The following is a 72,089-nucleotide window of genomic DNA, read 5'->3' on the forward strand; positions in this document are numbered from 1 at the left end:
ATAAATATTTATAAGTTGATGATTCGTATTCATGTTGTTACGTCATAGTATCATATTGAATTTAACAAACTAATTGTTGCTCTTACACATACTTGTTACATTATTTAAAACAAGTTCGTATATTTTTAGTCATCCTTTGAACTCTAACCTGTATGTAATTTATAGTTCTACATACAAACGGATTGATTGATTTGCATCAATCATAGTATAGTGACTACTCCAGTACAACAGTTTGAAGTGTGTCAGAGATGAGGAGCTCTTCACTCACTGATTGATGCCTCATAACAACTTTGACATTCAATCTTACTGATTTGTATTTTCATATTACATTTCAATATCAAAATTGAGATAATTCTGCTCTGACGGCAGTTATATTCTATCTTATATTTTCACAATAAAAATAGTTCTACATTTGAATTCAGTTAAACTGAAGAAGGAAACCTATTTATTATTGGATTATGTTTTGAAACCTGTACTATGGTGAAAATTCACAATTTTTTGACGTGAATGGTTGAGTAAAATCTTTCTTTCAGCTATTAGGAGCGCAATGATACACAATTAAATTTAAAAACAATATGTTTCCTGAAATACGATTGAAACTCATATTCTATACTACGGCTTATGCATTTTGATAGGGCTGAAATGCCAACTGGCTTACTCTTATGATATACTGACCATACCATTGTACAGGACAGTATATCTGAGATGACGATAAGGTATGGTAAGGTGATAAGGTTAAAAAATCTAGTAAACTACTTTTTCTGGGTTTTAGACCCAGTTGTAATCTTGATTGAGAAACTAGTTACAACCCTGATCAATCTCGGATATAATATTAATATATGTATTAGTATATTGACTAAAATTGTAAAGAGGAAAAAAATAATAGCCAATAATTATGATTTGGGTTTCAATGGTTTATGGATGTAAAAAACTATGAATACATTTAAACTCTTGAAGTCTGAAAAAGAGAACGGAAATAATCAATAACTGATAACATTCACCTTATTTTTGCGTGTTTATCTCCTTACACATACTAAACAATCAATTTATTTCCTTGTCGAAACAATACACATTACGAAATTTAATTAGATTTTATACAACCAGTAGTTTATTCATTTCCATGTTATTCATATTCTTATGTTACTCAGTTTCAAAGCGTGGAACGCTGTTTTTTTTTATTTTTCAGGAGATTGGTGAAAGAGAAAAGAACAGGACGGAAGTGATGTACGAGTGCAGCTGAACCATTTTCCATACTATGCAGTTTCTGGTAACAAAGGTAAATGTCCTGTGAGTTTGTAACAAAAGGCAGACACATGGTGACAGACGGATGTAACCTCAAAAGGAAGCTGTAAAACGGAAAACACCGAGCTAAGTATGTCAACCGTTTAAGGTGTGTCTCAAGAAAACAGAGTTCTTATGGCTTTAAAATAAAATACACAACTACTGATCATTGGTAATTGTAGTACTGTAATTGTATAATATTTATAACTCGCCAATAAACATTACTTGTAAAAAAAAGATAAAAACAACTTTTAATTTCTTTATTGTCATCATTTTTATTTTTCACGATCTAAATAATTAAGTGTTTAAAACATAAAAATGTGCCACACTTTTTTTATAATAATTAACTTATTCAAATTTATTATTGCTTTTTCATGGAACCACAAACCATGTTATCAAACTTTGCTGTTATTGATGTATCACACTTCACTAGCATCCTTTATTATACCTGTTAGTTTTACTGCGATTAATAATAAACTCTATAAATAGTTTTTGTGTAAACCCTTAAATAATAATCATTAACTCGTTTATTAACTAAATTTAATTTATCATAAATCATGATAAAACGTCTTATTTATATTAGTTATTACTACCAATTTTAAATAACAAGGTATTAAGTATTGAATTTAAAGTAATTCGACTTTAAACACTAATTTAGGATATGCTGGAATAAGTACTAACAACTTGGAACTGGCGTTAGGTCTAAGCGTATGGGCTGTTTTTTTGTAAATTTTAAAATTTATTTTACACACAATCACAACGGCTAAAACTACATGAATATTTATAAGTTGATGATTCGTATTCATGTTGTTACGTCATAGTATCATATTGAATTTAACAAACTAATTGTTGCTCTTACACACACTTGTTGAATTATTTAAAACAAGTTCTTATATTTTTAGTCATCCTTTGAACTCTAACCTGTATGTAATTTATAGTTCTACATACAAACGGATGGATTGATTTGCATCAATCATAGTATAGTGACTACTCCAGTACAACAGTTTGAAGTGTGTCAGAGATGAGGAGCTCTTCACTCACTGATTGATGCCTCATAACAACTTTGACATTCAATCTTACTGATTTGTATTTTCATATTACATTTCAATATCAAAATTGAGATATTCTGCTCTGACGGCTGTTATATTCTATCTTATATTTTCACAATAACAATAGTTCTACATTTTAATTCAGTTAAACTGAAGAAGGAAACCTATTTATAATTGGATTATGTTTTGAAACCTGTACTATGGTGAAAATTCACAATTTTTTGACGTAAATGGTTGAGTAAAATCTTTCTTTCAGCTGTTAGGAGCGCAATGATACACAATTAAATTTAAAAACAATATGTTTCCTGAAATACGATTGAAACTCATATTCTATACTACGGCTTATGCATTTTGATAGGGCTGAAATGCCAACTGGCTTACTCTTATGATATACTGACCATACCATTGTACAGGACAGTATATCTGAGATGACGGATGATACGGTTGGTTAGTCTATGGTTAAAACATCTAGTAAACTACTTTTTTCTGGGTTTTAGACCCAGTTGTAATCATGATTGAGAAACTAGTTACAACCCTGACCAATCTCGGGTATAATATTGATATATGTAATAGTAGATTGACTAAAATTGTAAAGAGGAAAAAAATAATAGCCAATAATTATGATTTGGGTTTCAATGATTTATGAATGTAAAAAACTATGAATACATTTAAACTCTTGAAGTGTGAAAAAGAGAACGGAAATAATCAATAACTGATAACATTCGCCTTATTTTTACGTGTTTATCTCCTTACACATACTAATCAATCAATTTATTTCCTTGACGAAACAATACATATTACGAAATGTAATTAGATATTATATCAACCAGTAGTTTATTCATTTCCATGTTATTCATATTCTTATGTTACCCAGTTTCAAAGCGTGGAACGCAGTTTTTTAATTTTTCAGGAGATTGGTGAAAGAGAAGAGAACAGGACGGAAGTGATGTACGAGTGCAGCTGAACCATTTTCCATACTATGAAGTTTCTGGTAACAAAGGTAAATGTCCTGTGAGTTTGTAACAAAAGGCAGACACATGGAGACAGACGGATGTAACCTCAAAAGGAAGCTGTAAAACGGAAAACACCGAGCTAAGTATGTCAACCGTTTAAGGTGTGTCTCAAGAACACCGAGAGGTCTTATGGCTTTAAAATAAAATACACAAGTACTGATCATTGGTAATTGTAGTACTGTAATTGTATAATATTTATAACTCACCAATAAACATTACTTGTACAAAACATTAAGTTGAAAACAACTGTATATTTCTTTTATTGTCATCATTTCTATTTTTAAACGATCAAAATTATTAAGTTTTTCAAACACAAAAATATGCCACAGTTTTTTATAATAATTATACAAATTGATTATTGCTTAGTCACGGAACCGCAAACCATGTTATCAAACTTTGCTGTTATTTATGTATCACACTTCAGTAGCATCATTTATTATACCTGTTAGTTTTACTAAAAAACTCTATAAATAGTTTTTGTGTAAACCCTTAAATAATAATCATTAACTCGTTTATTAACAAAATTCAATGTATCAGAAATCATGATAAAACGTCTTATTTATATTACTTATTACTATCAATTTTGAGTAACAAGGTATTAAGTATTGAATGTAAAGTAATTCGACATACACACTAATTTAGGATATGCTTGAATAAGTACTAACAACGTTATCAATATATAAATATATATAATAGAGTGGTCCTTGAGTTTTATTTATATTTGTATCCAAATAGTTAACCAAGTAATTTAAAGTTTATATTTAAGTAGTTTCTTACGATAAATGTTCATAAAGTTGCAATGTCATATCATTTTTACTTTAGTATACAGTTAATAAAAACGTTTCACCTACGTTATTAAGCATCAGACGTAAGTAAACGTCCACGATGTTTTGAATCTTATAAATTAAAATGCCTTGAAATTCTATTAGGTACAGACTTTTGACGCGGTAGGAAAACAAATACAGAACCCACGCGCTATATTACCTAAATACTAGGAGGATGTATTTACGTTTGTCCGGTAATTTATTTATTTGGAAAGAGATGGCTTTTAACAGTTTTTAATCATTCAGCGTTTCTGTTGTGTACTCTGTTTGTTTGGTTTTCATTATCCGATTGGAGGTTCATACGGTATAAAAAAACTGTTCAATGTAAATTAAAACAGAATATATTGAGCATGTTTGTACTAAGACGAAAGACTCCAATAAAAATTAAGTCCTTGTTTGTATCTAAATCACACAAAGGCGTTCAATGTTCTTACTTTTTATTGGGAAAGTAAGAGATTTGTAGATAGCTAAGTTGATATTTGCAAGATAAATTGCTAATTTTCTGTTCTTTTGCAACACAAACGTTTGTTGAGTGTAACCTATGTAATTTTCTCGCTGTCTGTCTATCTTATTTTTTATAAATATATACTACATCAAATGAATTCTGCCTTTTTCATTGGTTCTGTTTTGTTCCTTTGCTTTTCAGTGATCTACCCCCCCCCCCCCTATAACCGATATCAAGCAATCTCTAGTTCTAACAAAAAAATTCAATAAGCTACAATGAGTATCTTCTTTCGTTTTACATAAAGTCGTAAAAGAAGCAAGAATCATGAGCTATAATACTCTTCATTCTTTCTTTTAGACTGCGGAAATAAGTATTTATCTGAATTTGCGGTAAGCATCACTTTTGGGTTCTCACAGACAGGTTTTGTCATTTTTTCACATTTTAAATCTTGTATTAGGTGGCTCAACCACTTAGACAAGAACATCTCCATTCTGTTGGGATTTTATATTTTTATTAACATTCTGAATAAACAAACTATTATAATTTTCATTTTTAAGATTCTTCGAAATTTCTAAAATATGACAAAATATGTTCCTTTTATATATGTTGATTAATGAGTTAACAAATTGTAGATATTTTTAGGCATGATCTATCCGGATGCGATACTCCCTGGTATGGATTAACGTCCGCACTAGTGAGTACTACGACTATCCGCAGTACTATCCAAATAATACCAATTTGTAAATAACATGGCAAAAATGTGGTTCAGATTCCACTATAACTATAGGTCCCTTGCTTGAAATTTGCCATACTAGGCTATTAATTAACAGTCCTGTCTAAGGAAAATGTTGCTCTTAGTCAGAAACAAGATTAAAAGATTACAATCATCCTTCACTCATCTCTATTCATACTTGGCTTAAAATACCTACTTTTGTATGGTCACCATTTCAAGTAAAGTATTACGTATTAAAAGATCTCCTGAATATTTGTTCAAGTAGACGATACAAAGTGTATAGCCTACCAGTCTACCTTATGTGGTCTGAATCTTTAATGCTTACGTGAAATTAATTGTATTTCGTTTATGTTTAAAGAGTTTTCGAAATTGAGTCAGAAAACTTAAATTTTGTTAAGGCCTAACTTTGAAACACACAGCCATGTACATAGTCTACCGACCGAAAATATAATTATTTAAAATAACTATTTACTTTGATCGTCGTATTCTTCTATACATTCTTGTATAACAAAAGTCCTATGGTATAATTCCTACATAAAAAGGTAAACCTACTGTAAAAAAGGTACCTAAAACTGTTTTAGTATATAGAAACAATAAAGTAATTATGAAAATTCTAATATATTAGAATAAATATATAATTAGAATTCATGGCACATTTCTCAAAATAATAATAACTGAAGATTCAAACTAGACGTAGGTTTTAATATTATATGTTTATTGCAATGCATTTCAACCATCAATTAGATCTAAGCTGAGTGGGTCAATTTTAGTTCAATAATTATGAATTTGGAAACGGAAAAAATGACACTAGGGATAATATTGAGCGACGATGAGGTTTTGGCTTGGAAATTCATTACTTGTTAATTGCTTTCCTACGTCACTAAGATTTCCAAGAGTTTCTGTTATTGCTTTACCTGCTTCATCCTTTATTGTTAAATTGCTTTCAAACATCTAGCCATTCTTAGTAAATTTGAGAATACAGTTTCATACTTTGTTTTCAGTTTGTAACGTCATAAAGTTTATACTTAAACTTTTGACATTAATAAAACAAAATATGAATAGTTTAAATGTGTTAATACTATAAATACCATATTTTCACACATACAAATATTTTAAAGGGGGCGGATGGTAATTATATTACATAATCATTGGTTACCACCGATCTATAGCTAAAACAATTATTTAGAAGGACATTTGAGGAATTCGGCAAAAAAAGAACAGTGAAAAAGGTTTAGAATAATGTTTGTTGACCACACAACACAAACATTTACAAAGCTAAAGGAAAACACACACCTATTATATCATGAAAATAAGTTATTAAACTAAATCAAACATCTTTTGCATGATAAATACTGAAACTACAAATACAAATAGTAACAGTCTAGCACAGAATATTACTTAATTGAAATACATCCAAATAGTAAATATAATTATTCTCATTTAAAATTCTGTATGTAGTATAATGCAGATTGTTTTGTTATAAAACCGATAAAATAGCTACGAACAATTCACATTTTCTTTACTTAGTTAAGGTAATAATGTTTAGATTTTTTTATGCTCTTTCGTTTCTCTCTTTTAACTGTTTAACTGAACAGCAATCAGCCATCTCTCTTTTACTACTATCTTTATGTTTAGCAGACGTTAAAATAAACGAATTTTCATTTACTAATCAGCTAAAAACTGATGATTTTGTGTCAAAGGGTTCTGTTTTTACAACTTCACTTTTAGGTAATAAAAATGTGTTAAGTCAAAATAGTATTAAGAAGTGACAAGATTTTTGATATCGTGTTGATCCAATTTCCGGATTTACATAAGCTCCACGTCCTGTGAAACAATGACGTAAGTAAGAAGTTCAGGAACATGATTCCGCATGCAACTTTATATCACGTCAATAACACCTTGTTATTTTCAACCTCCCACTTACATTCAGACAACCATGGGTGCCAAGATATATAAACACAATTGTGTTTATATATCGATGGCCACCAACAGCGAGACAAGAGGAACAACGCTGTCTCGTCTAGGTAAAGCTACAATACGATTGTAAATCGCTGTTTTGACAACCGTAGTCACAGTAATCTATCAATTAGCCATATGTGGCGATTATTGAAAGATCGCCTATTCATTGAATTGGATTTTTTCGCTTAGCATTACTATACTTACTGTTTTATCGACAGTATTTGAAAATATCATGGGAATCAATACGGAGTAGCAAAATCGATACGTACATGATAAAATTGAAACATTTCAAAGTCGTAACCAATAAAATAGTTGTTGCAGTGCAAAACAGTTGTGTCTGGTAGAGCAGTAACGGCATTGGTCGACATCAATTCATCGTTAAGGGAATCTTTTACGACCACTGGGACCTCCGGACCTGCCTCAGAGCCCTGCCTTATGGGTTTTGTTAATCGGATGTAATAATCAAAACCTAGCCTGAAGGATACACAATTGAAACATTTGAAACAGTTACAGCCTCAAAGCATTTCCTTAAAACTCTACAATTACGCCAAAACTAATTAATTAAAAATTACTTTTGGGTCTCTCCAGGTGTTCTATTGCTGCCTGAGGTCAATGGCGCTCAAACGAAAGCAAGGCAAATGAAGGAGGATCAGTCCTCGAGTGTAAACACCTTAGTAATATTCTCATTACTTTATTGTGTATTGAAGTAGTTAACTAATAAGCTGCTTGGTAATATAAATACACTTTCTCATTGAATGTAAGTGATTTTGTTACCATGACGGTTTGGGATTCGGTATCAAATTCCTAAACTTCATCAATTCCTGGTATAAATTGGCCCCGGTAATTATTTGAATAATGGTAAATTAATACAAGTTTTCCTTAAAACAATACTTTGTACTATGTATAGTGGGTGAAAGTAAAAGTGGTTAAATATCGCAAAAACATAACAAAAATTAAAACTTAAAATGATTTTCTTGACATTTAAATTCCTAGCGTAGAAGAATGTTACATTACTCTTTTCGGCCAATGGTGTAAGTATTCAGGTTTAAAATGATAAACATACAGCTAAAGCTTCTTACAGCTAAATACAACCCAGCACTTCACAAATCATAGTGTGTTTCTTTCGAAGCTACGTGGAATCTAAAATTGTACTCTTGTTTGTTTGGTAATTTTTATGGGTGTTCATTTACCGTTTCGCCGATGATGTATGTCCTCGTTGTTGGTAGTTTCTCTGTACCTTATCCCTTTTTGGACAGCATGAAACTTGAAGCGTACTAATCGGCAAGCAATACGAGACACTTAGAAGGCTACTTATCGTCTAAGGTAAAGTTATATTTTAGATGAATTGGGTATAGTGTTATCATAAGTTGTGCGCTTATGCATTTAGGTTAAACATGAAAAATTACGTCACCAATATTTTTTAAAGCATATAATGCATAAAACAACTACATTATTAGCGATTAATTAGAACGCACATACCATTATGGTGAGTTAAAATAGATAATTATCCATGTTTTATTTTATTTTTTTTATCTCTTGACAAATTAAGTGAATATCAGGGCTACAAGAACTATTGAACTTTTCTCGTTCCATAAACAGCAGCGACGGTGAGAAAGTATATCACTTAAAGCACCTTCTTTAGAAACTGCGAGTAGGCTATAAGAAGTCTGCTTTCCAAAGTTCTGTAAATTCAACTTTCTTTTAGGTCTAGGTTTCCTGTGTCATAAAAACTGGGCCTCTCTTTTAAAACGGAGCTGTGATAGGCCAAATATTTAAAATGTTAATTATTATTACAAAATTAATTTAGTATTAAAAATGGAGTTGTCCGTTGGTATGTAAAATAAATAAATAAATAAATTATTAGCTTAGGTATTTTTAATTGCGTGGGGAATATGTTTACCATTCTTTTTCCTTTATAAACAGTAAAAGCAAGTAGTAAAAGCAAGTCCTTCTTTTTTTGCAAGTAAAAGCAGTTTATTTTTGCCTCAAATACTTTTCCACTATTATACATTTGTGCATTTACTTATATAATTCAGTTTTAAACTTTTTGTGTACAACTTAATCTGGAGTTCTACAGGACTGATTGTATTAATTAATGAGTCGTTGGAAAGCTTAATTCGTGTAGATTTGCAAATAAGTATGAAAGTTTGTTTTGTTATGATATATTGTGTACATAAAAAAAACATGTTTCCCATAAGTAATACATTAAAAACGGGGTTCTTCACATTTTTTATTTGGATGCAACTTTTGGCTGCCTTTTAAGGTATTTTCAATAAATGCATGGGATCAATTTGTAGGAAATTTTATTTTCTTTCAGAATATCACCTTCCAATTACGTTGATTTCCTCACTATTAAAAAGTAATTTGGAAAAAGCTAAGCAACCTCCGAATTTATAGTAGTGAGAAAATACTGAATAAGTGATCTTTTTGTTCAGCTTTGCACAACTATAGACCTATGCTCTACTGATTTTGATAATTAATGAGTCATTGGAAAGCCTAACTAATGTAGATTTGCAAATAATTATAAAAAGGCGATTTCATTAAATATGTGTGGTAAAAAAGTAAAAAATACATAAATACATCAAACACTGCTATTTCAAGTTTCATGCATATAAAACACATATTAAAATGAAATAATAAGACGTTAAGCAAGAAAAATAGTTCTGAAATAATACCAGAAATATATTTATTCTTCGTATAATGCCAATAATTCGGATACATATTTTATTCGAGTATATCAAAAGTTTTAATAATTTTAAGTTTAAACAAAGTAACGATATTCAGATCGTTATTAAAAATGTTAATACGGTATATATTTTGGGGTAGTTTTTAACATATTGGATGTTTTAATATTGGCATATTTTAATATTTGCTGTTTTTGTTGTTGTTGGACAAATCAAAACGTAGAAGTAAAAATAACAAATGGAAAAACTGGTCAAGTTTTCGGAGTGCAGTAACATTGTCAACTCCATAACCATAACAAAGTATTGCCTCGCATTTCTGGCTGGGATGTTTCTTTGATGACTTCAGAGTTGCTTTAACTTCAGATTATGATATTTCTTTACCGTCTTTTTAGTTTAAGTATGAACAAAATATTATTAAATCAATAACTTATTTGAATGGATGAAAATTAGTACCTACAACATGTCAATGCGTTTTTAAGGTTGCTGTAGAGTAAAAAAAGTACTTTAAATAATTATAGTACTTAACAAATTGAAACAGAACTATGAATAATGAGTATACAGGGTATCACAAAAATCCCTATCACGATACCAAATTAAAAATGATGAAATAAAATTAACTAAAATATTTCGATTTTTAATTGTAAATTTGGGGAGATAGGGCTACAGCTAGTCAAGTTAGCCAATATTACAACAACAAAATCGCGATATTTCATTTATTTTTATAGCATTTTTTAATTTGGTGTCGATTTTAGCAGATTTTTGTATGCTAAATAAATAATTCTTGACATTTTTCATAACATCAGCCATTTTTTAATTTAAACTTAAAAGGCTAAAATGGCTGCCATTGTGAATTTTTGTTAAAGATATTTTTTTTCCTTACATGGGTCGATTCTACCTAACATACAAAAACAAAGTTTAATAAAGATTATAGTTGAAAAAATCTAAAGATAAAAATGGTTATTTAAAAATTACAATTTGGCTAGTATTACGAAATTCCGGGTATCTAGCTAACGAAGCGATTTTGAAAAAAATATTATCCTTAATATTCATCTTTTATTGTATACCGAATCTGGTTCTACATAGCCAACTGCGGATTTGTGTGGACCTGTGTTATACGTCTGACTCAATGAATGATTTGATTTCATGTGAAATACTGCTTGGAAAATACTTTTGAATAATTACATTATAAATATTCTATGACCTTTAGGCCTGTATGAAAAACTTAAGAACCTTTTAAGAATATTACGTGAATACTTGATGATTTCCTTGTAGACGTGTAAAGGATTATAGTATAGGCTTAATAACCACCCCAGTGCTTGTTGGCCTTTTCGATTCGTCCGTATACCAAGTGATTCAATTTTTCATGTATTCAAGTTCACCTTTATCCAAGGCAGCCCTGTCAACAATGTTGATATTTTATCGCTTTTCTAGATGTGTGATCTTCCCTATTTTGTCTGGTAAAATTTCTTCTAAAGTGTCCACAATCCTTGTATGCACATTGAAGGCATTATACTTACAGTTGACACAGCAACCCATTCTGTAAGCTTCCATCGTTGCCTCCATTTTCAAAATGATATACTACAACAATTGCACTGTAGTCAAATACTTGTTTGTTACGTTTTATTGCAGGTTAAAAGCTTAACAGAGCTTGCAATGTGCATTGTTAACAGTTTGCAGTGAAGACAGAAGAGCATTAGGATAGTGTAAAGGTTTATATTATTTTACCATTGTTTATAAGAATCTTCCATTTACATAAAACCACCAGTTCAAAGTAAGGCTTAAAGTAAGCCATTTTTGAAGGCCATTAAGTGGAAACTTATATCCATACATGTGCATTTTTTCTAATAATCCTCACTGAAAGGCTAGCTGATCATAAACCAGTTAAACAAGTTGCTATTAAATAATAACTTGCACTATATCAATATTTACCTGATCAAGAATAAATATAAATACACTTCAAAGAATCAAATTTAAAAGAACTATAAAAAGAATAATAATAGTTAATAACTTACTATTATAATATACAAGAACTATAACATACACGACCATTCATAAATAAATATTACTTGTTGTCAATAATATAAAAATTGTGGTTATTTTTTATCATTAGATGTAATTTATTTATTTAGTTTATTTTTATTTTCCACGGCAATGCCATTTACAATATTAACAATCAGATAAGATTATAAATAAATATTATATTAACTTCAAGACTGTCTTAGAAACAATACAACAAGACAACATTTCATCAACAATTACATCAATACAATCAATCAACAATAATAGCTATAATACTATGACATAACAATAACAATGCACAATGATTATGAATAACATGTATATCTGAATCGTTTAGTGTAGGATGTATTACTGTATTTAGATGTATAAAGTGTATTTGAGTGTGAATTAATTAATCGTGTAAGATTTTGTGCTTAAGGGAGACTAGAGTGTCGCTGTAGAGGTCAACATGGGTTGAGAATTCGTTTCCCAGCCGTTGCAGTCGGATCATCGGACTATTACCCAGGTACTTAGTCCTGTACTGCGTCCTGAAGAAAACATCTGTAGACCTGGTACTGCCTGGAACTCGAAATAACAGCTTTTCCAACAACTGAGGAGAGGCTGAGATGATTGAGGCTATCTTACGTTTTCAAATCTATTGTGTTAATGGGAGTTGTTTTAGTATGTACTTATCTGAAAAGTGTTAATTTAGTACCAATAAAATGATATAACAGATATATGTTGTCCTTAAACGTACCAAAAAATAAAATGTTTAGTAGTATTAAACACTTAGTTTTGAACATTAACCTAAAATAGTTTTTAATTACTATCCAAGTTAAATACATGTTCAATAATGCAATGCAATTAGTTTTTGGTTGAATTAAACTTCGACGATTTACTTGTAAGTAATTATTTCCAAAACTATTGCGCCAATATTTGTTTTCAATAACAACAGTAGATTATTTTTCCAATCATCGATACAGCTATTATTGCACGGTTAAAGATATTGCGAATTGTATAAACGTCACTGCCTAACAATAATTAAATGTGTATATATATATTTAGAACATCCATGTAATACTTGCTTTAACCCAAACTTTAAATACATTTTGTAATTAAATAAGAAAATCTTTACGATGTATTACACTCCTTCGCCGTCAAACGTTCTTTTTGAATTTCGTTATTTATTGTAGTAACTTTTTATGCATGAGATTATTAAATCAGGGTGAATGGGTTAAGAAAGAAATACTGTAAAGCTTTAAGCAGGTAGAGTTATACATAAATACACAGCCTTCAGTCGCAAGTAACTTATATCTCACTCTCACAGCGTTCTTTCACTTGTGACAAAAACCTTATTTAAGTTCATATTAACCACCGAAGTAACAATTAGACTATTTTTTTATGAAATGAAATGAATATTTTTTTTATTTGAGACTTGGTCTTTCACCAAAAATTCGCAAAAAGAGTATTGTTAGAGATTTCCGGTCCAATAAGACACGGAGACTTGTGGAGATTAAAAAAATTGGTATTTGAGGGAATTATATAGGGAACCAGAAATTGTGGTGGGGGTAAAGAGTAGTAGGTCGAGGTGGATGGCAGCGTTTTTCCACTTGTATAGTGGCTCGAGAGGGGTGGATTTTGTTTCAAATTTATTATTCAGAAAAATTTAGATTTACTCTGGGTTCATTGCTATCGTATGTGTGGTTAACATGGGAATTTATAAATTCTAACAGATAAAACTATTACACTTTATAACGGAAATCATTTTTCCGATCGGAATAATTTATGTTTATTTTACTTTACTTAAATTATATAGATTTCTCTTTTACAGCTTATAATATTTAATTATTCAGGTTAGTTAATCGAAATTACGTAACCTGTGCAGTGTTTTTATTTGATTCTATTGCCATTTGAATGAAGATTGTAACCTATTGAATACATTAAACATCGTACTAATAATTTATATTCATATTGATATTAATTAAGATCTTTACCACATATCAAATCCACATAATCTACATAAATCAGTTAAATATACGTTTAGATGTTGTTTATTAGTAAACATATACAATTTAAACTGTCACCCCGTCTATGAATACCTAACCATGTGATTGAAACATGTTCCATGATATAAAAATATTTAAAGTGCATGGTTGGTTGTAAATATTTCAAAAGTAGCAATTTTCCATTATTTTGGCAAATTAAAATCCTTGTAAAAAATAGCACATACATCCTTAATTCTACTCTTTTTCAAATAGACAAAATTTGTAGATGGAAAAATGATTTAAATGGTATATTGCCTTAGACTCTTCAATTTAACTTGATTTTAAATCATAGTTTTTATGACCTAACGTTTATTTTGTTAACTGATTTTCTCGTTTGCTAGTTTTTAAAACCAAATTAAAAAATTCGCTACAATAAATGGTACAGTATTGGCTCAAAGAGTGATTCAGCAAAATTCTTTTGCGCATTAACGATACACAAGACCCATTCATCAGCAAAGTTATGAATGAAGGTAAATTTAATGGAGGACATTAACGGGAGTCCCTGTGAAAGATTGATTACAGCTTGGGTTTGTCAGATTCTTCGTTTATATCAAAAAGCTATTAAATCTCTAACAGTCCTGGCAGACATAATAACCCTACTTAAATTGCTTTACTTGCAATTAAAAATATAAAAAGTATCAGTCAAACATGCATAATATATGTTTTTACCTATATTTGTACTTGTTAGGCCGCAATGGATTTAAAGTGATATTTAATGTACTATAAGCTGTTGCTGTATAGCAAATTTTCTTTAGGTTGAAATATTTGTTAATTAGAATAAGTTATTATAGATGGTTATCTATATAAATAAAATTCGAGTTTTGTCTGTACATTGCTCAGAGTTAAATATTTTTAGGTTATTTTTACGTTTTATGCATTAAAGAAGCAGAAACGAGTCTTATTTCTATTTCTGTCTGTCTGTCTGTAACACTCAAGATGGCATTTTACGCAATCTTCTCCGTGAAAATGAGAGTACCTATCAAGATACAAGTCATTTTAATGTTATCACTGGATTGGCGAGAGTGTCTTTAGTCATTAAAATATGGCCTCACTACTTTGTAAATAAAATTATGGGTGTTCAAAAATGCAGTTTTGTGCGATTTTTTTCAAATTTTCTTTCAATTATTATCACATAGCCTAAACGTCTATGAAATAACGAACAGCTGTTCGGATCAAGATTATTTTTTCTAGCTGTCACTGTTATGTTTACATGTGATGACTTTCAATTCATTCTTTTGAATTGATGAGTTGATTGATTTTGAATTGATCATTTCTCAAGAATTGAAAGTCATCACATCCCAACCTCGGAGGTTATGTTTGATAAAGATCATGGCCATGCATCTACGTTGTTTTAATCTATGTCTTTGTAAATATTTATATGTGTTAAATGTTTGTACAAATTATACTAAATCGACAATGTCTCAAGTAAGAGATGGCAAACAAGAAATTTAGCAAGCCTATGAGACAAAGGATTGATGATAACGTTTCTACGTAGAAACCTAGGTCTCCACTATATTAATAAATTGGATCGTAAGATAAGCCTTAGTTTAAATTATAAGTAAGAATATTTAAACTTTGTTATTTTCATACAAAATCTGCATTTTTATTACGTATCACATTAAACTTAGTTAAAGTAATTTTCAAAATCTTCATTTAAGTAAAATGTAACAATAATACTAGGACTTGTATATATAGTCAATGGTAATAATTACCAACATATTTGAATCTCTGTGTTATGAGTAATGGAAAGGAAATATGTATTTATTTTCATACTTTTTGTTGGTGAAGTTAACAAACTGCAACTGTTATTGCCCCTGGCGAGATCTGCGAGTACAGCAGCAACAATAAACGATGTATTTGTATGGTTCACGTCCACTCGTGTGAACCGTCCATTTGGCGCGAGGTTCTTTTTCGTGTGAAACTGTTGTTCAGTTTTGGAATGGATGGGGAAAATTGATCAGTGATGCTCCACATAAACTCGTATTTAAAAATAATAATGGGACAAATATTCATAATGATAACCTAACAATATTGTTAAATTGCCATAATGTGTTTTATATCATAATAAACAGTAGGAACATAAATAAGTTAAACAAAAACAAAGTAAAAACTAACAGAGATTAACCATGTTCTTAAGCAAGTAGAGAGAAAGTCGAGATATTATTGTAATACTCCTGAGAATTCATTAGCATGCGTAAACAGATATTCCTATGCAAAACACGCTCGCCTGAACTCTCGCTGAACACGTGCCGCAGTTTTGTGAATAATCTCATTAAACTTACTTTCTCTTTTAAAAATAACTGGTTGCTCTATTTATGACTAGTTGCTGTTGATATTACGCAATGGGATAAAAATACAGAACAAAATAATGTGATTATTTTAATATTCTGAACAAAACTGTTACAAATTAATTATTGACTATATAGGCAAATCGTAAACGTACACTACTGCTTATTTTTATTTAAAGATTCTCTATTTCACGAATTTGCAAAACTGTTTGGCAGAATCAAGTGCAACAATTAAATAACAAAAAATTAATTGTAACAGCCGATGCATATTCAATATTTGTAATACCTCCACCGCAGCGAACATGGGGACTAAGAGAATTTCCATTTACGTTGTTAGAATAAAAAAACGTTACAGTAACATAAAATATAAGTGAACTTATGACGGATAAGGGTTAACAATCTTGATTTTGTTGTTATCAATTTCAATTGTTAGTTATTAATTGCATCAAAAATAACAACATATTCATTATTTATTAATTAAACTTATCAACGAATGGAATATTTAAGTTGTCAGTATATCCTCACATTTTCTAGATGAACTTTGTTGCAAAATCTGTTTTGCAAAACCTATTCTATAATCTTTGCATTTTCAATGAAATAATATCAATGAAGATTAGAAATGATCAAAGAATAGGCCTATCTATGTTGGAAACGGTTTCCTCTAGTATAAAAGAGAATAAATATAGAACTCAGTGCTGTGATTATGACAACTTTTACTGCAATGATATATTGCTATTTTTAATATTTGATTAGATAAATGAATTATGATGAATTTAAATTTTTTTATAAAGACTGCAGTTTACACAGTTAAACTGGTATATGCAACTTCCAACTTTCTATTTGTACATCTACCTGATTGTTTACTAGACAGGGGAGCTGTTCTGACTATGTTTTCAACTACATACACTCTAAGTAGGGTTTTTTTTTATCTGATTCAAAGCATGAAAAAGTGAATGGCAAATTTCCATATATAATAAACAGAGGTTTGTCATAAAAACTAAGCACTACTTGGTGTTATGCCCGGATTGGAAAATAAACCTGTAGATGACCTGGATAAGTGAGATAATTTTACAAAAAATTATAATTAGTTGAATTTGATTTTTCAAGTGTGTGCCTTTTATGCAAGAATAATTAAGATTTTTACAGGAGTAGCAAGTGACGTTATTTAAAATATATTTGCGAATATAACTAATAACCTCAGTTGTTAGTATTTTGAAAAAAGCTGGATCTTAATGTGATTTTATACTTTATTGGTATAAAAATAGACAAGTGTATCTGTTATGTAATGGTTCGTATTTCAACAGTCTCATGTATTTTTAAAAGACGGAGAATGTATCCTTTTTGCATGAATGTTACACCCAAGCTGCTCTCACCACTTTCGAGATTACTTTTTAGTTTACTTTTCAGGGTTTTGGCAGTGTCAGAATCATCTATCGTGCTTGAAGAACCTGCTAATATATATATTTTAAGTCAAATACATAACAATCAAATGAAAAATGTTTCAGAATTTTTGAAATGACAGTAAGGTAGTACTGTAGTTTTATTCTCAGATATGTACCTACTGCAAAAATATTGCAATCCATATTAGATCCTTAACACTTAACTCTCTCTAACCCGATCGACACGAGACCGGGTCTAAAACTTAATAGTCAATTATACAATGAAAAATACTTAGTTGCATTTACGACTCCTTTATTTTATTTTATTTTTATTTTCCACGACAATGCTATTTACAAAAATACAATTAGTTAAGATTATAATAAGATTATATAACTACAAAACATTAAATTACAACAAAACAACATTTCAAAGGTGATTCTATTAAGTGGCAGGTAAATTTTATCAAAATTGACATGTACTTGCACCCAAGTGGAGTGGGGCAGTTAAAAAAATCATTGATTAAATGGCCATTATTGTAATAGCTCGCTATGCTGGTTGGTTCCTGAAATTTCTACATTATAATTACTTACAGCCTTTTATTAGTATTTTAATTACAAAACTTATATGTTTAGAGTTTTCTTTAAAGTTTCCTATTTATTTCGCAAGTACACATATTAGTCGAACTAAGTACACACGTAAATGTGTAGCTGCTGTTAAAGTCTTCAGGCTACCAAACTTATAACCTGTTTTACTCCACCCGTGTAATAATGGTTGTACTGTATTTGCATTATTAATAAAAATATACTGGAAATATATTGGTTAAATGGGAGACCATATTAGTGACAGAGAAGTAATTACTCGTCGTTTCGAATAATTCTAAAGGTAAACGGTTTGTTGTGATTTCAAACAGTTTGTCCGCAGAGGTTTCACGCTCTGTTAAACTAACGATTGTTATATTAAGGATTAGGGCTGCTCATTGCGCCACGGTTTATGGCTATGTGTAGAGTAAATTTGGAAACTAGATTAGAAACACGAAAGCTACTACGAATTGTATGGATTAAAAAAGAAAGCTCCCAAGTTTTGTTAGATATAACTAGAGTTGCCCAATTTGCAATGTGCAACGAACATGTTTTCCAATATATTGAAACTCTGACCAAACAAGGAAAAAGTAAACAAAAGTTTTGTAAGTTAATGTGTTTATGACAATCCATCCACCCACAGTGTACTAGTAAATAGTAAAATACAGTTTAAAGGGAAAAAGATCAGTTGTTACTACTGAGCAAAGATTACACTGAAAATAACTCGATATAGGTGAAAATCGTTCTGAGCAAATACTTATTAAGAACTTGGCTCTCTCCTACCAAAACTTAATTCCTAATGTTGTCGTATAGGATATAGCACGTATATTTACCATTAGTTTGATGACTTAGTGACGCGTTCGATTTCACGCTAGCCTAATAGAAAAAATGATTCGTTGACAATACGGTTAGCTGGATAATTTTACATCGAGATTTATCGAAAAAAAGTGTTATTATTTAAATTTCAGTTATAGGAACATGTAATATAAACGTGTATTGACTTAGTGAAATGAAATTCAAACTATTTTTGTCCTAAACAGATATTTCTCTCTGTAATATGTTTTGTAATCATTTTAAAGAATATGTGTAATCTAGAGATTTACATAATTTTTATGGTTATAAAATATATGCTAAAACTGCAACTATTTCTCTGAAGGTTGTCTCCGAACTCTCTAACAATCTTAAGATATCATTCCTGGACCAGAGACAAACTAAATCTTATATGGAAAATTATAAACTAAAATTTACTCGTAGAGCTACCATTTTGTCTTTTACAACCAATTCTTTTTTATAAATGCTTTTGTATTAACATTTTTTTTATGAATAGGCTACTAACAGAAATGCCTATATTGAGAACAAATGTGTTTTTTTAAATATCATATACAGATTTGAAATATTCATTTAGAAAAAGGCTTTTCCGTAGCAAGAGCAGAACAATATCTTTGAACAGAGACAAAAATAAAAGTTAACTGCAAAATCTTGAGTTGTAAATAAAGATTTTACTGCACTCCATTCATTCCACATCACTTATTTCGCCAGAAATAAAATTTTACTGGGGAAATTTAACTCCTGAGTCCAACTTTGCCTGTCAGCTATTAACGTAAGATTTTATTTCAAAATCCAATAATAGTGTAACACTTAAGTTAATCAGAGTATATTTAAGTTAATTATACTTAATATGTTTAATCAACTTATTTCGTGTTCAGTATCCACTCACGTATCAATTTTTCTTGTTATTTTTAGAAATACTATTTGGGAGTTTTGTAAAGATTAAAAACAAAATAAAATCTGTTTGTTTTGTTTGTAACTTAAGTCTACGCACAGGCTCAGCCTATGTACACTTTTTCCTTTGTTATACTTTATCTGTACGGTAAATAATTTTTTGTTATTTATATATTAATGTTTGTTGTACTGTGTATAAAACAACTATACATTTAATCTGTTTATTTCCAATTTTAACATGTTAAATAATAATGTTTAATGTTAAATGATAAAATATTATACTTATAACAAATATATCCTGAGATGGAAAACCTCTCAATCGTAGGTACAAATCGAATAAAAGTTAAAAGCTAGAGATCGATACGAATTGAGTTGACAGGACAATGTTTACACGGGAACTTTCTAAAGGATGTCAACCTTACTAGGGTTTTCAAAACAACCCTGACTTTTCCCACTTTCAAAATTGGGTTATCCAATAAACCCACTAAGTGCAAAGTGACTTGTGTTGATTTAGCTCGAGTTTGTGATAACGTCCGCTTTATAATTATTTTAGTAATACGGTTAATTAGGCAGTTATGTTATTGAATGTAGCTATTACTTACATTTATCATATACATCTAATTTATTTCATTTATATAAATCTGTCAACTCACAAGAAGCTCTGAACTATATATAAATTATAAAAGAAAACAAACAATTATCAAAGGCTTAATTTATCAATAATTATAGGCCTATATTTCGTAGTTTTCAATATTAGAAAAATATCACATTTTGATTTCCTTCAATTGTACATCTGTTACTAATACCGCAGATTCCGTTGTTAAGAAATAAAAGCAGATTTGGGTCAGTGGAAGATTGATGACATTGCTTTATCAGCCAATCGGTTTTGATCAATAAATCTCAAATTTCTTCTATAAATCCTCTCATACCTTTAGGTAATTGTGACTTATGACTTATGAATTGGGACTTGTGATAAAAATAGGCTCCAAAATTACTGTATGCTCGTATTCCATATAGTTATTTTAAATGGACCAAATATTTACTGTATTTTATTTTCGAATCAAGCTAACGGTATTTTTACTAAATATGATAGCTTTATACAAGATGACAGTAAAGTATTGGGACGACTTTATAGCTTTAAAACAAAAAAATATCACAACCAAATTTGGCATATAATTACTGGTATTTATGCCATATATATACATGGTACTTCGTTAGAGATTGGCAAGGGAAAACCAAGAACTGAGTTTGACCGGACAGCCATTGTTAATAGCCTAGAAAGAAATAATAGCTCAATAGCCGCAGCAAATTCTGACAAGACTTCTTTTATTTTTGCTAAACGGTTCACACTTACAGGTTTTGTACATTTCAGCAGTTTAATTATTACAAAAAGTATTTTTTATTATTTAAAAACATAAAAGTCAATTTCATTAAGTACTACAATGAAAAACTATTTTAATTACGCTTTAAAATTTTTATAAAAACTGAAAAGAAATGGAATTATCACTTATACAATAGTTATTTGTGCAACTAGTGAGAAAAGTGAGCAATTGACTCACTCGAGAGAAATCCTTACTCACGAGCCGTAGGCGAGTGAGGAATGGTTTCTCGAGTGAGGCAATTGTACTTTGAACTCGAGTTGCACATTATACTTTTCCTACAGTTACCATAAAACAAAATAATTGGTGAAGAAACAACCTATTTTTACACAGAAGTGAACTTTTAATATAACATTTAATGTTAAGTGACAAATACAACAGTACAACAGCTGACCAGCTGATTAACAGCCAGTGCTGCCAACGTATTTCGCGCGCATACGACGTTGCCTGCATGTTACGCGCTCACTATTTCGTGCCTTCACGTTGCAAATCTGGAGTGAGACAAAGTAATTAGAGTGAGACAATGGAGCGAATTGGCCACTTTGCTTTCTTAAATCAGTGAGAGAACATGTACATTGTTAGGTAACTGTAGGAAATGGTATATTCTTAGTGTATATTCCTAGAGAACACAGTACGTATCTTTCGTTTTCATTGGTGTTACATTGTTGTTTGGTAGACTATCTACTAAAAAGGACAAATCAGAACGATCAGAACTGTAACGGAAATCCTGCTTTGTATATCAAACAGCTTTGGTGGCCAATGACAATGAATACAGTTATTCATAATTAAAACATAACATAGCGTCAAAATACTAAGTATAACGGCATCTTAAAGTATATAATTTATTCCATAACTTTAAAAAAATCTTTTTTGTCACTTAATAACCTTCTTTTTATAAGTTTAATCGTTATTTTGTAATAAAGGTTAATCTATGAGTAATGTGGTTTTGAACAATCATTAAATAGTATGAAAGTGTTAAGTTGTTATTGTGTGTTGTGTTACATTTCATACAGTTTATTGTTCATATTACTGAGGTATATTTTTAATTGTCTGAAGTTGAGATGGTAAAAGACAAAGAAAACTTTTCTAAGTTTCGTTTGGAGTGCAGTAACATTGTCAACTCTTTTGCCATTAAAAAGTATTGCCTCACATTTCTGTCGGAGATGTTTCTTTAAAGACTTCAGAGTATTGTATCTTCAACTCAAAATAACAATAATTTCTGGGATTTACGTTTCATGTATTAATAAAGGATTCTATAATTTTCAATGTATCAAAATATAAGTAAACCAATAAATAAAATAATTTTTAATTAACTTAGCAGATAATAGTGAAGTTAACAAAGCTGAAAAACGATAATACTTACAATAATATTAGAAAGTTACAAATCTTAAATTAAAAAATTAATTGTGCTATACATGTTTATTATTTATTGAAAATGATTATTTCCGACAACATACATATGATCAAAAATACTAATTAGATCCAGAAATAAACTTTATACAATTTATTATTTTGCTTAGGAACATTGATACCCGTGTTAAATCATTATATTGAGAAGCATATCGTAGATAGCTTATCGGTCAATAAACATTATTTGATATCATAACTTAAATAAGTATTTTATTTTCTTTGTTCAGTAACTTAATTATTGGTTACTCCATAAAGCAAAGGCTGAAAAATTTGAAATATGCTCTTACCAACACAGTCATTAGAATGTCATTAAAATATTGTTATTATACATCGGCAATTTAAGAAAATTTGTAAACTAAAGATATCTTGTAGATAAAAATCCAATAATCTTTTCACAGTTAGAGACGAAAAGAGTGTTAATTACGTGTGTCGAGGAATAGTGAGTGATATGTCATATTATGAACAACAAAACGTTAAGATCACTTTAATCATAAGTGTTACTGGTATAGAAGAAAAGAGTCTAATTAACCCTGCCTATTGTATCATTCTACAGAGCTATGTTTCCTTGTTATTCGTTTGATGATAAGATGTTTATTGAGCTACTAGCATTCATTTAATACTTCACTTTCAAACAATTCAATTTGCCAAATAAACTTGATCATAATAAAAAAAATAGCTTTTCAAGGTTTTGATTACAACCTAATTTAATAAATAAAAATTATATACACTTAATAGAATTAAGGATTTCTCTGTTACACCTCTTGTCAAACCGTCCTACTGGGCCAATTTTTAGGATTAAGGTGGCTTTTGAAAGCTTATGACCTAACGGAGAGAGGAATGGTAAATAAAAAGTCAATTACCCTAGCATTTGATTTATTTCTACAGTTCAATTTAAAGATTTAGTAATGGTGAACAACTTTTTTTTATAAAAGTTTAAATTTAAATAGAATTTTGACAGTAATCGTTTCGTTGAATGTTTAACCTTAGCCAGAATATAAAAAATAGCAGACCAGTTCATGAAAATGGATTTTAAATATTTTTGGAATATTTTAATGTGGATGAGATGAGTAAATAACTTTTTTCTGTAGATTTGTAGCATATATAAAAATATTTTTAAGTAAATTTGTTTTAAATCCACAAAGTTATGCGGGATGAAAATTTTGTTTACCCTTAAAAAATAAGAAGTAAAGTTAAATTGACACTAATCATAAAGTTGACAAAGAGTACAGAACTGAAATAAACAAATTTAATTTATTTAAAATTAGTAGCTTTTTTAACCTACAAACAATCTTATAGTAAACTAAATAATATTTGAAAAATAAAATGGTGTTGCATTGTTATATTTACCTTGGAAACCAATTTTGAACGCAATTAAATGCGAAATTTGCGAATAGGTCCCCAACGTAATTATAAAAGCTGGCCAGTTCTTTGTCTTAGCAAAGTAATTTACAGCTTTTTGTGTTTAATGGCGTTAGTCATATAGTTTTATAAAATACTGTATTCTCGCACTGAATAGAGTGCCAAGTATTACAATAAAAAAATGCCCTTACGATACTGTTTTACCTATTGGTTTATACTAGTGCACTCGAATTCGAGCAATTGCAAAGTATTACAGGAGTTATTTCAAAACGAATAACAGTCACATTTACAATGAATTTAAAAAAGTTAACTCAAAGATTACCGGTGTGTAACTCAGACCATGACCATGTTTACCTTCGTTATTGATAAACCTAAAGCAATCCGGCCGGTTTTCTCCTTCTCAAAATGCCTCGCTGAACAGGCAACACAGGTCATTGATAGAGGGCCAATTGAGAACGAAAAGTCGTTTTGGGGTAGGGCGCATTTGTAACCTAATAGTCGAGATTGTCCAGGGTCAGGTGCTGACTGTGATGATTTAAGCATATTACGCGCCACTGTTCTGTAGCTGCGGTCGTTATCACGATTACGCCTCCTGACTATGTTTTGTTGTCGTCGCGTAGGAGTCATTTAAAAGAAAAACAACAAATAAACAAATTATAGCTACACAAAACAACGACAAATACACAAATTTAAGATGCAACCACACTAACACGATCCATCTTGGGGGTTATGTTTACACAAACTCAAATAGTAAATAAATGTACTCAATGCTTTTCATTGAATTGAAAAATAAATAACATCAATTCAATTATACAGCTGATCAAAATGTAAACAATTATGTTCTTCATAAGGATAACATGGGAACGTTTAAAGCCACTGGGGGCAGAGCCCAAGGGGCATTTTCAAAAATGTAAGGCTGTTTCCAATGAGACGTCAATGGATAAAATCGGTTAAGAAATGGCGGAGGAGCTCAACCAACAAAGTTTCATGTAGCGTATTAATTATATAGATACGTATTTGTCAGGCTATTTTTGACGAGATTTCTTTTTGACCGCATATGTTGACACATATAATAAATTATATATTACAAAATATCAGCCTTGTTTAGGTACTATTCTAATTACTTATGATAGTTTGTCTTCCTTATGCACGATTAACACTGGAAAGAATATAATGACGTGTGTGTATTATTTTTTAATGCAACTGTTTGACCCAATAAGATCAGTAAGTGTTCGTACTGATGTAATAAGGTTCTAACTATTTATATTTTGAATAATACAACGGGCATATAGGCCTATGCTATGTTAATATATTTAATGCTTCTATTAATGAATTAGAACCTAAAGATAATTTTTAAACTGTTATAATTTGGAAAAAATGATCGAGAGAGAAAGCCACCTTAAGTCACTATAGGGATGAAGAGTCTAATTAATCCTTGCTCTGAAATCAATCTCCTGAGACTTTCCTTCTTATCTTGCTGAAAATCTTAGGCAATTTCGTAAATTTACTAAATTTGTAAAATTTACTGGGTATCACTTATTAATATTCGTAAAAGAAATCACAATTTTTACTTTTGACTTCGGCCAGGCTTGTAAAAAAATGTATACCTGAATTAAAAAACCCTACAATAAACCCTACATTTAAGAAATTATTAAATTATAAACAATGTTTTAATTGAAAGTAATTAACTCGATACTGCACGATATTAGTAAATATCTCTAGATATTGAACCATCATTAAGCATTAATGTTATTCAAAGTAGCATTTGGGTATTTTAGAGCAGTATAAATATGGTCACTTCCAAAGGGACCAACGAATTGCGAAACTGAATATTTTACAACTTCCTCCAAGGACCTTCAACTTCATAATATAAAAGATGTAACGTAGCTTAACATATTGAATCATAATAAAAAAAGAATCTTAAATCTAAAAAGATTTATCTTCATAAATATTGTTAAATATAATATTGTATTTTTGGTAGTACATCAGTCCTTGAAAACTTTACTAAGATGAAAATAAAGCTACATTTACAAAATTGGTCACAATTGTGGTGTTTTTTCCTATTATATAAAAGACTCGCGTTATTGTATTTATAAATTATATATTAATTGAAAGTAATTTTAAAGATATGATAAAATGTATACTTATATATATATATATATAAATATATATATATATCAGGCTATATGTCCATTTATCAATCTTTCCTACTTTATTTATGAATAAACAATTTGTAAAAAAAACTTTTCTCCAGTTTTCATAAATTTGAAATTTAATGCTTAGTAGTGAGTTTTTCCCCCGTTTCTGTTTCTCATAAAATCGCTAGGTCTCAAGGAATTAAAATAAAAACTTAATAAACAACGTATATTTACTATATATACACAATATCACACAACAATAGGGGTTTTGCTCTTTGGTTTGATTTTGTAACGGCGTCGCCGTCGGGCCTTCTGCTAGAGAGCCGGGTCACACGAGTGAGGTCCGTTCTCCACCAATGAGGACAGAGAGTTTGGTGGTTTGTTGTCAACCAATGACGACAGAGAGTTTGGAGGCCGAGCCTCTACCAATGAGGATAGAGAGTTTTGAGGACAACTGTCAACCAACGAGGATATAGTGTTTACCGCATTGTTGACCTTGGTCAAAGTTGGGGATTTGTTGTTGGGGATCGCTGAAGGCATCAACGTCTGCGTTGACCTGCTGAACGTTGGCACCTTCTCCTTCTTGACCTTTTTGGCTTCTTCGTTGATTTCTAGAGCTATGCACTCTTTTTCTGCTGTAACACGCAAAACAGTTACTACCAAAAGATAAGTTACGAGAAAAGAGTCATCTACAATATTAAAACGTAACAGGGTTTTTTTATTTCACGATTCTGAATCAACAACTTGACTGATTTTCATGATATTTGTGTTGAAAGAAAGATAATTTTGAGAACTAGGGAATGTGGAAGCCATAATTTTAGTTTAGGGTCCCAGTTATTTAGTCTAGCAGCCGACGGATACATTCTAAACTAGCTTTTGGTATGATACAATTTGCTTAACATAACAGTTGTGATACAAATTCAGCATTTGGATAAAAATGAAAAGACATACTTAGGGTTGACGTATTTATACTATGTGTAATGCTGATCATTGATACGTTCAATTCTTCGGTCTTGTTTTTTTGTTATTTTTTTTATTTAGGATATTATTTTTCAAAACTATTGATCAGATCCCTAAAAATTAATCCCTGTTAAATTTTTTAAAATCTTTATCAATTGTTGTTACTCCTTGTTGTTGTTTTCTATAGTTTTTAATGATATATTCCTTTCAATTATTTGTGTTATTTCTATTGTTGATTGATCATCTTCTCGAATATTAATATCTTGTAATATAATAATTTGTAATATAACGGGATTGTTATTTATTTATATTGTTATGTATTATATTGTTATTTATTTATATTGTTATTTATTGTTGTTTTTTTTATCGATTGTCTTATTGATTTTGTGTTTAAGCTGGAAACTGTTTTTATTCGCTCATTTTCAAATGGCTCTGTCGTTGGTATGTATGTATAGTGCACAATGTATAATGTAATCTTGTTAAACCCACTTGTAAAATGGTGTTTGCCGTTTAATAAAAATGAAATGAAATGAAATGAAATGATCATAATCAGGTGAATTACAAAATACATCATGTTTAATTTTTAGTTATAAAATTTTAGTTAGTATGACGATATTTACTGACACGGTTATTTTGTAAATTAATAAAACAATCTGAGACCAAATACAGATATTTGAATCAAGAATCAAGAAATTTATTCATCGTAACTATGTACATTAAATGCAATGGATGAACGTCATGAAACTAACAGTAGCCTAAAGGGAACAGGCAATAAGGCTAAACATAAATATAAACAATAAAATATAATCAAGTGTAGTGTATACATGCAAAGTATCACAGTCATCTTAAAAATAAAATCTTGAATACTGGCATCTTAAAAAAATTGTTCTTTATACGATAGTCCTCGAATGCATATGAATAAATGATTACTTTCATTACAACTACTAGCATTTTAAAGGACAATTAGTTAATTAAAGTACTACTGAATGTTTTAATGGGTTTAAAGTAATTAACTACGAGTCTTATTAACCTGATGACTTTGGCTTACTGCCAGTAGTAAGTCTTCTAACTCCTAAAAGCTTTAACTGACATATAAAATTGCATTATAACTAGAATGTCGCCTTTGATATTGATCTTGCTACATTCTCTTTAAAAGTAATTATTTTGAAATAAGAGCTACGAAGATGGCTCCATAATTGAATTTTCCATAAATAACTTTTCTCACACAATACTCTACTCGACTTTTTAATAACGTTGTAATTTAACTTTCGATAGTATTATCAGAATAACAATTTTAATGGCTCCAATAATGCCTACTTAAATCATATTATAGTAATGTGACCAAGTGTATCAGAATGTTTACACAAAGAATTTTTTTAATCAAGTTAGCCTTTACCTATTGTCAGTTAACACAGAAGAAACTCTTATCCAACCGTATTATAGTATTTCCTTTGACAGTTAAACGTATAGTAGCTCGATATGATTACTAATTGAAACAAAAATGCAGGACTGTATATTTACCAAGGACTTGAGCAAAAGGTTGGTGTGTGTGAGTGACAGGTGCCACCCCTACCATAACACTGGCCGTGGTGCCGCTTTTGAACAGGCCGTGTCTGCTGGGCATCATGGACTGGCGGACGTTACGTTCTGGGCGTATCAGGATTATGTATAGCTGTGAAATAAGTATAAATAAATGTTACTTAAGTATACATTTAGGTATACAACTTATGTTTACTTTATGAGAAAAGGTTTAATCTAAAGTTTTATACAGAAATAAACATTAACTGTATTGTTTATCGTACTTCAAGTTGGAATAATATTATTTAATTTATTTCTCCTTAGGTTGGACAGGTTGAGATGACCTGGTACGAAAATACAGTTAAGTACAGTTTGAAATGAGTTCTGTTAAATTTTTTTTTCGTTGTGTTATTCAATTTCCTTGCACATATTAGTATCAACTTAATTTTTTTCCTTCGTTGATATTCTTAGTACTTTGTGCCAGGATATTATTTCTCGTACAATTAGTTGAGGACAGTAACAACTTATGGTAATGAGAGATTTTTTCGACGTTTTAGCGTAAAAATACAATTATCTTTGAACTTTTTTTAGGAATTAGTAACATTTATATTAACGCTCTTAAAGGTTGTATTTTTTACGCTAGGAGTGCTAATCAAATTGGCAAGGCAATGTACAAGTTATTGCTGATGACACGGAGGAAAATGTCTTGATATATATCGTTAAACGAGATTTAAATTCAGAGAATGTGTCACAATATTTGGATGGTGGGCATTATATTTTATATGTTAAAACATGAATACAAGTTAACCTTTTTAATTTAATTTAATTTAAATTTGAGGCTGAATGTTACAGTATATCACTAAATGTTACTAAACATGATGGATATACTTTAGTAAACATCTGCCAGTTACTTAAGACCCAAAGGAGAGAACAGCATAAAACCGACGAAAAGAAAAGTGTCTAACGTGCTTTACAAAACCTTTTTCGAAACTCTTTTGACTTTCCCTGCTACTTATTGGCTGTCAGTATCAGACCACTATACCTTTAGGAATCGTATTTGGTTTTAAAGTTCATTACAAAGTTGTTTATGCCAGAGGTTACAGAGGATTACATAAAGGAGGCTAAACTTTTTATTTATTGTTAGTATTATTATTTTTATTTGAAAGGAAAAATCACAGCAAATCTGCAGACCTAAAAATCTTTATTTGAATGATTTGATTTTCTCCAAAAAACTTCATCAACAATTACAAATTAATTCAAATTTAAATAAAATTAGGTTTGATGGGTAATAAGGTTTGCTTCTACAACAAAAATGTACGTTGAACTATCTTACCGATGTGTTTACTCTCATTATGCTATCAAATATGCAAACCTTGGGAGAGAAGAGGCAGACCAGGGTGACACTGGCAGATAGGCTGATAGTAACGGACATTGACGTGATCCTCAGTGGCATGTGATGACCAGTGCCGAAGTAGAGCGGCACGAACGCCAACCAGATAACACACGTTGTGTACATCGTGAAACCTATAGGAAATAGTTATCAGCGTCAAAATCCAAGTTTATTTATTCAAAGTTGAAGATTCAAGATTAAACTGTAGCTCCATAAAAATGATAGTTACTTATATGATAGTTACTTAGTTAGTGACTTTTATTGGTAATATTTTTATCTAGAAAACTGTTCTTTTATCAATTAGGCCCACTACTTTTATATTGGTCAAGAGAAAAGTGTACAGACACTTAGTCTTAACCAACTTTAAAGTTAAAAAAATATAAACATTTTTTTTTAACATGTTTTGAACATTTCAGTTAGGAATCCTCACATATATTTTCCCTTTTTCATAAGTAATACATGCACACTATCTTATAGGTTAGTATAACATTATTGTAAAAAAATATACGTTGAACTATCTTACCGATGTGTTTACTCTCATTGAACGCCTCCGGTATATTTCTCGTAAGCACAGCGTAAACCGTGCAAACCAGTATAAGGAGGATTGGATACCCAAACGCTATCATGTACGAAGCGTTAACATATGAGTAACAGACCAGTAGGTTGTCCTCTCTGGTGGGATAGTGGTGAATAGCTCGTGGTGGGGATACCACCATCCACACTCCATTGATTATTACCTATAAAAATAACCATAATGTTTTAAGGGTCACCAAATTCAAAATGCCATATCTCTAGGCGTTTAAATGCGTATCATGTGTTTTAAAGCTTGGATAAGGATATTGGTTGTCCTTGCATATATAAACACACATACTTAAATTCTTGTTACATTCTTCTACAATCAAAGTTTGAAACTGAATTGTTTTCTTTTCTTGTTAACTACCATATCTACTTTTGTAACTTTTATCAGTATTTTGATCGATAGTAATAACTTTGCATTGATATACATGTATTATATTTTTTATTAATTGACTAACTGTCGTTAAAATTTCCTTTCAAATTATGTACCTGTATCATTTTCACTTGTCTTCAAGCTTTGAGTGGTCAGGATAATTTCAACCTAGGGCACAGGTAAAATGCTATCCCTACCGACCCAAACAGGATTATGTAGCCCTTTAAAAAAAAAAACTAACCTAGGAACAACCGAGTTGATTTAATTCATCAGTGTTATGTTGTTCCCAATGAAAATAACTAAGGCTTGTAGCAGGTTAACTGACCTGAATAGATACGAGGCCACTGCAGATGAAGATTTGTGACCTTGGAGAAATAAAGCTTGGTCTCTTCGTGGTGCGTTTGCCAGCGTTGAAGATGCGAGATATGCGATTGGTCTTTGTAAAAAGAGCAGCGTATACAACAGTAAAGCAGAACCCCGTCCCGAATCTGTATTGTGAAAAATTATGTCAATGTCAGACACGTGTCACCATTTGAGGTTAATGAGAAAAATACTTTGTAGACTGTGTTTAATAAAAATGAGGCAATGTAAAAGCAATCATTCTTGCCATAACCACTTGGGCATGGTGAGTAGAAGTCGTTTCAACGAAGTAATACCATATTATTTTGTTTATTCAACTGGCAAAGAAAGAACCTGAGAAATAGTGTTAGTATAAAAGAAATATGATTATTCGTAGGGGTAAACGGGATAACTTCTATGAAAAAAACTTTACTTCGGTAAATTTACAAAGTTATGACTTATGTAGTAAGAAACTATTCTATAATCATGAAATTTCACAAACTAAGAAATTACGCGACCTTTACATTAATAAATTAAAGCACGATTAAAAGGATGCAGCTCGGGTATGCAAACCATTTAGGGGCTTAAAGGATTAGTGTATGGATGATTTAACAAAACCTTAGTGGCAATATCGCTGCCCTATATTGTAGTAAGTGCCATCAAGTAACAAAGTTGAAACATTAAATAAGGATATACCACGTTACTGTATTCAGATTCTCTAATATTTAAGTTTGTTGTAATGTGATTTCTTTTCATCGAATGATAAACTTTTAAAATCCCTTGTGAAAAATACCTAAAATATTATAAACATTTGTATTCATCCGTTTTACAGAACATATAACATTATAATTAAATAAACACTAAAACTAACCTCTGTACACCACAAACGACGTCGGTAGGCCGCAATACCAACACGAATGTAACTGAGTAGCAGAGCAGTATGCCAGACAACAGTACGTAGCTTAGCTCTCGACCAGCTGCCTTAACTACTGGTGTGTTGTTGTGACGTACAAACACTCCAGCAACCAACAGTGTTATGATGATACCTTGGGTAGAAACATATTGTATTACGATACAGACAGTGTGCTATAGTAACGGAGTAGCAGAGCAGTATGCCAGACAACAGTACGTAGCTTAGCTCTTGACCTGATGCCTTAACTACTGGTGTGTTGTTGTGTCGTACAAACACTCCAGCAACCAACAGTGTTATGATGATACCTTGGGTAGAAACATATTGTATTACGATACAGACAGTGTGCTATAGTAACGGAGTAGCAGAGCAGTATTCCAGACAACAGAACGTAGCAAAGCTACAGCGACCTGCTGCCTTAACCACTGGTGTGTTGTTGTGTCGTACAAACACTCCAGCAACCAACAGTGTTATGATGATACCTTGGGTAGAGACATATTGTATTACGATACAGACAGTGTGCTATAGTAACGGAGTAGCAGAGCAGTATGCCAGACAACAGTACGTAGCTCAGCTCTCGACCTGCTGCCTTAACCACTGGTGTGTTGTTGTGTCGTACAAACACTCCAGCAACCAACAGTGTTATGATGATACCTTGGGCAGAAACATATTGCTTTACGATACAGACAGTGTGCCATAGTAATGAATTAGCAGACCGGTAAACCAGGCAACAGTAAATACTGTAGTAAATGTAGCTGATTTCTGGTGCTCCAGAAAAAGTGTTAAGAAGATATATTTTAAGAAGAATCATTTCGTTTTAAGGTACTGATACGAGAGATACATAGTGGAGAAGAATATTATACGCATAGCTGGCTTGAATTTTTAAATAAATTCCCCAAATTTTAAGATCAAATTGAAACAAATCAGAAACGTAAAATATGCTTGCATAATGTTTAACTTCATCAAATATACCTCAATTTAATTCCTGTATCAAATTTACTCCCAACACCAGCTATAATATCTTCATAGTTTAAAATGTAGCTTTTCTGTAATAGTAGGGCTAGAATATAGTCTGTACTAGTTAAGAGTTCTTGTATTAGCTTATCAGAAAAATTTAGTGAGTATTTGTTGACTCGATTTAACACAATTAGGCTGGAAGCGTCAATCGATCCAGAGCTGGCTTTCTAATTGGACTTTTATTGCCAATGTCCATTTTATCGGATGACAATTCCAAATTAATGACTCTAGATTACTTGGCACCTTTTAGTGAATTTTTACAATGTATTTAAAACTCGTTTCGTTCGTCGGAAATTTAAATAGAGCAACGTTACTAAACTACACCCTATGTTAGAACAAAATTGTAATTATTTAAAAATACATTCACACGTTGACTCCATATTTTGGTTAATAAGACGACTCCCAATACAACCAAAACTTCGAAATTTTATGCACAGATACAAAAAATCCATTCAACAATTTATTTTCCTTTATTATCATAAGATCCTTACATATGCACAAACAAAATCCCTATATTTGATTGTAAACAACACAACAAATGTAGTTATAATTTAGATACTTATTACTTCTAAAACCCTTACTAGAATACACGATTTAACCGTTACCCACCTGTGGCAGAAAAACACATTGCTCCGATTGCCCAGGCACTCTCTACCTTGAGGAACACCTCAGGTATATCTAGACATCGCTGCTTGGGAGCGTCGGGCACAGTACCTGCCGGACACATCTGACACTTGGTCTCGTCCAGTGGGTGTCTAATCTGTTCAAAATTGTAAAATTGTTATCATTTTTAACATCAAATTTACACTTTATCAGACCAAAATAAAAAGAAAATAGTATTAAACGTCACTTTACAGTACCACATATACAAAAATCAACACTACAGTCGGATGAAATAACACGATTTAATAAGCCTGAAATAAAGTCCTAATGATATAACCACTTTTAGTTTGGAGCATAAAATTATCTCAAGACGGTTCTTAGAAATGAATCCATTCTTTACGCTAACAATAAAACGGAAATAACAGATGAAATTAGTGTTCTTGACGATATAAACTTTAAATTATTCATAGTTGGGTATTTTTACTACGCAACTTTGACTTGTACATGTACAACTACGCTACTTGTGCTACTACGCTTTTTGACTCGTATTGATTTAAGTATAAATAGATAGGCCTAAAAATGTGTGTATGTAGTCGTCCTACAAATTTTATATATCAACCCTATGCCCTAGTTTCAGCATCCGATCACAGCTAGAGCAATAGCCCAAAGTTATGTAATGCAACTGTATTGACCCATAGTCAAATGATGTAGTCTGCATGTGTTTCAAACTAATACGTATCCACTTGCCTGATATTGCGTACAGTTGAAGCAATGCCAGCAGCAGCTTTCTCCCTCCACATATTGCTTTGCTTGTCCAAGCTCACAAGGAAGACTACATACTGACTCTGGTGCTGAAGGCCGTCCCAGTCGGAACTGCACGTCTGTGATTAAGCAAAGTCACAGTAATAGCAACGATCTATGAGTCTTTTTTGTGAAGGTTGCCTAGCTAAATAAATTAATGTGTCCATTAAGGGAGCACACGACGTCACAAGAGGTCATTATTGTGACTCTTTAAGTATGGTTGCTTCCAAACCTATAAACTAATAGATTATTTTGTTCAAGAATGTACAGTATTTAATTTTACATCTGTTAATACACTTATATTGTATAGACGAGCCATACTTAATTATTATTAAGTTTACAGTTCATTATGCCTCATAGCTCAATAAAAATGTATTTTACAACGGGAAATAATGTGATAACAAAGGCTTCACAACATTTGTATTAGATATTTATACAATGATTTGTAAGAAACAAAAAGGCTTGACATTCAAATTCTTCATCTAAATACACTATTTTTCTCATACGAAAATAAATCTTTATATTACACAAACAACTGTAGTTTTCATTTAAACAGAAAAGTATTATTGCACAAAATTATTAATTGATCTTTTAAAGTGTAAGAAACTAAAATAACCGTCAAATAACTTATACCTAGTAATTCCACTCAAACAGATAGATAACTTGAAACAAATGTTTGCACAACTTGACGGTCCTGCTGTTTACTAATATTTACTAATGTCTACCACCTGAGCAAACGCGTATTGCCCTGCGGCATGAGACTAAACCGGCCATTTGGATCCGTGTATTTACAGATCTATCTATCTAACTATCTAGTATCTATTTCGAGCCTAATCCACAAAGACCCTATAATTTGTCTATTGAATATATATAATAGCTACGCAGGCAATTCAGTTATATTTTGATAAAAGGGGGTTCAAGAAGGTAGTTCCAATAGTATTTCTAAATGGGAATCAATAGGTTTTTTCATTAAAAATAATTTCCGCCCCTGCTAACCTCAAACGAATGAAAATATACTAATATCGCGATTATTTAAAAATTGTCTTCCACCCATTTTTTAAGTACGCTACCCACCCGAGGATTTTGGCGTGACGGTCAACCAATAAATTTATCAATTAAATTTACCTGACATATTGAGGGTTAGTTCTCCTTCGATATATTCTCCGACCTTTAGCCACTGATAATGTCCCTTTTTGATCTGTTTGAAGTGGATGATATTGTAGCGTGCAGGACCATCTCCGTTGGCGTCAAACCTAAACTTGTCTCCTGACAAACCTGTAACGACATAGTTTATTTTACAAAATAGAAATACAAATAACGACTCAATGATAATGAAAAAGTTAAAAATTCAATTTACCTAACCTAAAAAGGGACAATTTCATTTTACTATTGATTTTTCTATAAATACTAATACTAAATAGTCCAATGTCCAAAATTATTACAATCCTAACTGTAGACTATCAGAATATATTATTGGTATAAGAAGAAATGATTATACAAAGAGCATTATTTTAAGAAATAACAATTCAATTACCTTCAAAGTTAACCTTCCTAAGGTACTTGAGTAGGTCTGGACCCTTCGTAGGGCGCATATGTTCACACAGCCCTTGTTTGTTGAAGCAAAGTTCACTGAAAAGTTAGTTTATATTTAGAAATATGACTTTAAAATGTTTCTAGTAAGATAATGTTAATTAATATGCTGGAGAATTTTACGCATGAATTGAACGCATTGAATGTTTCTAAAGTTGTATTAAAACACCACATTGTATTTAATGAAGTTATATCCTCTATCTGACCTAAAATAGCAGTTCATCACTGAGGTAATTATATGTTAGGTATAAAACAACCGTGAATCATTTTAATATAGTCGAAATAGTTATTTGTTCATTTAGAGCGCAAAGTACGTCATTGCTGCTCGAGAACTGTAGATAGCCACGCGAAGTTTTAGCTGAGTGCGGACATGAAGATTGGCAATGTTTTTGTGTTGGCAATACCCACAGAATCTTTCCTACCGCCATAATCAACTCATAATAACACATATATTCACTTTTAAGGTGTACTAGCAGCTGCCTGCGGCGCGTTGTTGCGCTAACAACTATTATTTTTAATTGTAATTTGCTTTTTTAAACGTTATGTTATTTCTTACTGGTTGTTAACTAACGTACCAGGTCCGTGGCTGTGGTTGGTCTATAAACGACAACTGGGAAATCAGCTGATTTAGCGAGCGAGGATGATCCATTCCCGCTCTAGAGCGGCAATGGGCTATATGGTTTACAATGTGATAGAAAACTGTTTTGTGATAGGAATACGATTTTTTGTAGGAATTGTTTTTTCTATGCTTGTCTGTGATTAGATATGTTATCGTATTCACAGCGTAGTAATAAATAGTCCACTAGCTGATTAACAATGTTATACAGAAGTTTTTTTTGTTTTTTGCTCAAACAACTGCAATCAAATGGTTATTGCAAGCTAAAAATTTTGAGTTTTAAGGTAAAAACCTGGAGTCCAGCTAGATAGACGAATGGGAAAAGTTAAAAACAAATACAGTGAAGAGAAATATTTCATGAATTAAATAGTTAACGTTTCATAATCAGTGCAAAAATATGAGTTTTTATGGGAAACTATTCAATAAACTAAATAAAAATCACGAATTATAATTCCTTTACTCAAACGTGTTTAATATTCATTGTACAAAGGTTAGCCTATTTCGGAGTTTGAAATCCATAAACAGGCTCGATGCATACACGATAATAAACTAATGAGATATTTTTATGTCAGAAAAACGATCTGCGATTTCATTAAAATATTTTAACTAACATATAATAACACATTAAACAAGATTGATGTTAGCGTTTCAATTAACTCGTACTCAAATATTCTAGATGGATTGGACACATTAATTATCCTTCATTGACAGCTTTCATCCACTAACGATCAACTGTGAATGTAATGCCACCCAAAAGGATATTGATATCATTCTATTGCAATACACAGTAATTAAACTAGTGATTGTGCTATCGTCTGATAGTATGATCTACTGTAAATATAACCAGAACTATATATCTCACTTCTCAGATGCTATAACTACATTACTGCTTTAGCATAATTGCTTGTAAATAATTGCCTTCACTTCTTTCATAAATTGCATTTTTACAAACGTGAGAGAAGGTTCGTAGGATTAATAGTCATAGTTCCATTATGACTTATGATTCACGTTAAAATTGTTTCGTGACGTAATTTTATCTCTGAAAACAAATTAAGCTTGGAGATGTCCACTGATGTTACGTAACAAAATTTAGTAGGCTTCAATCATAGATTGATGGTTAATTAATTATATATATTAAAAATATATATTAAAATTGTTGCATTAGTATCTTTATGAAAACAATAGTAAACTGAAGTAGTTAACTAAATGCAAATCTATTAAAACAAATGTTTTGTCTCACGGGCAAGACAATCTATATTTAGATTTATAATTTAAATAAAAAATTTGATGATACCAGCATCGAAGAAATACCTGTGCATGTCTCTCAGTGCCACAGCGAATGCCATGACGGCGTCACTGACGAACTGTAGCTGGTTCTCAAACACTGTGTTGTCCGCCGTGAGTCGCTCCAGTCCTGTACAGTTGTGGGAGTGTCGTTGGTTGTAGGGGGTCCGGGGACTGTTGGGGTAGCGGCATTGGAAGTGGTGCTCCCAGAACTCTAACAACATATGGACAACAATCAGCTGATCAGTTACAGCTATTGTTAGATGAGTGATTATGTTGCTTACCTAGTAATCAGAATATACAGGCTTTATACTAAGATAGAATAAGGGGGGCGTCACCAAGGAAGCCCTGGAATGGAACCTTCGGTAAATAAGAGTGGAAAGGCCTTTATATGCATTGAGAAAGAAACTGATAGAAGAGGTAAATGGCAAGTAAGATCAGGAAATGTATCAAAAGTAAGTTGGAGATGTTCAGTAGAACCCCTATGCTTCAGGAGGATTCTACAAGATTAAGCAAAGTAAGTAAGAACCTGAGTAATTATGGTAGCTTTTTGATTGTTCGAAACTGGACCCAACTGACCTTGATTATTGATTATGTTATGGAAAGGTTCTAGTAAAAGAACCACGTGATCTTGAACATGTTTATCATTCATTCCTTATGGATCAGGTGAAGACGAATTTATTGTTAATTCCATCCGGTTCCACTGTTTTGTCTACAGTTTTTTTCAGTTATTTAAAACCTCGTAAACAATGACTCATCCCCTAGTTATATAACCAAACAGTTAAGTACACCTAATGAAATTTCATTAAAATAATATAAACTAAATTGTCAATACTAGTGCTCATTGGCACCAATATGAACTAGAAAATAATCTACGAAAATATTTACCACCTTTATATGAGCAAATCTAGTTAACTATGTAAGTAAGTTATTAAGTAATTTTTTTTCAAATTGTAGTTTACAACTAAACAATATCCTCTTTAAACCCCTATTGACGTTTAATCTAATTATATGGGTAGGTAATATTTTTTTAATACTCTAATTATTTACAAAACGACATAAGGACGTCAGTAAAAACGTTAACAACCACTGTATGATGGCAGGTTTTACTAAAAATGCACAAAGCGTGTTTGATTCGTGGAAAACGTCTGTAGCAAGGCTACAATGTCGTGGTTTCTTGTCAATGTTTACCTAACTTCAATCAAAGTAAAGCGAGGGAAAAGGTTTCTGTGGAAAGTGGTTAATACATCAAAGCTGCTACATTTAGCAGATGTCGAATAAACGCATTCAAATTAAATGTAACTCTAAGCTTTTGCTTTTGCCGTTAAAACATCTGAGGCGTTAAAATTTAGTTAAATCATTGAGAGACCTGTTTGGTTTGAAATATCCAGTAATTAAACCTGAACCAGGGTCTATTTAATCTTAATTTGTATATAGTTAATCTTTAATCTTTAGGTTTTTGTCTGGGTTCATAGATTATTATTGACTTATATGTATTTGCAGAGAGGCTTTTATAATTACACATTCAAGGTACACACTCGTACCTTACATGTTTTTAAAATTCTATATTTTCATTGTCCCACCAGATACAGCAGTAAACATGCTATTACGGTTTACAAATGGACAAACTGTAGTAGATTTTGTCCAATTATTAGATGCGTCGTTAACCTATTGAGCCATAAACCTAATAATGTTGAAGGAAATATCTCTATGTATCTTAATCTACGATCATTCATGTTGGTCAATTTGAAACAAATATTTAATTAAGGAAAATATAATTACAAATTACAAAGAAAAATTAATCAAAATTATAAAACTTTTACGGTTAATGTGATGTTTTCTCATAACTTAGTTTTTGGTGTTTGACACAGTATGTGACATAATATCACCATATAAAACATATTTTGGTGCAAATACTATTTAATATAAATTTGAAATAAAAACTTCACCAATATTCTGCGAATTTTTTATTTTATGAGGCCTTTCGCCAGCCATGCTGGCACACACATCACAAAATTATTTAATTTAATAGTTAACTATTTAAAACAATGTGTTCCCATTCAGTATTAGTCGATTTTACGGTAAAATTGTAAAAAAAAAATTAAATTGTATTGTAAAATTCAAAAATCTATTTGTAAGTTAAGATATAAGCTATAGTCTTATTACCACGTTACATTCGCCAGAAATATTTATAAGATTTGCATCATTCCAATGACATAAAATGGACACACGTTATATCCAGTGGTCAAAATCAAAGTAACTTCTTTCAACTATAACACATAACTAAAAATAACTATAACTATAAATACTCTTCTACACAGTGATTCATGATCTTACAAAACATAACCTTATTTCTCTCCATAAAACAAAAGCCATTTCCTAATTATTTGTATGATGATGTAATATTTAAAAATGCATATTCAAAAAGATGCAATTGGAAAAAAAGAAAACTGACCGACAAACCAAGGGTTTCTCCTGTTGTTCTCCACTGTGAGGTTGAGGAAGTATCTGTCAAAGCCTAGGACAGGGTTAGCCTGAGGTTGTACACTAAGGGTCCCCTCAACCTCTGCTTCACTGCCTTGCCAAACTAAGGACCTCGCTGACCATCCGTCACTGCCTATCCAGGAGAAGCTACCCGTGGCGTTACAACGACGGACAGCTTTCATCAGAGCAGCCACCTCTTGGTCTGACCCAAAGATTATTGCTCCTATAACAACAGAATAAATATTTTTAGGTCTGCATTTGTGCACAATAATTGCCAATATCCAATAATCGTTGCTTTTGGCTAACACTTGTCTAAACTGTAGTAGTCGATGGGCAAAAAATCAGCTTTTTACACATTTTTTCCTTCAACCGGTGTTTTACGACACAGGTTGACTGGGCTAAAAAGAATTTCGGTGTTGAGGTTTCGTCAGCATTTTGTTTAGGATTAAAAAGTAGTTGAAAGATTTTTCACTTAAGATTTGTAGTTTCAATTTATTTTTCTGACTGTTGATTGTTAGTACTATTTAATGTGATTTGTTCCCGAAAATACACACATCCTATTTATTTATTCTGCTTTCTAAAAAAAAAACTGTAAACCATTTAGTATAAAGAATTCTCAATACAATTAATGAACTTAAATAGGTTAAATATACAAAAACCCAAAAAAGGAGTAATAACTATTTACATAATTCTATAGAACATGGCTGGTGGAAACGGTTTATAATATTTTGTTCAATATCCTATTGTTGATGGAGTTATTAAACTACAACTGTTATTGCTCGTGGTGAGAGCTGTGAGTACAGAAGCAAAAATAAACGAGGTATTTGGATGGCTCAGGTCCACTGAATGTTTCCATTTCACCTCGGAAACTTCAATATAGCTTTCCGTCTGAACTAAAATGTCGTCCGTATTTCTACAAAATTAAGCTATAACTGGTTAAATATAGTCATATTTTACTGCTTGCTAAGAGTGTTTGTTGGAGATTATTTTTTACCAATGCAGCCTACCTTAAATGTTAATGATTGTGACTGTTAGAGAAACATATTATACAATTACCATGCTTGAGGTACCTTTGTGCAATGGAATTTCCATAATGTTTAGTTATCTGGTGTTTCATCGTAAAATTGTTGTTCTCCTTTTGTAAATGTGTATGGCCTTATGGCCTATCACGTAAAAATGTATTCATATTTGAAATACATCTGGCATAAGTAGATTTATGCAGCAAATTGTTTATCATCGGAGAGAAGTTATTAAAAATGAAATATAATTGATTATGATATTTTCCATTAAAGGCCTACTATACTTTTCGTATTTATACTGCACTAAAATAAAGAAAGCCAAAATAATGATTTCATATAATGAAACAAAATGTAAATATAAACTATAAATATAAAATCAATAAAATACATACATTGTTTTATAACTGCACGCAGTTAACTGTTCGATGCATTTGAAAACATTCAAATTTCAAATTTTGTTTTTAAATGCAATTCTGCTAAAGAAAATATTGCATTAAAAGTTATAATCTATCAGAGGGGTTGTTGCAATAACTGGGAAAGTTGGACAAATGCAGTGCAAATGAAAAGAAGCTAACGACGTCCTATTGAGATGACGGCGTGAAAAGTGTTTCAAGACCACCAGAGACTTATAATTAAAGTGCTTGCAAATGTAACTAGTCTTACATTTAGTTTGTTTTCAACGTTACACAGACTTTCAAGGCATTAATTATATAATCAGTCAGGTATTAGGTGTACAGTAATTAATTCTACAATTATTACAAAAAATAAACTATTCACACACTTGTAACAAAAAAGTTCTATATTTCGTCATTAGCCCTCTTTAGGAACAAACAAAACAAATAATAATGTTTACCACTCTGTATCAGATGGTTTAACAAAAATACATATAGTTTATAAAGAAGTAAAAAATAATATTTTGATTCTTTAATTATAAATTGTGGGCCTATAATGCCTATGCTTGGAACGGATCCATCAAAGCTAGGGTTGCTGTTAGTACAGTACAAGGTAAAGTGTACCGATGAATACAAACTGTATTCATTGAGTTTACTGATGAAAAGAAATACTAGGATCTGAACGCACGGCATCGTTACCTTGGTCCCGAAGTCCGTAGCTCTGCCTAATTAGCCACCGACTCACCAATCTACCTTTAGTCACAGATCCAATTATTTTCTAATTAAAATAGCTTGTTTTACAAAAAAATCTTCATACTCTAAAATGTTATTTAATGCAATCCTTTAAAATATTATGGTTAATGTAACATAAAAAAAAAATGTATGGTCTGAAACATAAAAGACCATATTACACTTTTATTTTATTTATATGCCAGGATACAACTTGAATATGGGTTATGAGTTCAAATGTTCTTGATAAAACCAAGGCCATTTTTATGATATTAAGTTTATTAATAGCTGCTCATGTGAAAAGTCATTTACTAGTCTTGTACCTAAGTAAACATAACATTTAAGAATACCCGTTTATTACGGTTGGTTACTCATCAAACACCAACTCATCACATTATAGAATAATATATAAACTCTCAATTCACACGCTTCGTACAAATATGAGTTTAATGTCATATAACTTCAAACAATTTTCATGAACTAATAGTGCACATGCTAATGAATACAACGTGACAAAACATTAAACATACATTTTGCCATATTGATCCAAACATCGGAAGATAGGTTCATCCGGGTGGGTCCCACTTCTATACCTGCCTCCTTTTGGGAAACCCTGATGGCATGGCAGTGATGTTGGGTCTGACGGGCAAACGAAGTAGATCGGGTACTGGGTCCGAGCCCGCCAGGGGTATCCGGGGATCTATCGCTCTGGTTATCTCTGGTTTCCCAGCAACTGGGTAAGGCCTCGATCGGGTAGTGGTGTAAATGGGAGGTTGGCTGACGGTCCCCTTCCTTCTGGCTATGATGGCGGGTTCTGCCTGTCAGGGATTAGATAGGTCCCGAGTGTTGCTTGCACTAAATGCGTCGGGGCGCTTCATTATGGTCCTCTAGGGCCTTGTACCCAGTGGAACCCAGGTGGAGTGACGCTTAAACAAGTAGCCGGTATCCCTGGTTAGGATTGAGGGGCAACCCTTTTTCCGAAGGGTCTGCTTCGGCAGCCGGTGAGCCTGATGACCTTAAGTCATCCTCCCATGATGTGCTAAAGGTTGATGCGTAAGCTTCGGCCTACATCATGGGGCCCGGGTATGTCCTGAAGGATAGGTACCGGGTATGCAGTCAGGGGGCTTCGGCTCTCATGACAAGAAATCGAAATCGGAAATCGAGATGGTGAGCTGGCAATATTTTAATTCGTTTCGTGTTGCATTATAATAATAATATTCCAAATGCCTTAGTTTATTCTGTGAAGATTATAAAAAATGTTTGTAGAATAGGTTATACAGCATATGGCAAAATATTGACACCTACCTCTTGCCCTTGGCTTAGTAAGCAGTCTGTGAACTATGCTGTCGTAAGCAGTGTCCTCAGCGACGCCTGAGTCCTTGACTAATTTCTCTTTCACTGCGATGCAGATCTCGTATTTTGCTAGCAAATCCTCAAGTTCTTCGAACGCCTAAATCATTGATTTGAAAGAATATTAGTTTAAATAAGGCTAAAATAGGCTTATAAATGTGTAAATTCTATTGAAAAACTGAACATACGCAAACCTACAAGTTTTTTTTCAAACTGGCTTCAGTTTGTTCAAGTTAATGGTTATTTCCATACTAAAAATAATGGTAGTTGGTTGCGAAATTGTTATGTAGAGTAGCACAGACAAATAGCATTGCCTTAACTAATTTACCTTGCTTAAATATTTTCATAAAACTGGAAACCGAAATTAAAAATGTTTTCATTAATTGCCACGCAATTTATAAACATTAAAACTTTTAAATTTTTGAAAACCGGAACTTTTTGACCAAACCATTATCACTTAATCTTAAACGTCAATAACAACCTAAATTCTTAAGATACAATTTAATATTTGTTGGTAAGTAAAACTATTCCACTCATTAATATTTTTTTTTTACTTCCAAGACCAAATATTCAAAATTATAGGTATTTGATGTTATTGTATAGAAAGTGTTTTGAATGACTAGAGTCTTTTTCATGGAAACACTAGGAGTATGTATATACATTTTACCTAATGTCTTAAGACAGGTTGAACCTTAACCCTGCTAAGAAGTATTGTATTAAAAGGATGAAACGAGAAATGAATCAACCTCAATTAATGTACGTGCAATAAATCATCATGTTATAGTAAGCCTAACATGGTAGTTGTGTCCATTTTTTGCGTTATATTTCACAAAATAAGTTTTTATCTGCTAGATTTCATTAAGTTGGTCAAATGCAATATAATCCAATTAACAAAGTAGTATTATATATTTAAATCCGTAAGAAACTTCTGTAATTTCTAAGAAGCAAACTAGCAACAAAGTAAAAACTAACAGAGATTAACCGTGTACTTATGCAAGTAGAGAGAAAGTCAAGATATTATTGTAATACTCCTGAGAATTCATTAGCATGCGTAAACAGTTATTCCTATGCAAAACACGCTCACCTGAACTCTCGCTGAACACGTGCCGCAGTTTTGTGAATAATGTCATTAAACTTACTTTCTTCATTTAAAATAACTAAGTTGAACTTAATAGAAATTCTGCTATTGAATGTTTTGTCAACCGTGTCATATTATTGACTAAAGTTGATTCGTATGATTATTTTATATTTAATTTAATCGAAAAAAACCAAAAGGATGTTTTTTTTTGTAAAAACTATGTGCACTTCTTATTACCTGTGATAGATATTGTCTGTGACATCATTTACTACACAAAAGTGCGTCCCTTAAAAAAATCTGTTGTATGACTTTTAATATAGCTAAAATAGCCAAAACAAATACCTCTCTTCTATAGTCACCCTCTTATATAGCTTCACAAAAAGAACTGTGCCATAGTTCATAGTTATTTAGTAATATATCTCTTAAACAAAATTGTTAAAACATGCTGCCAAATAAATCGATAATCAATTACATTTAGACGAAATTTAGACGAAATACCATGTATTGTTGCCATTCAACTAAAAATTTTGATTCCCGTTGGTACTGCAGAATGTGTATATTGTAATTTATTTAGGAAATGTTTTTGTTGGTAAAATATTTATTTATATAAATTTGAAATAAAAACTTCACCAATATTCTTTAGAATTTTTAATTTCCACCTTGTGTTTTTATTTCAAATGTATATTAATTCCAATATTACCAGTTCTTCTTGAAGATTAAAATATTTATTTGTTTAAAACGAATACTTTAGACGACGAGTCATCATGCTTGGTAACACATTGTCTAACAGATTGTTAGTCATAAGAGTTCAACGAATTGTCTTTGATAAATCTATGTCTTATAAATATCTTAAAGCTATTGAAATTAATATAAAGATTTATAATTACACTATTTATTACGTTTTACAAACAGTGTATAAATTGTTGTAGATATATCGTCCATTGAGGTTAAGTTAGTAGTTCTCCCTACCTTTATGCCGTAGTTGGACTCCTCATAGATGATTGAGACGTAGCTCCAGCCTAGTCTTCGCACGATCTCCACCATTGCTTTGACCTGGTGATGGTCTGAGGGAATGGTCCTGGTGAAGTACTCAAACCTTTGTTTGTTGCTCAGCTCCGGAGATGTAGAGAAGAATGATACCTAAATACGACATTAGGTTAACAAATGCATTTACAAATGTATTGGCAGTGAGTAGAATATATGTGATACTGGCAAAGTAAATATTCAGGTAATCTATAGATTTCCAAAAAAAATTTCAGACGAAGTATGAAATAGAGGAAATAATATTGTTATAGTCATCCTGTCAAATGTCCATTGGCTCTATAGTATAGGTAGAGTACAAAATACGCTGTTGTAGGCTGTTTTAACTTTTGTTTCCTTGTTTGGCATTAACTTATCTAATCTTACTTCACACTTCATGACTGGTTGGGTAGCTGAGTGGTTGAAGTGCTCACGTATCGAAAGGTCATTGATTCGATTCTGAGAAAAATCTGAAACTGGACCCAGCCATTCCTGATCATTGGGCTTTTAATGATTAATCACAACCGATGAAGCATATGACCTTAGTAAATAACAAAGCTACACAGATCAAGTCAAAATATTCTACACTCATCTTTCACTCATATTTGGTTGAAGTACGCACTTATGTGGCGTCCCCATCTCATAATGATAATGATAATGGTAAAAAATTATCCACACGAAATTAATGTATATTAACAAACCAACCAAACACAAAATTTTTTGAAACTATTTTATGTACCAATTTAATTATGGTTTTAACAATGGCTTTGTATGAAATGCATAGTGAATAATTCCTATTATTATTAATCAAACTTTGCCTACAAGCTTTAGAAAATACTCAGAATACCTTGGTTTCGTATTTTTGGTATGATACCACTGTGAACTAACTACATGAAATTTATAACAAAAGTATATAATTAGCTGTAGGAGCAAAGTTAATTAAGGTTAATTAACTAAAAACATCATTACTAAGTTGAAGGCTGTCATAGCCAGGATGTACCAATATCTTATATGACACACAACGACAATCAGTTTCACAGTACAGTAGTAACAAATTACATAGGATGTAATATTCAAAGACCAAAAATACATACATATAAACAGATAGAGTCCAGTTGGTACCTTTATATAGATATAAATTTTAAAATGCATTACCCTAAACCGCTTTACATTCACGTTTTCGTAGAAAGAATATTAAAGAAAATTGGATTGGCTTGAATAACGGGTGATAATAGCAACGGGCTTATTTTCCATCGTAAATGGGTCGATGTCAAAATATAAAATGCAAAAGTATTCTTGACAATGGTTAGTCGGTTAAACAGTTTACAAATATAGTTTTATTTTTTATATATCTTTACTTTCGTCTACCATCAGAACAAAACATATTCATTCGTCTGTTTTTTTTATCACAAAAAACCAAAGGTTGTGTGCAGTTTTATTGAATGGGAGCAATTTATTCAAGTGATAAGTGCAGTTCAGAGTCTGGTGCCATCATAAATATTATCTGACCGTCAAAACAAACTTCTAGTTTTGGAAGCTGCCCAAAACCATAACGATAGTAAATTTTGCACCTTGTCAATGGAACTGTGATCTCCATTAACTAGGAGGATTTCGTACAAAGGTTGCAGTTTGCAAATTTAGTTCATGTTTTGATAATATTTTCACAATTTTTTTTTATATTCGTTTGTTAACAAGTTAAGAAAGATATTGTGTTCAGTTACACTTTGAGTCCCTGAAGGAATTAATCTTATAGGAAAATTAAAAATCTTAAAGAAATTAATCTACGACTTGAACATTTTGCTGACGATGGGGAAATATATCAAAGAGAGTGCTATATAATCACAAGTATTTGATTGAATCTTTATAATGTTACATAGTAGCGAAATTCGTATGGTAATTTAAGCGTATATAAATTTGTTTTGTATCCAAATTATCAAATTATTAAAATTTAAGTAAATTGTTATATATTGTCTTTACTAGTAAAAGAGAGTATGTTTTATTCGACTGTTTTGCAATAGAAATTTATATCATCTGAAGGGCATAAAACGTTTAACCGTTGGTAAATGATGCACAATTTAAAGATTATTTTACAGATTAAAATGCTTAATTTTAAAATTCTTTTTTTTCATTTACCTGAGGTATTTTGAAGAGTCTGAGAAGGTTGGCCACCTGTATGGATGTCACACTCGATGCTGCCCCTACGACTCCTGAGATTACTTTCCGGATTTGGGTTTTGTTGCAGTGGTACTCAGCATCGTCTATATTGCTGATAGAACCTGTAAAATAGAAATTATAAGTAGAACAAGGGGGTCTCGAAGCTGTGTACGATGCTAGAGAGAAATATGGTGTAGTGTAGGTTTGATAGGCGTAAGGCCTTATTAACAATTGTCAATAATCAATTGATATTGTGATGCCACATAGGTGCGTATTTTAACCCAACTATGGGTAAATGATAAGTATAGGATGGAGTGGATGGTATGTAGGCATTGTTACTGGCTAGGATCAGCTGTTTCAGTAGTCAGAACAATTTTTTTCGAGCCCAAAATGATCAGGAACAGCTAGGTAAAGTTTGGAATCATCAAAAAGCTACTGACTCTTCTCAGGATCGATCCGACAAGCTTTGATTGTCAGGCAAGTACAATATAATTGTTGAAAAAATTATGCAATTCATACATACATTTAACTATGTAGGCCTATTAGAAAACTCTCAACTTAAACTACGAAATGTTTTACGTTTTGGGGTTAACTTTTTTATCAGCCACTTTAGAGTGATATGTTCGTAGGCCCTTCCCTTCTGAATGATCCTAAATGACTTGAAAGATTGTATCACTATATACGGTCAGTTTCTATTTAGAAATAATGTGAATGTAGCCCTGAAGTACCAAAAGTGTTTTAGACTTTTAGTTTGGAAAATTAATGCATGTCTATCTGCATGGTGTAAAGACTTAAAACTTAGATGGTAAAATGTAAAAAAATAATAAAATACATAGCCTACGATAGTATTATATAAGGAAATCCTAGTTATTACATGTTATAATCGTTAATCCTTACCTTTAATAAAATCCACAGCCATTTCTAGTCCGTACGTATCTTTATCACAATCATCAAGAATATGAGCTCCAATAGAGAACGGATATCTAGGGTCATTGTTTATGACATCCAGAGTGTAAAGCATTGTCTCCAAGGCTTGAATCCCTCCTTGAGGCATTATGGGGCCACATGTTACAGAATCTTCACGTTCGTGCACCATCATCAATCCTCCCAATATAAGGTCCCCGGGAGTTTCAGCAGCAAGCTTTACTGGCCAGGGATCATTAGAGGCAGAGGGTTTTGCCAGAGAAGTAGGTGGCGTAGGAAAAGAAGTTCTTCGGAGGGATGGAGTAAACGATCTAGATACAAAGGATGTAGAATTGGTGTCTGACGAAAAAATTCTCTTATATGTATTCGATGACGAAGCTTTGTCAAACGGGACGTTTTGCGATCTAAAGCTACGTATTGAAAATATAGTGGTTGGTTTTGATGTCGTGAAATTGGCATACGTATAATGTTCTGCACTTGACAAAGGCGATTGAGTTGGCTTTATGTTAAATGTTTGAAAAGTACTGACTAAAGTCCCTTCTGTATTTGGGCTAAGCGTTGGTTCTGAATTGTTTGTATTATCATCTGACTGTAGTTTTTCAATATGCTTCTTTGAATTGTTTAGATATTTATTGAAAGGTGTTTCACCTAATTCACTAATATTTTCTTCTTTTAAAATATGTTTATCACTTAATAAACCATTATTCGTATCATTATTGGTTGTTGAATTTTGGCTTTTAACGAAATTCATTGAATATTTTCTCCTTCTTGTAAGTTCTCTAAATTTTCTTAAATGATTCAATGGTGAGGTCACATTTGAAATTACTACGGTTTCATCTTGTTTCATAAATGTTTTAAGGGCATCTAAAGCTGATACGTTTTTTCTCCTCGATGGTTTGTTTAAATGTTCATCGTCCAATGTTGAGGCAAACTCATACTTCTTAGATATTGATTCCAAGCTGTTAGGTTGAATTGATAAGTGTTCTTTGGCATCAAAGTTTCCCCTTGACTCCAAAATTTGTGTAGGCACTTTTGAATTTCTATTAGCTACGTCATAATTGATCCTCTTATTTGTATATTGTTCCATACTATCCCTTGCATTAATCGTGTTATTTTTAACCTCTATACTTTCGTTGAACAGCCTACTATTGGTCACATGTGAGATCATACTCGTTACAGAGGTATGAGTGCTCAACGTTTCGAATGTTTCTGGAACAAAGTTGGCTCTTTGTTCAGGTTTGTAATCCTCACCGAGTTTGTCCGCAGGGTTTTCACTCTCTGTTACACTAACGATTGTTGGAATAGGAGCAGAGGTGATTGCACCATAGTGGGCTGTGGTGTGTGGTTTTGTAAACGGGGAGTTTTGAGATTCCACTTTGACGCCGGTCACAACCATCCTTTGATAGATTAATATCAGAGTTAAGCCTGTAGCTACATCCATATCTGTGATGAATTATTTTCACTTGGTTTCCTGAAACAGAATTTATCCAGGCTTAAATCTCGACATCAGCTTTGATCAAAGTACATGTAATTGTGGGAAAATTTGAGATTGGATCACTTTACGTTTGATATTTGCAAATAAAACCCTTCACTTTTAGTTGGAATGATGTTATTGTTTATTCCAATCATAAGCCTAAAATGACATTTGAATTTCATAAAGTAATATAGTTTCACAGTTGAATCAAATAACAAATATAGTAAAAATATTATTCAATCCTATTTATCTTTACCCGTTGTCAACCCCTCAAAAAAAAAAAAAAAAAAAAAAAAAGGAAGAACAGCAGTCTATTACATCACTAATGATAACCAACAATACACTATAAGCCAATAAACAGGTACCAATATGCTATAAGCCAATGTAGTAGACGAAGTGTGGTACCTAAATGTTAAAGGTCATTTTGAAAAATACTCTTATTACATGTATTATAGCTGACGTTGTACAAAACAAAGGATAAAAACAAATTTATAATGAAAATCTAAAATTTATATCAACCAAACTACAAAAACATCGCTCGTCTGTTGAAAAATTTAAAAGCTACTAAAATTGTTCATATAATTGTAGTTTATAATAAATTTACTCTGACAACTGGTTAAATTATTAAATATTCAAAAGAGAGGATAAACAAATGACAATAATGATAGGTAATAGATGAGTATACATTAAATTAACATACATATTTTAAAGATACGCTGACTTGCCAAGTTAAATTTACAATCTAAACTTACTTTAATTACTTTTTAATTACAGAAGAAACAACAAGTCGTGCTGTTTCGTGAACACGTTTTTATAATTATCGTTTTTCGCTCCCTTTTAACGATTACTTTATTAACTGTCAACTATTATAGGAACACTTATTAATATTTTGGTAAATTAATTTCATAATATAAATGCATTGTTGTCACTTTAAGTGTGACATGTTCATCATTTTAGTACTTTTAGTTTATAGTGTTGGTAAAAGTTTTAAACGAACAACAATATAATTATCTTCAAGTATACATATATAACATACATAACATATGTTTAAGACAGTTTTTTGCAACCAAAAATATATTTATACTCCTACTATTTCTCTCTCAAGTTCGGCCTAACATTTTGTGAATGCAACATTCAACAATATATTACAATACACGATTGTTTAAAGTATAATTCATGGCATGAGATTCGAACATGACGAAATATTCTATGTTAAATCCTACCAGAGAAGGTTTATTACCCACATTATATATGAAGATTGCAGGCCATTTTATAAAAGCTAGCCTTCTATAAAATGACCTATGCTTGATGCATTGATCTACTGTTTTGGGAATCAAAATTTTTAAAGGTTTTGCGTTGATATTATTAACAATAAGTTTAATAGGTAATTTTATATGATAAATTTGGTAGCTATTGTAGTAAACGTATTATCATATTCTTGAACTTTATTTAGGAGCTGTAAAGTATCTATATGTTCTTCAAATGTTGTTAAAATAGACAGATTATTTTGTAAAATTAATCTCTAGCTGACGTCAAAATCCAGGCAACATTGTATTTCAATAACCTTATTCAGCAGATGACCATAAATGTTGGAAAAATTACTCATTGTAAAACCAATATATTTCACTAATTCAACCATCATGTAAGGGCAGAATTGCTTTCTTTGCTTAGTGATTTAAAAATGTAGTTATTTAAATAAACAATTTCAATGCAACTTAATACGACAGCTTAATAACTTATGCGTATATTTAAATCTGTTTTATACTTAGATAACATAACAAATATTAGGGTGTGGTTGATTTAAATCAATAATAATATAATAATGATTATAAGTGTGTTGATTGGTTATCAATCAAATCGTATAATTTGGTTCTGCATTACTTAATACTTAATCAAATTAAATGCGATTAATAAACCCAAGAGTGTTTCAATCAAGGTTGTTATTTAAGTTTTTATTTTTTATACATGTTTGATGTAAAGCAATTTTGTTGTTATATCGATTATTTTTTCGAAATATAAAACACTGTGTGCACAATAGTTCAAAACTACGGAACTTGAAAATCATAAAACTCCAAAATTATTTTTATATTTACTTGTTGTCCTAGCTTTGTCCGAAAACCCAAAATAAGATAGTAGATATATTTTCGTTTAAGATTTAGGTATGGATTAAATTTTAGTTAAAAGCCAGGGATCGATAGAAACTGTGATAGGGCAAAATGTTTACATGGGGAACTTTCTGCGGCATGTCAACCTTGAACGTTATCAAAACAACCCGTCCTTTTCCTGTTACGTAATTGGGTTTTCCAATAAAACCCTTTAATATTAAAACGTTTTTTTTTTTATTTGGCACAGCTAAATAGGAGAAGATTGTGGTAATATTAGTCATATATTAACGGGACGTTGTCTTAAGTAGGTAATGTTTAATAAACTACATGTTATGTTTACTAAACAACACATAAAATCTCATATATGAACATTGGTTATATAGGCATGACTTTATTCAAAATAAATACAAATTTATAAATATTAAAACGAGTTTAATTTTATTAAAAAAATGTGTATATTATATGTGCAAATATTTAATAATGTTGGTCTTCAATAATTGATTTTTTACACATTTTCCATATATATATATATATTTGCCTAAAGGTATTCTTATTTTTGGTTTTACTTTATTGGCCTAACCCATTCAATACATCTGTATACAACTTGATGAAGTTTTTTTTTTTTTAACTGTTTACAGTTAAACCAACAGATCAGCTATGGAGAATTGACATCACCTGGTCAAAACGAAAGGCTTTATCCTTATGGCTGTGGCTTACCAAATAAGTATGGTAATTTGATCACAAATCCAAATGCCTATAATATTTGTGAAAATTTATGAGACAAAAGTCAAATTCTAATAGAGCTACATAACAGTAAATTGACGTATTTAGTGCGATTAAATATTTTATCAGTGACTTTATTTTGGTTTACTTGTACAAGAGCAAATTTAATTAAAATGCTTTTCATACAATTAAATAATTATTTTTAATAATGCTGGTCAACAATGATTTTAATCGTGAACAATAATAATCTATTGATTATAATCTACATTTTTAAATAAAAAAATACAAATACATTTTCTATATACTGCCACTTTATAATCATATTACTCTAGCAATCTAAATATACGAATGCTCACTATAAATGTAATAACTCACGATTTATTAGGGGGAAAATAATTAAACTTTTAATTACATGATTTATTGTAAAAGGCTAATTGAATATTAGACGCTCCATTGGCTATTTCGAGTTTATTTAAGCTCAATTTTAATTAAATTTTACTGTGTTCGCTTGTCCGAACGTAATCGGTATTGTTCATTTGCCGATGAAGACTTAATTAGTTTTTTGGTTTTTATATTCTTTTAACGCAGCGATAATTAAATTTAATCTTCATTGATAGATGTTTTTGAAAGTTTTATGGTAAAGACTGATTGAGTTTTTTTTGGTTTTGCATTTTAATTCCTTTACAATAAAATTAAGATATGAGTTTGTTAAATGTTTATAGCATAGGATCTACACTAATCTATTAATGCCCCTTTTAGGCAATTCGTTCATTTTTTATGAAACTTAACTTTATCAGATGGTAAAATTTTTTATCAGATTTGTGAATTATTCTAGGCATTTCAAAAACTATAAACTTAAGCTCATCATATTCTCTTTAGTACCTTAGATATTAAACTTGAATGTATTAGTTTTAGCCTGGAATACAGATTGTTCACTATTCCTTTTCAATAAAGTTTTATCACTTTATTACAAAACACATTGCCACTGCCATCCTACAACTATCACTCATAACTATTTTGATTTTGTGTATTTGTTTCATAAAAATGTTTATATTAATTCTTAAATGGTAATTCTAAACCTATACGTGTTTATTCAAGAGTTTGCTTCATATTATTCAGAGCACATACAATTATGGGGTATTAAATACTTTTACGATTGAACAATGAAAAACAATATATTTAAAATATTAATAGTCAAATGAATCTATAAATAGAATGACGGTAAATCCCTTGATGAAACCACAAGCCCGTTTAAAATAAATCTAAATGTTCCCTATTTTTTAACCCAAAAATAAATATGCATGCACATGGCCGTTAAATTTAAAAGATTTTGCGTTTTCCAACAATCAGGCGGTTAAGCAAACCATACATGTTAAACGTTGATATCTTTAAAGATGGTTAGTAGTTCTTAAAAAATATTTAATCATATCTATATACTAATCGTGTATTATTTATGTTTACAGTATTAGTAATATAGACTGGCTGTCTAAATATGTACAACCATAGATTAAAAGAACTATGGTACAACTATCTTTTCAAGAGTCCTTAAGGATACTATGCTATTTGTAGTATAACGTGTAGTACATACATGTTTTATTAATCCTTATGAACATATTATAAACATACAAAATTCCTAATTTTATAACCATTTTTGTTTTATTACTGTATCTATATTTTCCCCAAGTCTAAAACTGATTAGGTTAAATCTCGTTTCGGGTAACGACATAAAGAAAAGGTTTCAAATAGGTTGCCTTGACAAATCTGCGTTACTTATTGGATTGGACAAAGACCAACGTGTTTTAGTTGTTTTTCGTAAACTATTAGATTACCGAAACGCACTTAATACTTAAACAAACACAAAACTATTTTTTAAAATTTAACTGATCAGTTACTAAAGACAAATTTATGTATACAAGTTTCAAATATTACGTCCATGTATGGATCGTCTATTATTACATATACACATTTGTTAATAATATATTGGTCTTTCTAAATTGAACAAAAATGTGAAATTACAATATTTTATTTTAAATATTCTCATCTGAAATTGTTGTTGTTGTTACTAAACTATTGTTCACATTTATTTATTAGTCAAGTGAGTCTCAAAATTTAGGGATTATTAGGGATTATGAATAGATCGTTTGGATGCTGGTTTTCCAAAATACAGTTAACGAAACGTACTTTTACATGTACGCACGTCAATTTAAAATCAACGCGTACCTAGTAAGCATTTTTATTTTTGTAATATAACACACATAAGTTTAAAATAATTGGTAAGAATTAGTTTTTTCAGTAATTAAATTAAAATAATTAAATGTCATAAGGATACCCTTTTAAACTACTTAAATAAGATTAATAATGTTACTTATTGATATTACTTTCCAATTTTATTTGCGATTATATATCAAAACCGTTTATGCTAGATAATTAACATTATTTATGTGCTTTATACTACCACTATATATAGCTTTACTCAAATCTATTTTGACTTACTTAGCTTATTCCGAGTACTTTTACACTTATAAATAGGTTTTCTTTGTAGATTGTGTCGTGGATATATACAAAAATGATTACGTCTGGAAAACTACGTCACAGCTGTACACAGATGTTCACTGGCCGAAAACCGCGGCAACAGTGAAGTGTGAGATAGGAGACATTTCCCGCGCAAACTCCAAACCCACCCTTCCCACCTCCCTTTTTACATGTCTCTTTTATCATTCTACTCTTATTTAACATATATTTTCAAACAATATATATTTTATGTTCTACGATAATTACAATTCGTTAGATTAACTTTACGTAAAATGTAGTCTAAAAAAACCATTAGTCTAACAGTTATTTTCATTTGAGATATTTGAAACTACTTTTTTAAATACCCTAATTATTATATTAGTAATAAATATAATGTTATCGTATCTTACATATTGTTGTTTAGCGAATACATAAACACAAATGTTATTTGTTCAAAATTTTAATGCTTAAAAATATTTTTTTCACCCGGCAATAACCGATTATACAGATTTTGAATAAGAATGTATGATTTTCCGTACATTAAATAAAATGGGACTAAAACTTAAATGGTGCCACAAGAGTTAACTTATAACGAATTTAAGCTTGAAATTACTTGTGACATGAAGTATATTGCAACCCAGTCGTAGGATACAATGTGAGGTCTCACCATTTACTCTCTATACATAAAAAGATTTACTTCAACTGTAAACATTTTAATAAAAATATCTAACATTATTATTAAGGTAAATAATAAATACACCAACCGAACTGAGATTGTAAATAAATCAAATTCCCTTATGTACAATTTTTTGAGCGTTTTAATCCAATAACTCGTTGATTTAAGTAAAGGGCAGTTTAATATTGATTTGAATCCTTCATAGTTCTCATTAATGAATGAAAAACTAAATATAGTATGTAAAGCATAATCATTATTTTTTATTTCTCTGACTTAATATTAAATAAGATCAGCCAACTTTAAGTGTCAGAAATCTTAAAGAGGCATTTATTTTTGACACAGATTGATAAAATAAGAGAAGTTAATTATTTTAATACACACATTTTAAACCCTAAAATCCATACAAAACGTTTAGTGGAATAAATTGAGTATTTTTCAGAAGGATCATTAAATATCCCTAAGAACTTGAAATGGTATTCATTGAGATTTAAACAACTAGGGGTTTGTTAAGGACAACACAACGTTGCACTAGAAAAAACTACCCCATTAGCCTACAACATTATGACAAACTAAGTTATTAAATAGACATACCAATCCAATATTTATCATACAAATAAAAAGCTTTAAAAAGCTTTCATTTCGCCTATTGGGTCTGATGATGATTGGAGTGTCCAATCGAAATCGATCACCACTTACCAACTTTTACATGTATTTACCGTCTTGTAAGTCAACAGTATAAGTGTAAATATATTATTGCAAGTGTTATTAGACGTATATATTTCTGTATTTCTGTATTTTTATTAATTAAGCTTTAAAGTGAAAATTAATTTTATTATTGCCGAACACATGAGCCAAGGTTAGTCATAAATTTACTATAAATTGAGATACAAACAAGCATAGAGAATTCACTATCCACATGCACTAGTCCGGGAGTTTAGAATGATGAAAGCCCAAATGTATTCATGACCTGACCACACGTGTAATGCTTGCATGTTTGTACGAGAAAAGCTTGAACTTTGTATGTGCTTTCCATCTACGCAGAATTCATTATCGGTTCACAAACATGCCTTTGCCATTACCTTACCAGGAACCGTTATGCAAAGGCTTTCTTAGCTTGTTTGTTATTGAGGGAAAATAATTATTGGAGTGATAATTTTTTCATGAAATAATTGTTAAAACTCTCCAAAGTCGGTACTATTTTACATTTTGTTAAATTTTACTACCAGGGCGTTTTGTATGGAGGGTGTTAATTATTACAATCAAAAGTAAATGTTAAAATATTAATTTTATAATGACGTATATTGTCTTTGTTTCAGTTAAGCTACGGTTAAATTAACTAATAAAGCATAGCTATGTCATAAAAACTGCAATGTTAAGTTTGAGTGATATAAACATAAATAAATATACTAAAACGAATAATTGGATTTGGGTACAGTTTTGTTAACCCTAATTATAATAATCCATGCCTGCCTTCTTTCTTATTTAATTGAACTAACATATGATTTAATAATAATGATTTTGTAAATATTATCCAACTTTTTAAAATATACTTCAAGTTCATTAATTGTCTTTAAGTCTTGTTTTTGAAATTTTAACACTAATCGTTAAGTGATGTACTGCTATCAAACCAGATAGTAATAATCAAACCTTCATTGTAATAAGTTGACAAATGCAGAACGTTGCAATAGTTTGCGTGCGAAATTACTTCAAGTACACACATCAACAAAACTCTAAATCAAGATTAATCGTTTAGGGCGCAGATGCTAGAATGTCACTCCCTATTATATAAGATAATTAATTCACCCCAGCAGGCACTAAATGATCATTCCACAAGATCCTTCCCCTTCTACTAATCGTGCTTGAAGTTAATTAATCCAATTGTGTTTTTGCTGCTTCAACTTTTTAACAATTTATTAGAATGCTGTTTGTGGTTTTCTTTTCTTCAAATACCACCCAGTGCTATAAAGTGTTCTAAGGTGAAAGTGAGTGTAAGTGCGTTTCATTCAGTGTTATAAAGATTCACAATCAAATTGTTTTTTTTTTTATATTTATTTTAATAATTGCATTGAACTTTACAAATATTCACCTTATAATTAAAACTCCAATTATCTTTTATGTATTGTACGAGAACTCGAAATAATCTTGAATTACCAACTACAACTATTTCGACCGACTTGCTACTATGAATAATCTGTTAATTTGTTTTACAAGAAAGTCAGCCGGCTTAACATACTATCGTTTTAAACATTTAAAGTGTGTTGATGGTATAACTTAACACGAGTTTTACATTGCTTGGAGAGATATAAAATGGTAAAGTCGATGCAAGTAGAAGAACCCTGTTTTACTTTACTACTTAATTCTTCACCATTGGTACATGATAGATATATGATAGATATTCACCATATGATAGATGGCAAAACCCATATCCTGATAAAAAGACTTACTTTAGTTTGGTGGGATATTTTTAATGATTACTGTGAATTTAATCAAGGTGATATAGATAAAATGATCTTATTGGCTGAAATTTTCCCAAATTTGAAAAATCTGGACAATCAGAGAACAAACTTAAGACAGATATAAGTTATGTAAAGCACCTGTTAAGAAAGCTGGCTTAAGTCTCGTGAACTACCTCTTAATAAAAATTTAATCTTTTGTATGATTACTAGGGAAGAAAATTGCGTAAGCAATCATTTTTTAGGAACCTTCCATGCAACATAAATCAAATATATTTTATGTAAAATAGCCGCAAAATTGGGAACACGAGAACACTTAAAAAGAGGATATATATTGAAGTTATCTCCCTCACAGGTCTTTAATTTAGAACATTCCAAGAGGCCTTCGTATGATATTAAATACACGAGCCCTCTAGCTGCTGACAATTCACAGCACGCAACAGAAAATAATGATTAAATGGTTTATTTTCAAATTTATCTTTTGTTTTATAGTGAAAACAAATAACGTACTGGTATTTGCTTTATACTGTACCTCAGGAATGACAAAGAGCCGGTATTCGTTTATAAAGTATGAATAGTAATAAAATACATTATCACATTTTATGCACATTAACGATAAATACATTAAACATTACAGTACATTAAACGATAAATTATGACGGAAATAACTTCTCTACCCTATTCTTTAACTCTTATGATTAGATCCCGTCATCGTTAGGTTTGGTTTTACTTTGCACAGCCACAATGCTAATTGTAAAAACTCACATATACAATGTGGCATTGAGAACTATACAATTTACGGCTACCAGATGATAAATATTGCGACAAAGAGTGAACAGGTGTGCCCGTAAACAAAATTGAACTATACCATTTTTGTAAATATATCGTTTTGGAATCCTGAATACCGTGCTTTTGCTGTGGAAATGTTGTTTTATGACTAATTAATATTCTATAAAAACACAGAGATTTTTTAGGAAGCATACCAATTTTGATCGAAATGGGACAGTTCTAAGTCGGTTAACGATAGAGAACTGTGTATCAATATTTAGAAGAATGGCGTCAAGCCAAAAGAAATAGAGGAAGCCATAGAAATGTTCGCACACCTACCAATGTGAAGAGAGTATAAGCCGCATTCACTCAAAGTCCAAAGAGGTCCGCCATGAAGCAGTCCTTGGCCCTTCAAATTTTTAGGAGATCTTTTGGAAGGATCTTGCATCAATATATCCATTTCCACCCGTACAAGATACAAGATGCCTGCTCGAATTTAGGCAGAGAATCACCGAAAAAGTTCAAGCGATTCCTCAAGAAATGCTTGAAATTGTATTCGACGGTTCTTCAAGCGACTCGAAGAATGATAACTTTTTCAAGAACGCCACTTGAAGGATGTTGTTTTCAAGATTTGAAATAATGGCTTATCCAGAACAAAATGCTATAAGATTACCTTTGTTTTTTTTTTGTTTTTTTTTTTGTACATCGGTAATGTAAAAGTTATAGGTTTTGTGTTATTTATAACTTGTATGGTTCTCATTACACCACCAAGTACATAAACATAAACATATAGATGGTGGCTAAAAATATTTATTGTTTTTATGTGAATATTCCGTTTCCAATGTAGTATATAAAATTTTAGTTTCTTTTCTGTTGAAAGTCTATTATATACAACTCACGTAGACTACGTAAAAATTAATACAGGTCAACTACAAATGAGAACTAAACCGGTACTTTCAAATCGTGAAAATTATAAGATTAAATCTAGTATGCTTATAAAGTAAGATATAAATCGCTTAAGAACAATTTGAGGCAATTATTCTATCCCTAAAATACACAAAATCAATGATAATGCATACACTAAGATGTGAGATGATCCACTAAGCCTCATTATTCTACAAGATCTACACCCGTCTTCTAATCGTGCTTGCGGATAACAAAGCCACTTTAGCGATGGTTTTATATTTTTAGATGTAAAGTGGTTTTGAAATTTTAATCAGCCATCAAATTCACATTTAGTTCATTAAAACCTTCTAAATATTTGTCTGTACTGTTTCAGTAATGTGTTTAATGACCGTATAATATTGATTATCATATCATCTATTATTACATTTCTTTTTATACAGCTTACATAAACTCAATGGTAACAATTTGTCTATATGCATAATCTTTGATAGAATAAAATACAGATAGTAGCATGCTTTAGGCTCGTTATTAAAGCCACGACACCTATAAATTATTCAGTATAATTTATCTTTTCAGTAGCCTAAGATGTCAATTCTGTAGCAGTGCCCGATCAATTACGACACAATCTTCAGCTGCGTAGCTCAGGTTAAAACAGCTCACATTGAGAGTGTTATATTAAAATTAAAATAAAAAAAGAACCAAGGAACAATTACCAGTAAGCCTACAACCCTTGTGCGGTACCACCATCTGTTGTTCTTTCTAAAGAGTTTCGTGTGATTCGGCTGAGTTCGTCAATGTCAGTAAACTATGTAAATGACGTGTGTCCGTATTCGTATTCGTGTTCTTTGTGTTATTTTAATATATGACAAACACTCTCAGTGTGAGCTGTTTTAACCTGTGTTACGCAGCTGAAGATGTGTCGTAATTTATAAGAAACACGGAAACACATACCGCTACAGAATTCAACTGTTGACACTTTAGGCAACTGAAAAGGTAAATAATACTGAATGCTTTAGTAGTTTCTATAGACTAGTTTTATAGATACGTAAATAGACACACCAAAAAAGTAATTTTGCAAAACCAACATGACGACAAATCAACCGTTAAAGGTTTAGATCCCAATAGACAAAGCCCTGACAACCATTTCTGATTCATACCTTTCAATAATCCATAGTAAGTAGTCCATAGTCCATAGTAGTGTGTTTTTAAGTAGTCCATAGTTGGGAACTATGACCGTGTAAAATTTTGTACGAAACATTTCTACCGTTCTGGAGGAGTATTTGTAAATCAAATACGGGATTGTAAAAAAGAATCTCAGCCCTCTATGCTTAAAAATAGAATAAAATACCCAAGCGTTTTACTTAACCAAAAAAGTATAACGAGAGCTTTTAAAATATTTTGAAGACCTGGTAACCATGAATGCTGGAGCATTCAGATAAATAAAAAGGGAATTTACTAGTGTTATTTTTTGAGCCACGAAAGGTTTTTGGGGTATTTTATAGTTTTAAAAACGTTTGTAAAATCATGCGGAGGGAGTATTGAATATAAAACGAAGCTATTGCGCATCGGTTCGCAGCAAAACGTCAAGGGACACTGAATATTCATAGCATCATTCTGATGTCAATGGATTGTGTCATTTCAAAACCGGTACATGAATTTAAACTCTAAGAGGACTATGTCAACCAATGTTAATGTTAACCATACGAGTTATGTCACACAGTTTAGATTATGAATATCATTTTTGCTACATTTTTTGTGTTTAGAGGTTAAGTAAGGAAGATATCAAACATCTTAAAAATCTATAGCTAAAGTAAATATGAGTGTTTGACAAATAATTAATGTATGCAAGAAAATAAAAAATTAAGTTAATATGATATACAAGTAAACGTAAAAGAAAGAGAGGTACGAATTTTATTGCATTTAGGGCCTTCTCCAACAACTTGGAATACTAATATTTTGGTGTCTGTAAGTTTCGTCTGCAGTCACGTTAATTTAGTAACTTAAATCATGAGAATTGAATAGGTATGCAAAATACATGACCTATGGCAAACATATATTATGTATTTTATGAATTGGCAAATACGGCGGTAAAGTTTTGTCAAAATAATTAAGACGTAATAAAACAAACTGTAAATAAAAACGTCCTGTAACTCGTTTATGGAACATTCAGTCCACCAGAACATTCTATGAAAAACAAATTGTTAATGTTATTTGAAATATTCGGGAAACATACTGTCTTAGTTACAAAACTTTGCATATAATACGCTTTGTAAGTAGTTTTAAAAATTGAAGGTCCTTGCAAAATAGCTATCATCAATAAATAAACAGTAGAAATGTATAAACTTGGATTGAAAACCGAGCTGTCAAAAAGTTATGAATAAGAGTTTTGTATGAAACTAAATATTAACCTCACATATAAATATATAATCATACTTTTGGTAGCTACAGATATTTATGACAAAAAATTTACTTTAATTTAAAAAGTTTAACTATTTTTTCAGTACAAGCTTTTCCTTTTAATATAAGAAACTAGATTTCAATTAGAATAATAAACAAATATTAAAAAGCAATCAAAAGTATGGTACGGTGTAGTAACTACTTAAGCCTATGTACCCAATGTATTCAATTGTTTTTTGTCGATCTTAAAGTGGGGAAATGAAATACAATTGTTCTTTAAAATTGTAAAACTGTTTTATAAGATCTCATTTTAAATGTATACAGATGTATGATCAAAACACATTGGAATATTAAAGCAGGTAAAAGATAATTTACAGTAGCTGTGAATCTCCCGTATACATTTCGAAACCAAAGATTTAAATTCATTTCTTGAAGGGTTTACATTCATAAGTATTGGGCTATTTGCCTTCAATTGCCTCAAATTTTCTTATTCAGATTCCGCTAAGCATAAAACTCAGTTGTGAAAACATACAATTCTTGTATAAAGTGTGCACACTAGTTCATTTGAACTAGTGTGCACTATTATGTTAGTTTCGAAACAGTCTAGACTACTTTTAGATTAAATAATATCAAATTATAAAATTATTATATTTTACGAAATGTGTTATCATACAGAAATATTTAAGATCGTATAATTCATACAACAATGCCTAACCATAATTTTTATTGATAGACTTCTTTAATTTGTACAAATGAAATTGTTTACAAGAAATATGCAAAGAATGTAAATGGACCTTATGAATTTCCGCCTGAGGATCTAGAGATTCTTTTATTGGCTAGTAATGTTTAACCCAATATATTACCCCTGTTGAAGGTCAATAAACTTGTAATATTAGGTAGATATTAAAGCATGTATGATAAAAAAATATGCTGTGCTTTAATCACTGAATACTAGGTAGTTTGTAGCATTTCCGTAGAGAAGTATAGTATGTTTGTAGGTAACAGTTCTCTATTGCAGTTGGACTTTTTTAAATACTTTTTATTTTATACCCTTAAGCTCTAGTAGGCCTAAGTCTTTTTACGAAGCAGGTATTTTTAAGGGGACACAGCCTTGCTTCATTCAAAAAAACGTCTATTGTTTTATTACAATAGAACAACGGATTTTCATCACACGTTTCGCATTCATATGAGACATTGTAACCCACCATAAAGGCACAAACATCATTCGCAGAAAAGTTCTAAACCATGTCGTATGGACGCATTGTTTTTGTGAGTTATTGTACACATGAGATAAACAAATTTACAATGTGCATGTGAAAACTGTAGTGAAGATTAAAACGACCTGTGTACGAATGGCAGATATTTTGTAGACATACTTGTGCAGAAATTATAACCTAAAATAAGGGGTTCTGTATATGGTATGCCTACTATAAATATATAAGGATTCATAAGGATTGGAATTGTTTGGTACTACCACCCGGTATCGTTTAAAATAATCTGTATAAGGAAATATATTAATCCAGTAAATGTATGAGTACTACAAAATAAAAAAAAAATCCATGTTGCGATTTGCTTTAAAGTACTACAAATGTTCATTTATGAGACATTAAGACCCAAAACTATACAGAAAATATACAGAAAAGTTATACATAAAATATTGATAGTGGTTAGGTGCTATTTGGTATCAGCTAGTTAAATGACAAACTCAGCTTGTAATTTGTGTTTTAGAACCTTACACTTGTCTCTCTTATCGTTTGATTTGCATTACTATTATATAAAAATGTTTGAACTATTGTGTAGGCCCTACCATAAAATTGGCGTTTACCATTTAAATTATGAAAATACATTTCCGCTCGATTCCTGGTTACCTTATACAGCTGATCTAAAGAACAGCATTACATATTCTCTTCAGCGTTATCTTACCGTTGCGAAACACGGGTATAGCAGCTCGTATACATTGAATCAGTTCCTTTAAAAATTATTAAATATTTAATGTCATAAGCCATTTTAGATCCTGGTCCTACTATTGTACACGATGGAACAGTTTGACTCGAGATCTGATGTATTCCATTATTCCCGAGGCCTGCATGGAATGTCCTAAATTAAAAATATTACTGAGTGAAGTGAATTTATACTGAATTTTTCTCTGAGCACTTCGAGATTATATTACTTTTATTTTATATTTGTGTTTACAAATTAAATATGACAAACTGTGCAATGGAGATAATAATATTTTGATACATTTCAAAATGTAAACATGTATCTACAACACACACATGTATAAATAACACAAATGGTTATAAAAGGAGGTATGTAAATATAACTTGTTATTATAGCTTAATGGATTTATGGTTTTGCTGTAGTATAATATACAGCTTACTAAAATATTAAATAATTTACCATTTTTATGACATTTTTAAAATTATAACATTTGACGTTTAAGCTTTTTCAGAACTTACAATTGGCACAGACTCTGCTACTTCGTTAAATAAATACTCGTACATTTCTATGTTGTTTTATAAACACTATTTGAAAATAAACACTATTTTTGTAATACGTTAAATCCGCTATTTTATTTTCATAATTTATGCTTTATTAAATAAACAAAATTAATAAAAAATTATTTTGTTGCAATTGTGCAAACATGTTTACAAAATTGCATTGAAATAGTAACCAAATTACGGGGTAGTAGGTTTACTTACATTTAAAAGATATAAAAAAAACATTTAAATATTAAAACATAAATACAATAACGAAATAGTTGCATTTCTAAATTGTAGAACATACTCTTATTACGCATTATTTCTTATTATACAATGCATATTAACATTGATGTCGTTGGTATTATAACCGTTTACATGCATCAATAGATTTTTGAAGTAACGCGAACCATTAACTTCTAGATTGTGTTATGAGTATTCAGCATTGCTCTACGTTCAATCGTACGCAGTTTAGCTATGGATTTGTTTCAAATTCTATATTGTCCATGGATTACGAAATATATGTAAAAAACAACACTGTTTTATATGTTTGAAAATGTAATTGATTTTACTCTTTCATTTTACCTTACAATGTATATAATTAGCAATTTGAATGTTTATACTGTTTAGCACGAATGCTAGAAAAATACCGGTATGGATTACAAACATAAACAAATGACGTTGTTGGTCCGAATTCTATACTAATAGCATTGAACATATGTTTTGGCAGTTCCATTTAAGCAATGTTAAATAATGTTTATTTTTGGGCCACAAACGTCATTAGTTTATGTTTATAATAACAGGTATTTTTCTAGTATTCGTGCTGTATAGTAACAAGTTTCAATGCAATTTGTCAGAGGATATATCAATATGTGTTTAAATCTGTAATTAATGAGCTTTCTATCACATTGGACGCCATTTGAATTGAAAAACTACTTCCTAGAATCCTATGTTTTACTCCTCAGTATTACTTCGTTTGTGAGCTGAAACTAGTCACCATCTGCACAAACTATAACTGTAATGTTATAGTTTTTTATTATTATCGTATCGTTATAATAACGATACGATATTATAACATCAAACGTCGCAACCTCTAACATCCTTAGTATAGCCTCGGTTAATTACTGACAAATTTCCCCGTTCATTGTTTACCAAGGCTTATCTAATCACTAGTACATCCCCATGAGGTTTTGTCGGGACTAAAACAGAAGGTTAGTGTAGCTTACGAATTTTTTATGGAATTGACACTGTAGAGCATTGCTAAGCTTTATAAGTTAGAGTTATTCAAATTAAATATATGTTTTACAATAACTTAATTTAGACAGTCTATAAAAAGACCAATCATTTGCACGCTTTCTACGGCTTTTAGGAAAAGAATTAAATGGAATGTTTGTATTAGAAAGTTATTCACTTTGATGAGGCATTGTGCTTAGAAATATCCTAGAATGCAGTTATAAATGGAAGAATGAATTAATGGACGAATGATTGAATGTAAGAATGATTGAATGAATTCTTATTTCATAACAGAGAATTAGTACACTGGTGCAAAAAACTAATATTGAAGTAGAATCCCCAAATGGGTTAATGTCTGTGGTTGGGGATTGAGTGCATCTTCCACTCAGTAAAACAATAAATGTAGGCTACATTTAAGAAAGGAAGTAAAATATATTGTAACACACAGAATTTAAATACCTAGCCAGTAACATGAAAAAAATCAGTAAAACGTATATTCATACATTTCACGAGTATTAAGAAAAAACATTTTATGATAGAATAGTTATTTGTGCAACTAGTGAGAAAAGTGAGCAATTGACTCACTCGAGAGAAACCCTTACTCACGAGCCGTAGGCGAGTGAGGAATGGTTTCTCGAGTGAGGCAATTGTACTTTGCACTCGAGTTGCACATTATACTTTTCCTACAGTTACCATAAAACAAATAAATTGGTGAAGAAACATAACCTTATTTTTCACAGAAGTGAACTTTTAATATAACATTTAATGTGAAGTTACAAATACAACAGTACAACAGCTGACCAGCTGATTTACAGCCAGTGCTGCCAACGTATTTCGCGCGCATACGACGTTGCCTGCATGTTACGCGCTCACTATTCCGTGCCTTCACGTTGCAAATCTGGAGTGAGACAAAGTAATTGATGAGCGAATTAGCCACTTTGCTTTCTCAAATCAGTGAGAGAACATGTACATTGTTAGGTAACTGTAGGAAAAACTTTTTTCATGCCGATGTAAAACTTAAACTCAACGATAAATTTGATGCGACAGTCTCACTTACAATCACTTGTGGTTCTATTGTTGTTACAATCTTTTGCATACCTTAGTGACGTGACAAAGCCAAAGAGGGCATCTAATAACCATTGTTAAAACATCTATCATACTGATACAGGATGCCAAGTATATTGTAGGATCTAGTCAATTTTCCTAGTGAAAAAACCCTATTACCCGTGTTAGACAAAGTTGTATCATTGTATTCTATGTTTTGAGTTTTTTTTATACTAGTCATTTTCCAGTGGCATTTTCCAATATGTCTGACAACTAAAATATGTCTTGTGAAACATCCAGTATCTTTTGATTGTGTCAGAATTTAAATGCGATTTTAAACCATGTTTATTCTTGAAATATTTTCTCTAAAGCCATTTTTTCTTCGTTTAGGAGAATAGCGTAAAAACCTAAGAAAAAAATTCTGCATCTTGCAGCTCATAAACAAGAAGGTTTGGAGGGAAGATGTAGAGAATAAATAGGTATTATAATTCTACCTACATTCTAAAAAGACTATTTTCTTGAATCCATTCCTAAAATGTTGAAGTTCTATCATAGCATGGAAAGTGAAAAGGAAATTGTTTCGGAAAATGGCCAAAATAAAACTTTAAATCACTTAAAATAACAATAACCAAATATCATGAAATACTTTAATTTTATTTTAATTTCAAACATTTGTATTTTAAAATGGTAGAGACTTCAATGGGTTTCCTATTTTAAATAAAAACTATTATATAAAAAATACCATATGTGAAACTTCTTATGACCTATGATGGTTCGCCGTGATCATGGAGTACCCTACCAGCCTATTTCGGTTAATTTTAATTATTTTGAAATCATAAAATTTTACTTCCAATATAACTAACTATTACTGTAAAAACCTATTTAAAATTTCAATTAAGACCATCTTAACAGTAAGAACAAAGACAATGCACACTGTTTCTACATGCACTATTCATACATTATCGAAGTATGTTATGTTAAGTTAGAGTACCTGGCTCCTATAGGGCTCATTATGGGGATGGCTATACAACATTGACTTTAATGTTACATGTAGGTTATACAACATTATGGTGATGAGTATGGACATACAACAGGCCAGTCCCATATGTGGTGCATTAGCAATATATATATGTTACAGGCAAAGTATGCAAATCATCAGGCATTCTATATATTGACTTGGCATTCTATTCATTGCCTAAAGTGAACCTGGCGATGTATGAAATAGAGAAAATTATATTATTTTTCTAGTCATTGTGCACTGCGAGCAAGTATAAAATACTCTGTTGTAGGATTGTTTTGACGTTTGTAGCCTTGTTTAGCATTATAACTTATCTAGTCTAAAATAAAAACAACCTAACCTAACCTAACCATATTTATACTATTTACTTATTTTTAAAGATTTTTTGGCCTTAGATTCCTTTTTGGCATCATCCAATATATTCCTAAAGTTAACTAAAACTAAACAACCTAACCTAATTATTTCACAAAAAATCAAACCTGTAAAAATTAATTGTATTTTTATCAAATATCTTTATTTTATACTTTGCCTGACACACATGCTTGCATTATATAAAATACGCAACACCTAGTCAAAGTGTTTAACATCCAATCGTTATTATTCTAATTCATACGTGTCATAACAACTTGAGGCATTATATAGAATGCTTTGCCTGTAATGTATATATCAAAGGGTCAGTGGGCTTGTGTTAAATTTAAATAAGAAAATTTAAAAACTGTTTAGAATGATTTAGCTAGACACAGCCTAATCGAGTGTTAAGAAACCAGCTTAACTTTTAATTTATTACCATTTACTTTCATTTACGTTAAATTAACTTAAAACTAATTAATTCAATGAATACCATATTGTATAAATTGTCATAACAGTGTGGTTTTTATTCAAGTCGAGTTAAGGTTATGCATTTTCCATCACTACAATCTGGGTGCTTTAATTCGATTATTGATTCTTATTCAGTACATATAAAAGTTTGTGTAGGAGTATTTAGTAAACTGGAATTAATACGAATCAGTTTAAGGCCCTAATCAAAAAGATTATTAAGGTGAAATGTTAATTTACAAAATATTTGTTACCACGAACGCTCCATCACTCTTAAATCGTCACAAGGTGTTGTTGTTAAAAACATAAAACATTTGTCAGTGATAACCGTTATTACTTCCACTAGTGTTTGTTTAACTATAATTGCCAATCAATAAGCGTAGTTACCTTACACCAATCTCCAATATCACTAACCCTTAGTCAAAAAGTCAATTTGTTCCTTTTATTTCAATGTTTTATTATTAAAACATTGGTTGATATGGAAAATATTATTGTTCACTAGTCATATAACATAAAAAGGATTCTTTTGAGTAAGTTTCGATCAATTAGGAAACTTTCCCTTTTGTTTTTTACAATTTAAGATCGAGTATTATACAAACTTAAATGGAATAGTCACCTCTAAAAGAAAATATTGATATTATTGTAGTAGTTTAATAGCAAGATAAATTGTATTAAATCACGAATTGAATGAACTAATAGAAACAGGCAGTTTCATATAAAACAAACAACAAATTTATGACTTTCACTTCATAGCTGTTGAAAAAAGCTATTTTTTTGTAAAAAAAAAACCTAAATTAGGTTGGAAAACTAATTATATATTATTATAAAATAATTTCCCCATACATTTGAATATACAACCAAGCATAATCGTTAAAGAGATAAAAGCAAACTTTATTGAATTTGTTTCTACGCCAGTGGCATTTTAATGAAAGTGGGGGTTAGTTTTAATGTTAATAAGGGAATAAGGTCCAAGCCCATTAGAGTTTTAAGAAATTTTGTGATTAAAAATGGTGGTTGTAATAAGTATATTGGAATATGCAATAATATATTATTGCATAAGATTTTACATTAATATGTTTTTAAAATTCCTTAGCTTGTTCGTGGGAAAAAGGTTAGCATCAATGATTATTATTTCCCTTTTCTAGTTATATATGAATATTGTTTTAACATTTTATTATAAAATCGTACTTTAAACATATGGAAATTTAATATCAGACTAAAAAAATACAAACTTCTTTCGATCTGTTTATTAAATTAGTAAAAATACCTTTGATGTGAAATCAGATTTTATCAAATGGATTGAAAAGGGCCTAAAGCGCACTTAGTTTTGTAATAGAAATTAAGTTAATCTATACCATAATTTTTTTTACCTATCCATTCTTAAGATGTGATCCATATAGTTTGGAAGTTAGAACATCGGAATATTAAGTCCTAACACAGTGATTTGGAGCCTGACAGAGCCCATAAAACGTACACCTACCAAAGTCATAAGGTAAACTTATCATTAAAAAGGTTGGTGTCTTAGCTAAAGAAAGTCTAGACCTAACCCTATCAAAAGTTATAAAACAATGTAACTTTACCAGTGAGGAAATAGTTATTTGTGCAACTTGTGAGAAAAGTGAGCAATTGACTCACTCGAGAGAAATCCTTACTCACGAGCCGTAGGCGAGTAATAGTTAGGCAATTGTACTTTGAACTCGAGTTGCACATTATACTTTTCCTACAGTTACCATAAAACAAATAAATTTGTGAAGAAACATAACCTATTTTTACACAGAAGTGAACTTTTAATATAACATTTAATGTGTAGTGACAAATACAACAGTGCAACAGCTGACCAGCTGATTTACAGCCAGTGCTGCCAACGTATTTCGCGCGCATACGACGTTGCCTGCATGTTACGCGCTCACTATTTCGTGCCTTCACGTTGAAAATCTGGAGTGAGACAAAGTAATTAGAGTGAGACAATGTTAACATTTTCTCACTGATGAGCGAATTGGCCACTTTGCTTTTCCAAATCAGTGAGAGAACATGTACATTGTTAGGTAACTGTAGGAAAAATACATTGTTTAC

At 30.9% G+C, this 72,089-nt stretch overlaps 1 protein-coding gene across 1 annotated transcript; it reads right to left on the minus strand.

Moving 5' to 3' along the window:
* Nucleotides 1–26,539: 26,539 nt before the first annotated feature.
* Nucleotides 26,540–56,288, minus strand: LOC129002548 (metabotropic glutamate receptor 2-like). Its single transcript, XM_054430427.1, has 17 exons — nt 56,208–56,288; nt 49,386–50,883; nt 48,468–48,610; nt 46,284–46,454; nt 44,192–44,336; nt 40,718–40,969; nt 38,290–38,476; nt 36,307–36,401; nt 35,898–36,047; nt 34,719–34,852; nt 33,978–34,128; nt 32,313–32,487; nt 31,428–31,590; nt 30,677–30,890; nt 30,136–30,287; nt 28,767–28,917; nt 26,540–26,920 (listed from the first exon to the last, which is right to left on the minus strand). Exons 2-17 carry the CDS (start codon nt 50,851–50,853, stop codon nt 26,601–26,603), a joined length of 4,071 nt encoding a protein of 1,356 aa, XP_054286402.1. The 5' UTR covers nt 50,854–50,883; nt 56,208–56,288; the 3' UTR covers nt 26,540–26,600.
* Between the last annotated feature and the right edge of the window lie 15,801 nt (nt 56,289–72,089).

Source organism: Macrosteles quadrilineatus, unplaced genomic scaffold (assembly GCF_028750875.1).
Source record: "Macrosteles quadrilineatus isolate MER2022 unplaced genomic scaffold, UCM_ALF_1.0 Scaffold_9__3_contigs__length_116548681, whole genome shotgun sequence".
NCBI lineage: Eukaryota > Metazoa > Arthropoda > Insecta > Hemiptera > Cicadellidae > Macrosteles > Macrosteles quadrilineatus.

Excerpts from the sequence above, each read along its gene's own strand:
- LOC129002548 (XM_054430427.1), bottom strand. The coding sequence starts at position 50,853 with ATGGATGTAGCTACAGGCTTAACTCTGATATTAATCTATCAAAGGATG. Across the intron at positions 40,970-44,191 it reads TACTAAGCCAAGGGCAAGAG|GAGCAATAATCTTTGGGTCA; the intron begins GTAGGTGTCAAT and ends CTGTTGTTATAG. Across the intron at positions 38,477-40,717 it reads GAGAAACCCTTGGTTTGTCG|AGTTCTGGGAGCACCACTTC; the intron begins GTCAGTTTTCTT and ends ATATGTTGTTAG.